The 70,136-nt window shown below is 59.5% G+C and overlaps 1 protein-coding gene across 1 annotated transcript; it reads right to left on the minus strand.

Moving 5' to 3' along the window:
• Positions 1–16,888: 16,888 nt before the first annotated feature.
• Positions 16,889–58,372, minus strand: LOC148134005 (integrin alpha-X-like). The gene is made up of 6 exons (XM_087985701.1): positions 58,270–58,372; positions 57,688–57,759; positions 56,249–56,362; positions 54,141–54,251; positions 21,098–21,208; positions 16,889–17,316 (listed from the first exon to the last, which is right to left on the minus strand). The coding sequence occupies exons 1-6, from the start codon at positions 58,321–58,323 to the stop codon at positions 17,203–17,205; spliced, it is 576 nt and encodes a 191-aa protein (XP_087841827.1). The 5' UTR covers positions 58,324–58,372; the 3' UTR covers positions 16,889–17,202.
• Between the last annotated feature and the right edge of the window lie 11,764 nt (positions 58,373–70,136).

Genomic DNA, 70,136 nt, shown 5'->3' on the forward strand with positions numbered 1-70,136 from the left:
TCCCTCTCTCCCTCACGTCCCCCTCTCCCTCACGTCCCCCTCTCCCTCACGTCCCTCTCTCCCTCACGTCCCCTCTCCCTCACGACCCTCTCTCCCTCACGTCCCTCTTTCCCTCACGTCCCTCTCTCCCTCATGTCCCCCTCTCCCTCACGTCCCCCTCTCCCTCACGTCCCTCCTCTCCCTCACGTCCCTCTCTCCCTCACGTCCCCCTCTCCCTCATGTCCCACTCTCCCTCACGACCCTCTCTCCCTCACGTCCCTCTCTCTCTCACGTCCCTCTCTCCCTCACGTCCCTCTCTCCCTCACATCCCTCTCTCCCTCACGTCCCCCTCTCCCTCACGTCCCCTCTCCCTCACGTCCCCCTCTCCCTCACGTCCATCTCTCCCTCACGTCCCTCTCCCTCTCACGTCCCCCTCTCCCTCAAGTCCCTCTCTCCCTCACGTCCCTCTCTCCCTCACGCCCCCCTCTCCCTCACGTCCCCCTCTCCCCTCCACGTCCCTCTCTCCCTCACGTCCCCCTCTCCCTCACGTCCCTCTCTCCCTCACGTCCCTCTCTCCCTCACGTCCCTCTCTCCCTCATGTCCCCCTCTCCCTCACGTCCCCCTCTCCCTCACGTCCCTCTCTCCCCTCACGTCCTCCTCTCCCTCACGTCCCTCACGTCCCTCTCTCCCTCACGTCCCTCTCTCCCTCACGTCCCCTCTCCCTCACGTCCCCCTCTCCCTCACGTCCCTCTCTCCCTCTCGTCCCTCTCTCCCTCACGTCCCTATCTCCCTCACGTCCCCCTCTCCCCTCACGTCCCTCTCTCCCTCACGTCCCTCTCTCCCTCACGTCCCCTCTCCCTCACGTCCCCCTCTCCCTCAAGTCCCTCTCTCCCTCACGTCCCCCTCTCCCTCACGTCCCTCCACGTCCCTCTCTCCCTCACGTCCCTCTCTCCCTCACGTCCCTCTCTCCCTCACGTCCCTCTCTCCCTCACGTCCCCTCTCCCTCACGTCCCTCTCTCCCTCACGTCCCCCTCTCCCTCACGTCCCCCCTCTCCCTCAAGTCCCTCTCTCCCTCACGTCCCCCTCTCCCTCACGTCCCTCACGTCCCTCTCTCCCTCACGTCCCCCCTCTCCCTCACGTCCCTCTCTCCCTCACGTCCCTCTCTCCCTCACGTCCCCCTCTCCCTCACGTCCCCCTCTCCCTCACGTCCCTCTCTCCCTCACGTCCCTCACGTCCCCTCTCTCCCTCACGTCCCTCACGTCCCCCTCTCCCTCACGTCCCCCTCTCCCTCACGTCCCCCTCTCCCCTCACGTCCCCCTCTCCCTCACGTCCCTCTCTCCCTCACGTCCCTCACGTCCCTCTCTCCCTCCACGTCCCTCACGTCCCCCTCTCCCTCACGTCCCCCTCTCCCTCACGTCCCTCTCTCCCTCACGTCCCTCTCTCCCTCACGTCCCCCTCTCCCTCACGTCCCTCTCTCCCTCACGTCCCCCTCTCCCTCACGTCCCCCTCTCCCTCACGTGCCTCTCTCCCTCACGTCCCTCACGTCCCCCTCTCCCTCACGTCCCCCTCTCCCTCACGCCCCTCACGACCCTCACGTCCCCCTCTCCCTCACGTCCCTCTCTCCCTCACGTCCCCCTCTCCCTCACGTCCTCCTCTCCCTCACGTCCCACTCTCCCTCACGTCCCCCTCTCCCTCACGACCCTCTCTCCCTCACGTCCCCCTCTCCCTCACGTCCCCCTCTCCCTCACGTCCCTCACGTCCTCTCTCCCTCACGTCCCCCTCTCCCTCACGTCCCTCTCTCCCTCACGTCCCTCTCTCCCTCACGTCCCCCTCTCCCTCACGTCCCCCTCTCCCTCACGTCCCTCTCTCCCTCACGTCCCCCTCTCCCTCACGTCCCTCTCTCCCTCACGTCCCCCTCTCCCTCACGTCCCCCTCTCCCTCACGTCCCTCTCTCCCTCACGTCCCCCTCTCCCCCACGTCCCCCTCTCCCTCACGTCCCTCTCTCCCTCACGTCCCTCTCTCCCTCACGTCCCCCTCTCCCTCACGTCCCCCTCTCCCTCACGTCCCACTCTCCCTCACGTCCCCCTCTCCCTCACGTCCCCTCTCCCTCACGTCCCCCTCTCCCTCACGTCCCCCTCTCCCTCACGCCCCCTCTCCCTCACGTCCCCCTCTCCCTCACGTCCCCCTCTCCCTCACGTCCCCCTCTCCCTCACGTCCCCCTCTCTCTCACGTCCCCCTCTCCCTCACGTCCCTCTCTCCCTCACGTCCCTCCGTCCCTCACGTCCCTCTCTCCTCACGCCCTCTCTCCCTCACGTCCCTCTCTCCCACACGTCCCTCTCTCCCTCACGTCCCCCTCTCCCTCACGTCCCCCTCTCCCTCACGCCCCCTCACGTCCCTCCACGTCCCCCTCTCCCTCACGTCCCCCTCTCCCTCACGTCCCTCACGTCCCTCTCTCCCTCACGTCCCCTCTCTCCCTCACGTCCCTCTCTCCTCACGTCCCCTCTCCCTCACGTCCCCTCTCCCTCACGTCCCTCTCTCCCTCACGTCCCTCACGTCCCCTCTCTCCCTCACGTCCCCCTCTCCCTCACGTCCCTCTCTCCCTCACGTCCCCCTCTCCCTCACGTCCCTCTCTCCCTCAGTCCCCTCTCCCTCACGTCCCCTCTCCCTCACGTCCCTCTCTCCCTCACGTCCCTCTCTCCCTCACGTCCCCTCTCTTCCTCACGTCCCCCTCTCCCTCACGTCCCTCTCTCCCTCACGTCCCTCACGTCCCTCTCTCCCCTCACGTCCCTCACGTCCCCCTCTCCCTCACGTCCCCCACGTCCCCCTCTCCCTCACGTCCCCCTCTCCCTCACGTCCCCCTCTCCCTCACGTACCCCTCTCCCTCACGTCCTCTCTCCCTCACGTCCCTCACGTCCCCCTCTCCCTCACGTCCCCCTCTCCCTCACGCCCCTCCACGTCCCTCACGTCCCCCTCTCCCTCACGTCCCTCTCTCCCTCACGTCCCCCTCTCCCTCACGTCCTCCTCTCCTCACGTCCCCCTCTCCCTCACGTCCCCTCTCCCTCACGCCCTCTCCTCCCTCACGTCCCCCTCTCCCTCACGTCCCTCTTTCCCTCACGTCCCTCTCTCCCTCACCTCCCTCTCTCCCTCACGTCCCCCCTCCCTCACGTCCCCCTCTCCCTCCACGTCCCTCTCTCCCTCACGTCCCCTCTTCCCTCACGACCCTCTCTCCCTCACGTCCCTCTCTCCCTCACGTCCCTCTCTCCCTCACGTCCCCCTCTCCCTCACGTCCCTCACGTCCCTCACGTCCCTCTCTCCCTCACGTCCCCCTCTCCCTCACGTCCCTCTCTCCCTCTCGTCCCTCTCTCCCTCACGTCCCCCTCTCCCTCACGTCCCCCTCTCCCTCACGTCCCCCTCTCCCTCACGTCCCCCTCTCCCTCACGTCCCACTCTCCCTCACGTCCCCCTCTCCCTCACGCCCCTCACGTCCCTCACGTCCCCCTCTCCCTCACGTCCCTCTCTCCCTCACGTCCCCCTCTCCCTGACGTCCTCCTCTCCCTCACGTCCCACTCTCCCTCACGTCCCCCTCTCCCTCACGACCCTCTCTCCCTCACGTCCCCCTCTCCCTCACGTCCCTCTTTCCCTCACGTCCCTCTCTCCCTCACCTCCCCTCTCTCCCTCACGTCCCCCTCTCCCTCACGTCCCCCTCTCCCTCACGTCCCTCTCTCCCTCACGTCCCTCTCTCCCTCACGTCCCTCTCTCCCTCACGACCCTCTCTCCCTCACGTCCCTCTCTCCCTCACGTCCCCCTCTCCCTCACGTCCCTCACGTCCCTCACGTCCCTTCTCTCCCTCACGTCCCCTCTCCCTCACGTCCCTCTCTCCCTCACGTCCCTCTCTCCCTCTCGTCCCTCTCTCCCTCACGTCCCCCTCTCCCTCACGTCCCCCTCTCCCTCACGTCCCCCTCTCCCTCACGTCCCCCTCTCCCTCACGTCCCCCTCTCCCTCACGTCCCTCTCTCCCTCACGTCCCCCTCTCCCTCACGTCCCTCTCTCCCTCACGTCCCTCTCTCCCTCACGTCCCCCTCTCCCTCACGTCCCCCTCTCCTCACGTCCCTCTCTCCCTCACGTCCCCTCTCCCTCACGTCCCCCTCTCCCTCACGTCCCTCTCTCCCTCACGTCCCTCTCTCCCTCACGTCCCACTCTCCCTCACGTCCCCCTCTCCCTCACGTCCCTCTCTCCCTCACGTCCCTCTCTCCCTCACGTCCCTCTGTCCCTCACGTCCCTCTCTCCCCTCACGTCCCTCTCTCCCTCACGTCCCTCTCTCCCACACGTCCCTCTCTCCCTCACGTCCCCCTCTCCCTCACGTCCCTCTCTCCCTCACGTCCCCCTCTCCCTCACGTCCCCCTCTCCCTCACGTCCCCCTCTCCCTCACGTCCCTCTCTCCCTCACGTCCCTCACGTCCCCCTCTCCCTCACGTCCCCCTCTCCCTCACGTCCCTCACGTCCCTCTCTCCCTCACGTCCCCCTCTCCCTCACGTCCCTCTCTCCCTCACGTCCCTCTCTCCCTCACGTCCCCCTCTCCCTCACGTCCCTCCTCTCCCTCACGTCCCACTCTCCTCACGTCCCTCTCTCCCTCACGTCCCCCTCTCCTCACGTCCCTCTCTCCCTCACGTCCCTCTCTCCCTCACGTCCCCCTCTCCCCTCACGTCCTCCTCTCCCTCACGTCCCACTCTCCCTCACGACCCTCTCTCCCTCACGACCCTGTCTCCCTCACGTCCCTCTCTCCCACACGTCCCTCTCTCCCTCACGTCCCCCTCTCCCTCACGTCCCTCACGTCCCTCACGTCCTCTCTCCCTCACGTCCCTCTCTCCCTCACGTCCCTCTCTCCCTCACGACCCCTCTCCCTCACGTCCCTCTCTCCCTCACGTCCCTCTCTCCCTCACGACCCCTCTCCCTCGTGTCCCTCTCTCCCTCACGTCCCTCTCTCCCTCACGTCCCCCCTCTCCCTCACGTCCCTCTCTCCCCTCACGTCCCCCTCTCCCTCACGTCCCTCTCTCCCTCACGTCCCTCACGTCCCCCTCTCCCTCACGTCCCCCTCTCCCTCACGTCCCCCTCTCCCTCACGTCCCCCTCTCCCTCACGTCCCTCTCTCCCTCACGTCCCCCTCTCCCTCACGTCCCCCTCTCCCTCACGTCCCCCTCTCCCTCACGTCCCTCTCTCCCTCACGTCCCTCTCCCCCTCACGTCCCCCTCTCCCTCACGTCCCCCTCTCCCTCACGTCCCCCTCTCCCTCACGTCCCCCTTTCCCTCGCGTCCCTCCCTCTCCCTCACGTCCCTCTCTCCCTCACATCCCCTCTCCCTCACGTCCCTCTCTCCCTCACGTCCCTCTCTCCTCACGTCCCCCTCTCCCTCACGTCCCTCTCACCCTCACGTCCCTCTCTCCCTCACGTCCCCCTCTCCCTCACGTCCCTCCTCTCCCTCACGTCCCTCACGTCCCTCTCTCCCTCACGTCCCTCTCTCCCTCACGTCCCTCTCTCACTCACGTCCCCCTCTCCCTCACGTCCCTCTCTCCCTCACGTCCCCCTCTCCCTCGCGTCCCTCCCTCTCCCTCACGTCCCCCTCTCCCTCACGTCCCCCTCTCTCCCTCACGTCCCCCTCTCCCTCACGTCCCTCTCTCCCTCACGTCCCTCTCTCCCTCCACGTCCCCCCTCTCCCTCACGTCCCCCTCTCCCTCACGTCCCCCTCTCCCTCACGTCCCCCTCTCCCTCACGTCCCCTCTCTCCCTCACGTCCCCCTCTCCCCTCACGTCCCTCTCTCCCTCACGTCCCTCTGTCCCTCACGTCCCTCTCTCCCTCACGTCCCCCTCTCCCTCACGTCCCTCTCTCCCTCACGTCCCCCTCTCCCTCACGTCCCTCACGTCCCTCTCTCCCTCACGTCCCTCTCTCCCTCACGTCCCTCTCTCCCTCACGTCCCCCTCTCCCTCAACGTCCCTCTCTCCCTCACGTCCCCTCTCCCTCACGTCCCTCTCTCCCTCACGTCCCCCTCTCCCCTCACGTCCCTCACGTCCCTCTCTCCCTCACGTCCCTCTCTCCCTCACGTCCCTCTCTCCCTCACGTCCCTCTCTCCCTCACGTCCCTCTCTCCCTCACGTCCCCCTCTCCCTCACGTCCCCCTCTCCCTCACGTCCCCCTCTCCCTCACGTCCCCCTCTCCCTCACGTCCCTCTCTCCCTCACGTCCCCTCTCTCCCTCACGACCCCTCTCCCTCACGTCCCTCTCTCCCTCACGTCCCTCTCTCCCTCACGACCCCTCTACCTCACGTCCCTCTCTCCCTCACGTCCCTCTCTCCCTCACGTCCCCCTCTCCCTCACGTCCCCCTCTCCCTCACGTCCCTCTCTCCCTCACGTCGCTCTCTCCCCTCATGTCCCCCTCTCCCTCACGTCCCTCTCTCCCTCCACGTCCCCCTCTCCCTCACGTCCCCCTCTCCCTCACGTCCCCCTCTCCCTCATGTCCCTCTCTCCCTCACGTCCCCCTCTCCCTCACGTCCCCCTCTCCCTCACGTCCCCCCTCTCCCTCACGTCCCCTCTCCCTCACGTCCCTCTCTCCCTCACGTCCCTCTCTCCCTCACGTCCCCCTCTCCCTCACGTCCCCCTCTCCCTCACGTCGCTCTCTCCCTCACGTCCCCTCTCCCTCACGTCCCCCTCTCCCTCACGTCCCCCTCTCCCTCACGTCCCTCTCTCCCTCACGTCCCCCTCTCCCTCACGTCCCCCTCTCCCTCACGTCCCTCTCTCCCTCACGTCCCCCTCTCCCTCACGTCCCTCTCTCCCTCACGTCCCCCTCTCCCTCACGTCCCTCTCTCCCTCACGTCCCCCTCTCCCTCACGTCCCCCTCTCCCTCACGTCCCCCTCTCCCTCACGTCCCCCTCTCCCTCACGTCCCCCTCTCCCTCACGTCCCTCTCTCCCTCACGTCCCCCTCTACCTCACGTCCCTCTCTCCCTCACGTCCCTCTCTCCCTCACGTCCCCCTCTCCCTCACGTCCCTCTCTCCCTCACGTCCCTCTCTCCCTCACGTCCCCCTCTCCCTCACGTCCCTCTCTCCCTCACGTCCCTCTCTCCCTCACGTCCCTCTCTCCCTCACGTCCCCCTCTCCCTCACGTCCCTTCTCTCCCTCACGTCCCACTCTCCCTCACGTCCCTCTCTCCCTCTCTCCCTCACGTCCCTCCCTCTCCCTCACGTCCCCCTCTCCCTCACGTCCCTCTCTCCCTCACGTCCCCCTCTCCCTCACGTCCCCTCACGTCCCTCCCTCTCCCTCACGTCCCTCTCTCCCTCTCTCCCTCACGTCCCTCCCTCTCCCTCACGTCCCCCTCTCCCTCACGTCCCTCTCTCCCTCACGTCCCCCTCTCCCTCACGTCCCTCTCTCCCTCACGTCCCCCTCTCCCTCACGTCCCCCTCTCCCTCACGTCCCTCTCTCCCTCACGTCCCCCTCTCCCTCACGTCCCCTCTCCCTCACGTCCCTCTCTCCCTCACGTCCCTCTCTCCCTCACGTCCCTCACGTCCCCCCTCTCCCTCACGTCCCTCTCTCCCTCGCGTCCCTCTCTCCCTCACGTCCCCCTCTCCCTCGCGTCCCTCTCTCCCTCACGTCCCTCTCTCCCTCACGTCCCTCACGTCCTCCCTCTCCCTCACGTCCTCTGTCCCTCAGTTCCAGGAGCTGCACGATGTGACCAGCCGCTACCACACTCTGGTGTCCACTCGGGACGCCCTCCTGAGGGTCATCCACGACACTCACGAGGACCTCAAACGGAGGAAGCAGACCCTCAGTAAGTTCCTAGGAGAAAAACGACGAGCTCCTCTACTTCAACAACCACCTCGCGGAGCTGCAGGCCCGCCTCGACACAGCCCAGGCCCGGAGCCTCAAGTGGGTAGGTAGGCCGAGGGACCCTCTCCCTCACTCCCCCCTCGCCTCGACACAGCCCAGGCCCGGAGCCTCAAGTGGGTAGGTAGGCCGAGGGACCCTCTCCCTCACTCCCTCTCGCCTCGACACAGCCCAGGCCCGGAGCCTCAAGTGGGTAGGTAGGCCGAGGGACCCTCTCCCTCACTCCCCCCTCGCCTCGACACAGCCCAGGCCCGGAGCCTCAAGTGGGTAGGTAGGCCAAGGGACTCTCTCCCTCACTCCCTCGCTCCCCCCTCGCCTCGACACAGCCCAGGCCCGGAGCCTCAAGTGGGTAGGTAGGCCGAGGGACTCTCTCCCTCACTCCCCCCTCGCCTCGACACAACCCAGGCCCGGAGCCTCAAGTGGGTAGGTAGGCCGAGGGACTCTCTCCCTCACTCCCCCCTCGCCTCGACACAACCCAGGCCCGGAGCCTCAAGTGGGTAGGTAGGCCGAGGGACCCTCTCCCTCACTCCCCCCCTCGCCTCGACACAGCCCAGGCCCGGAGCCTCAAGTGGGTAGGTAGGCCGAGGGACTCTCTCCCTCACTCCCCCCTCGCCTCGACACAACCCAGGCCCGGAGCCTCAAGTGGGTAGGTAGGCCAAGGGACTCTCTCCCTCACTCCCTCGCTCCCCCCTCGCCTCGACACAGTCCAGGCCCGGCGCCTCAAGTGGGTAGGTAGGCCGAGGGACCCTCTCCCTCACTCCCTCTCGCCTCGACACAGCACAGTCCCGGAGCCTCAAGTGGGTAGGTAGGCCGAGGGACTCTCTCCCTCACTCCCCCCTCGCCTCGACACAGCCCAGGCCCGGAGCCTCAAGTGGGTAGGTAGGCCAAGGGACTCTCTCCCTCACTCCCTCGCTCCCCCCTCGCCTCGACACAGCCCAGGCCCGGCGCCTCAAGTGGGTAGGTAGGCCGAGGGACTCTCTCCCTCACTCCCCCCTCGCCTCGACACATTCCAGGCCCGGAGCCTCAAGTGGGTAGGTAGGCCGAGGGACCCTCTCCCTCACTCCCCCTCGCCTCGACACAGCCCAGGCCTGGAGCCTCAAGTGGGTAGGTAGGCCGAGGGACCCTCACCCTCACTCCCCCCTCGCCTCGACACAGCCCAGGCCCGGAGCCTCAAGTGGGTAGGTAGGCCGAGGGACCCTCTCCCTCACTCCCCCTCGTCTCGACACAGCCCAGGCCCGGAGCCTCAAGTGGGTAGGTAGGCCGAGGGACCCTCTACCTCACTCCCCCTCGCCTCGACACAGCCCAGGCCCGGAGCCTCAAGTGGGTAGGTAGGCCGAGGGACCCTCTCCCTCACTCCCCCTCGCCTCGACACAGCCCAGGCCCGGAGCCTCAAGTGGTCGGCCCCAGGGACGGAGACCTCCCTCTGCCTCACTCCATCCCCCTCATTCCTCCAATTCCGCTCTCTCGCTCCACCCCCTCACTCCCTCTTCCTTCCCCCCAATACTTGGATCCCTTCGTCACTCGACGCCCCTCCTTCCCCTCCCACAAGCCCCCCCCTCAATCACTCCCTAACTCCCCCATCTCTCGCCCTAAGTCCCGCTCTCCATCGCCTCACTACCCCACATCCCCCCCCCCACTCCCCTCATTTCCATCGCAGATCCTCACACACCCTCCCCGCTCGCCCACCCCCCTCACTGGGTTCCAGGGGGTTGGGGGAGGGTGGGTGTGAAGGTGGTTTGTGAGGGGGAAGGGGTGTCCTGAGGAGGTGGGGTGAGGCAGAGAGCTGGGTGGGGGGGGGAAGCGAGTGAGGGCTGGGGACTCCGGGTCCATCTCTGAGCCCATTCCAATAATCTCTGGCTCGATCTCGTCTGCAGGACGCCCAGTGGACGCACATTCAGAACACCGCAGCTAAAAAGACCCTGATCCTGGGGACAGTAAAGATGGCCACTCTAAATCTCTACTACGTGGTCATTAACTACCTTCATGAGGAACCAACCATCGCTATGGACGATACCCTCAAACAATTCGCCAAGGTACGGGGTGGGGTTTATACACTGAATACCAGCTTCCCCCCCCAGGGAGGGAGTTACAGACTGGAATCTAATCGAGGGGTTCGGGGGGTTTATATACAGAATAACAGCTCCCCCCCGGGGAGGGAGTTACAGACTGGAATCTAATCGAGGGGTTCGGGGGGGTTTATATACAGAATAACAGCTCCCCCCGGGGAGGGAGTTACAGACTGGAATCTAATCGAGGGGTTCGGGGTTGTTTATATACACAATAACAGCTCCCCCCGGGGAGGGAGTTACAGACTGGAACCTAATCGAGGGGTTCGGGGGGGGGTTTATATACAGAATAACAGCTCCCCCCCGGGAGGGAGTTACAGACTGGAATCTAATCGAGGGGTTCGGGGGGGGGTTATATACAGAATAACAGCTCCCCCCCGGGGAGGGAGTTACAGACTGGAATCTAATCGAGGGGTTCGGGGGGGTTTATATACAGAATAACAGCTCCCCCCTGGGGAGGGAGTTACAGACTGGAATCTAATCGAGGGGTTCGGGGGGAGTTTATATACAGAATAACAGCCCCCCCCCCGGGGAGGGAGTTACAGACTGGAATCTAATCGAGGGGTTCGGGGGGGTTTATATACAGAATAACAGCTCCCCCCGGGGAGGGAGTTACAGACTGGAATCTAATCGAGGGGTTCGGGGGGGTTTATATACAGAATAACAGCTCCCCCCCGGGGAGGGAGTTACAGACTGGAATCTAATCGAAGGGTTCGGGGGGGTTTATATACAGAATAACAGCTCCCCCCGGGGAGGGAGTTACAGACTGGAACCTAATCGAGGGGTTCGGGGGGGTTTATATACAGAATAACAGCTCCCCCCGGGGAGGGAGTTACAGACTGGAATCTAATCGAGGGGTTCGGGGGGGTTTATATACAGAATAACAGCTCCCCCCAGGGTGGGAGTTACAGACTGGAATCTAATCGAGGGGTTCGGGGGGGTTTATATACAGAATAACAGCTCCCCCCCCCGGGGAGGGAGTTACAGACTGGAATCTAATCGAGGGGTTCGGGGGGGTTTATATACAGAATAACAGCTCCCCCCCGGGAGGGAGTTACAGACTGGAATCTAATCGAGGGGTTCGGGGGGGGGTTTATATACAGAATAACAGCTCCCCCCGGGGAGGGAGTTACAGACTGGAATCTAATCGAGGGGTTCAGGGGGGTTTATAAACAGAATAACAGCTCCCCCCGGGGAGGGAGTTACAGACTGGAATCTAATCGAGGGGTTCGGGGGGGTTTATATACAGAATAACAGCTCCCCCCCGGGAGGGAGTTACACACTGGAATCTAATCGAGGGGTTCAGGGGGGTTTATAAACAGAATAACAGCTCCCCCCGGGAGGGAGTTACAGACTGGAATCTAATCGAGGGGTTCAGGGGGGTTTATATACAGAATAAGAGCTCCCCGGGAGGGAGTTACAGACTGGAATCTAATCGAGGGGTTCGGGGGGGGGGTTTATATAGAGAATAACAGCTCCCCCCCGGGGAGGGAGTTACAGACTGGAATCTAATCGAGGGGTTCAGGGGGGTTTATAAACAGAATAACAGCTCCCCCCGGGGAGGGAGTTACAGACTGGAATCTAATCGAGGGGTTCGGGGGGGGGTTTATATACAGAATAACAGCTCCCCCCCGGGGAGGGAGTTACAGACTGGAATCTAATCGAGGGGTTCGGGGGGGTTTATATACAGAATAACAGCTCCCCCCCGGGGAGGGAGTTACAGGCTGGAATCTAATCGAGGGGTTCGGGGGGGTTTATATACAGAATAACAGCTCCCCCCTGGGGAGGGAGTTACAGACTGGAATCTAATCGAGGGGTTCGGGGGGGGGTTTATATACAGAATAACAGCTCCCCCCAGGGTGGGAGGTACAGACTGGAATCTAATCGAGGGGTTCGGGGGGGTTTATATACAGAATAACAGCTCCCCCCCGGGGAGGGAGTTACAGACTGGAATCTAATCGAGGGGTTCGGGGGGTTTATATACAGAATAACAGCTCCTCCCGGGGAGGGTGTTACAGACTGGAATCTAATCGAGGGGTTCGGGGGGGTTTATATACAGAATAACAGCTCCCCCCCGGGGAGGGAGTTACAGACTGGAATCTAATCGAGGGGTTCGGGGGGGGGTTTATATACAGAATAACAGCTCCCCCCGGGGAGGGAGTTACAGACTGGAATCTAATCGAGGGGTTCGGGGGGGTTTATATACAGAATAACAGCTCCCCCCCGGGAGGGAGTTACAGACTGGAATCTAATCGAGGGGTTCGGGGGGGTTTATATACAGAATAACAGCTCCCCCCGGGGAGGGAGTTACAGACTGGAATCTAATCGAGGGGTTCGGGGGGGGGTTTATATACAGAATAACAGCTCCCCCCGGGGAGGGAGTTACAGACTGGAATCTAATCGAGGGGTTCGGGGGGGTTTATATACAGAATAACAGCTCTCCCCCCCGGGGAGGGAGTTACAGACTGGAATCTAATCGAGGGGTTCGGGGGTTTTATATACAGAATAACAGATACCCCGGGAGGGAGTTACAGACTGGAATCTTATCGAGGGGTTCGGGGGGGTTTATACACAGAATAACAGATACCCCGGGAGGGAGTTACAGACTGGAATCTTATCGAGGGGTTCGGGGGGGTTTATACACAGAATAACAGATACCCCGGGAGGGAGTTACAGACTGGAATCTAATCGAGGGGTTCGGGGGTTTTATATACAGAATAACAGATACCCCGGGAGGGAGTTACAGACTGGAATCTAATCGAGGGGTTTGGGGGTTTTATATACAGAATAACAGATACCCCGGGAGGGAGTTACAGACTGGAATCTTATCGAGGGGTTCGGGGGGGTTTATACACAGAATAACAGATACCCCGGGAGGGAGTTACAGACTGGAATCTAATCGAGGGGTTCGGGGGGGTTTATATACAGAATAACAGCTCCCCTCGGGGGAGGAGTTACAGACTGGAATCTAATCGAGGGGTTCGGGGGGGTTTATATACAGAATAACAGCTCCCCCCCGGGGAGGGAGTTACAGACTGGAATCTAATCGAGGGGTTCGGGGGGGTTTATATACAGAATAACAGCTCCCCCCGGGGGAGGGAGTTACAGACTGGAATCTAATCGAGGGGTTCGGGGGGGTTTATATACAGAATAACAGCTCCCCCCGGGGAGGGAGTTACAGACTGGAATCTAATCGAGGGGTTCGGGGGGGTTTATATACAGAATAACAGCTCACCCCCCGGGGAGGGAGTTACAGACTGGAATCTAATCGAGGGGTTCGGGGGGGTTTATATACAGAATAACAGCTCCCTGGGAGGGAGTTACAGACCGGAATCTAATCGAGGGGTTCGGGGGGGTTTATATACAGAATAACAGCTCCCCCCCGGGGAGGGAGTTACAGACTGGAATCTAATCGAGGGGTTCGGGGGGGTTTATATACAGAATAACAGCTCCCCCCCCGGGGAGGGAGTTACAGACTGGAATCTAATCGAGGGGTTCGGGGGGGGGGTTTATATACAGAATAACAGATACCCGGGAGGGAGTTACAGACTGGAATCTAATCGAGGGGTTCAGGGGGGGTTTATATACAGAATAACAGCTCCCCCCGGGAGGGAGTTACAGACTGGAATCTAATCGAGGGGTTCGGGGGGGGTTTATATACAGAATAACAGCTCCCCCCCGGGGAGGGAGTTACAGACTGGAATCTAATCGAGGGGTTCGGGGGGGTTTATATACAGAATAACAGCCCCCCCGGGGAGGGAGTTACAGACTGGAATCTAATCGAGGGGTTCGGGGGGGTTTATATACAGAATAACAGCCCCCCCGGGGAGGGAGTTACAGACTGGAATCTAATCGAGGGGTTCGGGGGGGTTTATATACGGAATAACAGCTCCCCCGGGGAGGGAGTTACAGACTGGAATCTAATCGAGGGGTTCGGGGGGGTTTATATACAGAATAACAGCTCCCCCCGGGGAGGGAGTTACAGACTGGAATCTAATCGAGGGGGTCAGGGGGGTTTATATACAGAATAACAGCTCCCCCCGGGGAGGGAGTTACAGACTGGAATCTAATCGAGGGGTTTGGGGGGGGGGGTTATATACAGAATAACAGCTCCCCCCGGGGAGGGAGTTACAGACTGGAATCTAACCGAGGGGTTCGGGGGGGTTTATATACAGAATAACAGATACCCCGGGGAGGGAGTTACAGACTGGAATCTAATCGAGGGGTTGGGGGGGGGTTTATATACAGAATAACAGCTCCCCCCGGGGAGGGAGTTACAGCCTGGAATCTAATCGAGGGGTTCGGGGGGGTTTATATACAGAATAACAGCTCCCCCCGGGAGGGAGTTACAGACTGGAATCTAATCGAGGGGTTCGGGGGGGGTTTATATACAGAATAACAGCTCCCCCCCGGGGAGGGAGTTACAGCCTGGAATCTAATCGAGGAGTTCAGGGGGGGTTTATATACAGAATAACAGCTCCCCCCGGGAGGGAGTTACAGACTGGAATCTAATCGAGGGGTTCGGGGGGGGTTTATATACAGAATAACAGCTCCCCCCGGGGAGGGAGTTACAGCCTGGAATCTAATCGAGGGGTTCAGGGGGGGTTTATATACAGAATAACAGCTCCCCCCGGGAGGGAGTTACAGACTGGAATCTAATCGAGGGGTTCGGGGGGGTTTATATACAGAATAACAGCTCCCCCCCGGGAGGGAGTTACAGACTGGAATCTAATCGAGGGGTTCGGGGGGGGGGGGGTTATATACAGAATAACAGCCCCCCCCCCCGGTGAGTTTTATTACTGACAGTGTCCCTGTCTCTCGGACAGATTGAAGAATTTACTCAGTACATTCAGAGTGTGTGGGACGAAGTGATGTCGGAATCCCGAAAGGGCGATAACACTCACCATTAACTCAGGGGCTGGGGGTCTGACCCGATGTGGATTTACATCAATTCCCTCTCCACCCGCCCCCCCCACCCCTTGGAACTCGCAACCAACATCCCCACCCCCATTCCCCCCCCTCCTCCGTATCCCTCTCTCTGGCTGTCTATCCCTCTCCCTCTACCTCTCTCTCCCCCTCACACTGTCTCTCCCCACCCTTCCCTCTCTGTCTCTCCCTCTCTCTCCCCCTCACTCTGCGACCTCTCTCCCCCCACCCTGTCTTTCCCCCTTTCTGCCTCTCTCACCTCCTCTCTCTCTCTCTCTGTCTTTCCTCCCCCTCCCTCTCCCCTCTATCTCTCCCCCTCTCCCTCCCACTCTCCCTCTGTCTCTCTCTCTCCCCTCTCCCTCCCCTTCTCTCTCTCTCTCTCCCCTCTCCCTCCCTCTGTCTCTCTCCCTCCCTCTGTCTCTCCCCCTCTCGCTGTCTCTCTCTCTCTCTGTCTCTCTCTCTCCTCTCTCTCTCGCCCTCTCTCCCTCTCCCTCTCTCTATTTTTCTCTCTCTATCTCTCTCTCTCTCCCCCTTCTCTCTCTCTCTGTCTCTCTCTCTCCCTCATTCTCTCCCTCTCCCTCTCTCTGTCTCTCTCCCTCATTCTCTCCCTCTCCCTCTCTCCCTCTCCCTCTCTCTGTCTCTCTCTCTCTCCCCCGTCTCTCTGACTCCCTCACCTTTCCCCCCAAAAGCCCTCAATGTGAATAAAGAGATTTTGCGATTAATTGAATTATTATTTCAAGTGTTGTCATTTCAGGAGGGTATTGGGAGAGAGGGGGGGGAGAGAGGGAGAGGGGGGAGAGAGGGGGAGAGGGAGAGGGAGAGGGAGAGGGAGAGGGAGAGAGAGGGAGGGAGAGGGGGGAGAGAGAGGGAGAGGGAGGGGGGAGAGAGAGGGGAGAGAGAGAGAGAGGGGGGAGAGAAGGAGAGAGAGAGAGAGGGGGGGGTGAGAAGGGGAGAGAGAGAGAGAGGGGGAGAGAGGGGGAGAGAGAGAGAGAGGGGGGAGAGAAGGGGAGAGAGAGGGGGAGAGAGGGGGAGAGAAGGAGAGAGAGAGAGAGGAGAGAGAGAGAGAGAGAGGAGGGAGAGACGGGGAGAGAAGGGGAGAGAGAGAGAGAGAGAGAGAGGGGGGAGAGAGAGAGAGGGGGGAGAGAAAGAGAGGGGGAGAGAGGGAAAGGGGAGCGGGGAAGGTGAGGGAGAGAGGGGAGAGAGATGGGGAGAGAGCGGGGAGAGAGAGGGAGAGAGAGGGAGGGGGGAAGAGAGGGAGGGGAGAGAGAGAGAGGGAGGGAGGGAGAGAGGAAGAGAAAGGGTGAGGGAGGGGGGAGAGAAGGGGAGAGAGAGAGAGGGAGAGAAGGGGAGAGAAGGAGAGGGAGAGAGAGGGAGACAGTGGGAGGGAGGGGGGAGAGAAGGAGAGGGAAAGGGGAGTGGGGAAGGTGAGGGAGAGAGGGGAGAGAGAGAGCAGGGGAGAGAGAGAGAGAGAGGGAGAGGGGGAGAGTGGGAGTGAGGGGGGATTGGGAGAGAGGGAGAGAAGGGGAGGGGGAGAGAAGGAGAGGGAGAGAGAGGGAGAGAAAGAGAGGTGGGGGTGGGGGTAGAGATGGGGAGAGAGGGGGAGAGAGGGTGAGAGGGAGGGAGAGATGGAGAGAGAGATGGAGAGGGAGAGTGAGGGGGAGGGGGGAGAGAGAGAGAGAGAGAGAGAGATGGGGAGAGAGAGAGATGGGGAGAGAGAGAGAGAGAGAGAGACAGAGGAGAGGGAGAGAAAGAGGGGAGGTGGGGGGAGAGGAGGGGGGGAGCAAGCTGTTATTTCCAACCCATTGCCCCTCCCTCCCTCCCACCTCACAGGCGAAGACAACTAGCTCCCTAACCCGAGCGCCCACCCCCTCACCTTCTGACAGGATTCTCCCACACTCGCAACTCCCAGTCATTGGGAAGGGGGGGGTCGGATTTCTAGAAACGTCCACCCGCCCACCAAAACCCCACCAACTCTCCCCAGACCCCCTCCCCAAACGCTGCAACGTCGCGAGGAAGTCAAGAACACGTCGATCGGACGGGGAGGCCACACTCGGGAAAACACAACACGTTTATTTCACTGATCGGGGAGCGGGGGAGGTGGGGAGAGAGAGAGAGAGAGAGAGACACACACACACACAAACCCCCGTTACCGCGTGCGCCCGCGCCCATCGCGGAGACAGAGGGGAGGGGGGTGGGGAGGGCGGGAATGACGACGCTCCGGGAGGGCCAGAGCTCAAACTTTCTCAGCCGCGGATCAGGGCAGAGTCGGCGTTTGGCGCGAGCCGCAGGATTGGCTCAGACGGAGACCGGGCGGAGGATCCTCGTGCTCGAGTCGGAGGGAGAGAGAGAGAGAGAGAGAAAGAGAGAGTTTCAAGCTGTTGGAGCCTCGGGGGGAGGATTCAAAGGCTCCCCTGTTCCATCAGCGTCAGCCTGAGTGGGGTCTTCCTTCATTCGATCCTTGTAATCTCGTTTGAAAAAGCCCACCTTGTTCAATTAACGTGAGATACCCAATCAGCAAAATGGGAGAGAGAGGGAGAGAGAGAGAGAGAGAGAGGGGTTACTGAGTGACAGTGTGAGGGAGCTGGATTAACATCAGTAGGGATACAGTCAGTAACACAGGGCCCGAGGGGGGGGAGAGGGGTTACTGAGTGACAGTGTGAGGGAGCTGGATTAACATCAGTAGGGATACAGTCAGTAACACAGGCGCCTGGGGGGGAGAGGGGTTACTGAGTGACAGTGTGAGGGAGCTGGATTAACATCAGTAGGGATACAGTCAGTAACACAGGGCCCTGGGGGGGAGAGGGGTTACTGAGTGACAGTGTGGGGGAGCTGGATTAACATCAGTAGGGATACAGTCAGTAACACAGGGCCCGAGGGGGGGGAGAGGGGTTACTGAGTGACAGTGTGAGGGAGCTGGATTAACATCAGTAGAGATACAGTCAGTAACACAGGGCCCTGGGGGGGAGAGGGGTTACTGAGTGACAGTGTGAGGGAGCTGGATTAACATCAGTAGGGATACAGTCAGTAACACAGGACACTGGGGGGGAGAGGGGTTACTGAGTGACAGTGTGAGGGAGCTGGATTAACATCAGTAGGGATACAGTCAGTAACACAGGGCCCTGGGGGGGAGAGGGGTTACTGAGTGACAGTGTGGGGGAGCTGCATTAACATCAGTAGGGATACAGTCAGTAACACAGGGCCCTGGGGGGGGAGAGGGGTTACTGAGTGACAGTGTGAGGGAGCTGGATTAACATCAGTAGGGACACAGTCAGTAACACAGGGCCCTGGGGGGGGTTACTGAGTGACAGTGTGAGGGAGCTGGATTAACATCAGTAGGGATACAGTCAGTAACACAGGGCACTGGGGGGGAGAGGGGTTACTGAGTGACAGTGTGAGGGAGCTGGATTAACATCAGTAGGGATACAGTCAGTAACACAGGGCCCTGGGGGGGGGGAGAGGGGTTACTGAGTGACAGTGTGGGGGAGCTGGATTAACATCAGTAGGGATACAGTCAGTAACACAGGGCCCTGGGGGGAGAGGGGTTACTGAGTGACAGTGTGGGGGAGCTGGATTAACATCAGTAGGGATACAGTCAGTAACACAGGGCCCTGGGGGGGAGAGGGGTTACTGAGTGACAGTGTGAGGGAGCTGGATTAACATCAGTAGAGATACAGTCAGTAACACAGGGCCCTGGGGGGGAGAGGGGTTACTGAGTGACAGTGTGAGGGAGCTGGATTAACATCAGTAGGGATACAGTCAGTAACACAGGGCGCTGTGGGGGGGAGAGGGGTTACTGAGTGACAGTGTGAGGGAGCTGGATTAACATCAGTAGGGATACAGTCAGTAACACAGGGCCCTGGGGGGGAGAGGGGTTACTGAGTGACAGTGTGAGGGAGCTGGATTAACATCAGTAGGGATACAGTCAGTAACACAGGGCCCTGGGGGGGAGAGGGGTTACTGAGGGACAGTGTGAGGGAGCTGGATTAACATCAGTAGGGATACAGTCAGTAACACAGGGCCCTGGGGGGGGAGAGGGGTTACTGAGTGACAGTGTGAGGGAGCTGGATTAACATCAGTAGGGATACAGTCAGTAACACAGGGCGCTGGGGGGGGAGAGGGGTTACTGAGTGACAGTGTGAGGGAGCTGGATTAACATCAGAAGGGATACAGTCAGTAACACAGGGCAGTGGGGGGGAGAGGGGTTACTGAGTGACAGTGTGAGGGAGCTGGATTAACATCAGTAGGGATACAGTCAGTAACACAGGGCCCTGGGGGGGAGAGGGGTTACTGAGTGACAGTGTGAGGGAGCTGGATTAACATCAGTAGGGATACAGTCAGTAACACAGGGCGCTGGGGGGGGGAGAGGGGTTACTGAGTGACAGTGTGAGGGAGCTGGATTAACATCAGAAGGGATACAGTCAGTAACACAGGGCAGTGGGGGGGAGAGGGGTTACTGAGTGACAGTGTGAGGGAGCTGGATTAACATCAGTAGGGATACAGTCAGTAACACAGGGCCCTGGGGGGGGGGAGAGGGGTTACTGAGTGACAGTGTGAGGGAGCTGGATTAACATCAGTAGGGATACAGTCAGTAACACAGGGCGCTGGGGGGGGGAGAGGGGTTACTGAGTGACAGTGTGAGGGAGCTGGATTAACATCAGAAGGGATACAGTCAGTAACACAGGGCAGTGGGGGGGAGAGGGGTTACTGAGTGACAGTGTGAGGGAGCTGGATTAACATCAGTAGGGATACAGTCAGTAACACAGGGCCCTGGGGGGGAGAGGGGTTACTGAGTGACAGTGTGAGGGAGCTGGATTAACATCAGTAGGGATACAGTCAGTAACAGGGCCCTGGGGGGGAGAGGGGTTACTGAGTGACAGTGTGGGGGAGCTGGATTAACATCAGTAGGGATACAGTCAGTAACACAGGGCCCTGGGGGGGGGAGAGGGGTTACTGAGTGACAGTGTGAGGGAGCTGGATTAACATCAGTAGGGACACAGTCAGTAACACAGGGCGCTGGGGGGGAGAGGGGTTACTGAGTGACAGTGTGAGGGAGCTGGATTAACATCAGTAGGGATACAGTCAGTAACACAGGGCACTGGGGGGGGGAGAGGGGTTACTCAGTGACAGTGTGAGGGAGCTGGATTAACATCAGTAGGGATACAGTCAGTAACACAGGGCGCTGGGGGGGAGAGGGGTTACTGAGTGACAGTGTGGGGGAGCTGGATTAACATCAGTAGGGATACAGTCAGTAACACAGGGAACTGGGGGGGAGAGGGGTTACTGAGTGACAGTGTGAGGGAGCTGGATTAACATCAGTAGAGATACAGTCAGTAACAGGGCGCTGGGGGGGAGAGGGGTTACTGAGTGACAGTGTGAGGGAGCTGGATTAACATCAGTAGGGATACAGTCAGTAACACAGGGCCCTGGGGGGGAGAGGGGTTACTGAGTGACAGTGTGGGGGAGCTGGATTAACAACAGTAGGGATACAGTCAGTAACACAGGGCCCTGGGGGGGAGAGGGGTTACTGAGTGACAGTGTGAGGGAGCTGGATTAACATCAGTAGGGATACAGTCAGTAACACAGGGCGCTGGGGGGGAGAGGGGTTACTGAGTGACAGTGTGAGGGAGCTGGATTAACATCAGTAGGGATACAGTCAGTAACACAGGGCGCTGGGGGGGAGAGGGGTTACTGAGTGACAGTGTGAGGGAGCTGGATTAACATCAGTAGGGATACAGTCAGTAACACAGGCCCCAGGAGAGGGAGAGGGGTTACTGAGTGACAGTGTGAGGGAGCTGGATTAACATCAGTAGGGATACAGTCAGTAACACAGGGCACTGGGGGGGGAGAGGGGTTACTGAGTGACAGTGTGAGGGAGCTGGATTAACATCAGTAGGGATACAGTCAGTAACACAGGGCCCTGGGGGGGGGAGAGGGGTTACTGAGTGACAGTGTGAGGGAGCTGGATTAACATCAGTAGGGATACAGTCAGTAACACAGTGGGCTGGGGATGGGAGAGGGGTTACTGAGTGACAGTGTGAGGGAGCTGGATTAACATCAGTAGGGATACAGTCAGTACCACAGGGGGCTGGGGATGGGAGAGGGGTTACTGAGTGACGGAGATAGCCAGTGTTTACCGAAATACAGCCTGACCGCATGAGCAGGTCGATCTCATAGGGTATCCTTGGCTCAGAGGTGTCGCTGAGATGGTGTGGGGGAGTGAAAGGATGGCTTTGATATCTCGTCCTTCAGTGCAGACGTATCTCACCTTCCAACAGATCAGTCCAATGAGAAGCATCAGGATGAAACCCCCAGCTGTTCCTGCAGCGATGTAGGGGATATAATCCACTTCAATCACCAGCTCCAGCTCAGTCGTGACCTTCAGAACAGACAGACACAGCATGAGTCACCTTCGCAATTCGTCAGACCGCACTCGGAGCCCCGTGTACACTCCCGGTCTGGGTCAGACCGCACTCGGAGCCCCGTGTACACTCCCGGTCTGGGTCAGAGTGCACTCGGAGCCCCGTGTACACTCCCGGTCTGGGTCAGAGTGCACTCGGAGCCCCGTGTACGCTCCCGGTCTGGGTCAGAGTGCACTCGGAGCCCCGTGTACACTCCCGGTCTGGGTCAGAGTGCACTCGGAGCCCCGTGTACACTCCCGGTCTGGGTCAGAGTGCACTCGGAGCCCCGTGTACACTCCCGGTCTGGGTCAGAGTGCACCCGGAGCCCCGTGTACACTCCCGGTCTGGGTCAGACCGCACTCGGAGCCCCGTGTACACTCCCGGTCTGGGTCAGAGTGCACTCGGAGCCCCGTGTACACTCCCGGTCTGGGTCAGAGTGCACTCGGAGCCCCGTGTACACTCCCGGTCTGGGTCAGAGTGCACCCGGAGCCCCGTGTACACTCCCGGTCTGGGTCAGACCGCACTCGGAGCCCCGTGTACACTCCCGGTCTGGGTCAGACCGCACTCGGAGCCCCGTGTACACTCCCGGTCTGGGTCAGACCGCACTCGGAGCCCCGTGTACACTCCCGGTCTGGGTCAGACCGCACTCGGAGCCCCGTGTACGCTCCCGGTCTGGGTCAGACCGCACTCGGAGCCCCGTGTACACTCCCGGTCTGGGTCAGACCGCACTCGGAGCCCCGGGTACACTCCCGGTCTGGGTCAGACCGCACTCGGAGCCCCGTGTACACTCCCGGTCTGGGTCAGAGTGCACTCGGAGCCCCGTGTACACTCCCGGTCTGGGTCAGAGTGCACTCGGAGCCCCGTGTACACTCCCGGTCTGGGTCAGACTGCACTCGGAGCCCCGTGTACACTCCCGGTCTGGGTCAGACCGCACTCGGAGCCCCGTGTACACTCCCGGTCTGGGTCAGACCGCACTCGGAGCCCCGTGTACACTCCCGGTCTGGGTCAGACCGCACTCGGAGCCCCGTGTACACTCCCGGTCTGGGTCAGAGTGCACTCGGAGCCCCGTGTACACTCCCGGTCTGGGTCAGAGTGCACTCGGAGCCCCGTGTACACTCCCGGTCTGGGTCAGACCGCACTCGGAGCCCCGTGTACACTCCCGGTCTGGGTCAGACCGCACTCGGAGCCCCGTGTACACTCCCGGTCTGGGTCAGACCGCACTCGGAGCCCCGTGTACACTCCCGGTCTGGGTCAGAGTGCACTCGGAGCCCCGTGTACACTCCCGGTCTGGGTCAGACCGCACTCGGAGCCCCGTGTACACTCCCGGTCTGGGTCAGACCGCACTCGGAGCCCCGGGTACACTCCCGGTCTGGGTCAGACCGCACTCGGAGCCCCGTGTACACTCCCGGTCTGGGTCAGACCGCACTCGGAGCCCCGTGTACACTCCCGGTCTGGGTCAGAGTGCACTCGGAGCCCCGTGTACACTCCCGGTCTGGGTCAGACCGTACTCGGAGCCCCGTGTACACTCCCGGTCTGGGTCAGAGTGCACTCGGAGCCCCGTGTACACTCCCGGTCTGGGTCAGAGTGCACTCGGAGCCCCGTGTACACTCCCGGTCTGGGTCTGAGTGCACTCGGAGCCCCGTGTACACTCCCGGTCTGGTTCAGAGTGCACTCGGGGCCCCGTGTACACTCCCGGTCTGGGTCAGACCGCACTCGGAGCCCCGTGTACACTCCCGGACTGGGTCAGAGTGCACTCGGAGCCCCGTGTACACTCCCGGTCTGGGTCAGACCGCACTCGGAGCCCCGTGTACACTCCCGGTCTGGGTCAGTCCGCACTCGGAGCCCCGTGTACACTCCCGGTCTGGGTCAGACCGCACTCGGAGCCCCGTGTACACTCCCGGTCTGGGTCAGACCGCACTCGGAGCCCCGTGTACACTCCCGGTCTGGGTCAGACCGCACTCGGAGCCCCGTGTACACTCCCGGTCTGGGTCAGACCGCACTCGGAGCCCCGTGTACACTCCCGGTCTGGGTCAGAGTGCACTCGGAGCCCCGTGTACACTCCCGGTCTGGGTCAGACCGCACTCGGAGCCCCGTGTACACTCCCGGTCTGGGTCAGTCCGCACTCGGAGCCCCGTGTACACTCCCGGTCTGGGTCAGACCGCACTCGGAGCCCCGTGTACACTCCCGGTCTGGGTCAGACCGCACTCGGAGCCCCGTGTACACTCCCGGTCTGGGTCAGACCGCACTCGGAGCCCCGTGTACACTCCCGGTCTGGGTCAGACCGCACTCGGAGCCCCGTGTACACTCCCGGTCTGTGTCAGAGTGCACTCGGAGCCCCGTGTACACTCCCGGTCTGGGTCAGACCGCACTCGGAGCCCCGTGTACACTCCCGGTCTGGGTCAGAGTGCACTCGGAGCCCCGTGTACACTCCCGGTCTGGGTCAGAGTGCACTCGGAGCCCCGTGTACACTCCCGGTCTGGGTCAGAGTGCACTCGGAGCCCCGTGTACACTCCCGGTCTGGGTCAGACCGCACTCGGAGCCCCGTGTACACTCCCGGTCTGGGTCAGACCGCACTCGGAGCCCCGTGTACACTCCCGGTCTGGGTCAGACCGCACTCCGAGCCCCGTGTACACCCCCGGTCTGGGTCAGACCGCACTCGGAGCCCCGTGTACACCCCCGGTCTGGGTCAGACCGCACTCGGAGCCCCGTGTACACTCCCGGTCTGGGTCAGACCGCACTCGGAGCCCCGTGTACACTCCCGGTCTGGGTCAGAGTGCACTCGGAGCCCCGTGTACACTCCCGGTCTGGGTCAGAGTGCACTCAGAGCCCCGTGTACACTCCCGGTCTGGGTCAGAGTGCACTCGGAGCCCCGAGATAGGGAGGGGGTGTAGGGGGTTACAGAGACAGGGAGGGGGTGTAGGGGGTTACAGAGATAGGGAGTGGGTCTAGGGGGTTACAGAGATAGGGAGGGGGTGTAGGGGGTTACAGAGACAGGGAGGGGGTGTAGGGGGTTACAGAGATAGGGAGTGGGTCTAGGGGGTTACAGAGATAGGGAGGGGGTGTAGGGGGTTACAGAGATAGGGAGGGGGTGTAGGGGGGTTACAGAGATAAGGAGGGGGTGTAGTGGGTTACAGAGATAGGGAGAGGGTGTAGGGGGGTTACAGAGATAGGGAGGGGGTGTAGGGGATTACAGAGATAGGGAGAGGGTGTAGACGGTTACAGAGACAGGGAGGGGGTGTAGGGGGTTACAGGGATAGGGAGGGGGTGTAGGAGGTTACAGAGACAGGGATGGGTTGTAGGGGGTTACAGAGATAGGGAGGGGGTGTGGGGGGTTACAGAGATAGGGAGTGGGTTTAGGGGGTTACAGAGATAGGGAGTGGGTTTAGGGGGTTACAGAGATAGGGAGGTGGTGTAGGGGGTTACAGAGATAGGGAGTGGGTTTAGGGGGTTACAGGGATAGGGAGGGGGTGTAGGGGGTTACAGAGACAGGGAGGGGGTGTAGGGGGTTACAGAGATAGGGAGTGGGTTTAGGGGGTTACAGAGATAGGGAGGGGGTGTAGGGGGTTACAGAGATAGGGAGGGGGTGTAGGGGGTTACAGAGATAGGGAGGGGTTGTAGGGGGTTACAGAGATAGGGAGGGGGTGTAGGGGGGGTTACAGAGACAGGGAGGGGGTGTAGGGGGTTACAGAGATAGGGAGGGGGTGTAGGGGGGTTACAGAGACAGGGAGGGGGTGTAGGGGGCTACAGAGATAGGGAGGGGTTGTAGGGGGGTTACAGAGATAGGGAGGGGGTGTAGGGGGTTACAGAGATAGGGAGGGGGTGTAGGGGGGTTACAGAGACAGGGAGGGGGTGTAGGGGGTTAGAGAGACAGGGAGGGGGAGAAGGGGTGTTACAGAGATAGGGAGGGGGTGTAGGGGGGTTACAGAGACAGGGAGGGGGTGTAGGGGGTTACAGAGATAGGGAGTGGGTTTAGGGGGTTACAGAGATAGGGAGGGGGTGTAGGGGGGGTTACAGAGACAGGGAGGGGGTGTAGGGGGTTACAGAGATAGGGAGGGGGTGTAGGGGGTTACAGAGATAGGGAGGGGGGGTAGTGGGGTTACAGGGATAGGGAGGAGGTGTAGGGGGGTTCCAGGGATAGGGAGGTGGTGTAGGGGGTTACAGGGATAGGGAGGGGGTGTAGGGGGGTTACAGGGATAGGGAGGGGGTGTAGGGGGTTACAGAGATAGGGAGGGGGTGTAGGGGGGTTACAGGGATAGGGAGGGGGTGTAGGGGGTTACAGAGATAGGGAGAGTGTGTAGGGGGTTACAGGGATAGGGAGGGGGTGTATGGGGTTACAGGGATAGGGAGGGGGTGTTGGGGGTTACAGAGATAGGGAGGGGGTGTAGGGGGGTTACAGAGATAGGGAGGGGGTGTAGGGGGGTTACAGGGATAGGGAGGGGGTGTATGGGGTTACAGGGATAGGGAGGGGATGTATGGGGTTACAGGGATAGGGAGGGGGTGTAGGGGGTTACAGAGATAGGGAGGGGGTGTAGGGGGGTTACAGGGATAGGGAGGGGGTGTAGGGGGTTACAGAGATAGGGAGAGTGTGTAGGGGGTTACAGATATAGGGAGGGGGTGTAGGGGGGTTACAGGGATAGGGAGGGGGTGTTGGGGGTTACAGAGATAGGGAGGGGGTGTAGGGGGGTTACAGGGATAGGGAGGGGGTGTAGGGGCCTACAGAGATAGGGAGTGTGTGTCGGGGGTTACAGGGATAGGGAGGGGGTGTAGGTGGTTACAGAGATAGGGAGGGGGTGTAGGGGGGTTACAGGGATAGGGAGGGGGTGTAGGGGGTTACAGAGAAAGGGAGGGGGTGTAGGGGGGTTACAGGGATAGGGAGGGGGTGTAGGGGGTTACAGGGATAGGGAGGGGATGTAGGGGTTTACAGGGATAGGGAGGGGGTGTATGGGGTTACAGGGATAGGGAGGGGGTGTAGGGGGTTACAGAGATAGGGAGGGGGTGTAGGGGGGTTACAGAGATAGGGAGGGGGTGTAGGGGGTTACAGGGATAGGGAAGGGGTGTAGGGGGTTACAGAGATAGGGAGGGGGTGTAGGGGGTTACAGAGATAGGGAGTGGGTTTAGGGGGTTACAGAGATAGGGAGGGGGTGTAGGGGGTTACAGGGATAGGGAGGGGGTGTAGGGGGTTACAGAGATAGGGAGGGGGTGTATGGGGTTACAGAGATAGGGAGGGGGTGTAGGGGGTTACAGGGATAGGGAGGGGGTGTAGGGGGTTACAGAGATAGGGAGGGGGTGTAGGGGATACAGAGATAGGGAGGGGGTGTAGGGGGTTACAGAGACAGGGAGGGGTTGTAGGGGGTTACAGGGATAGGGAGGGGGCGCTGGGGTTTACAGAGATAGGGAGGGGGTGTAGGGGGTTACAGAGATAGGGAGGGGGTGTAGGGGGTTACAGGGATAGGGAGGGGGTGTAGGGGAGTTACAGAGATAGGCAGCGGGTGTAGTGGGTTACAGAGATAGGGAGGGGGGGGTAGGGGGGTTACAGGGATAGGGAGTGGGTTTTGGGGGGTTACAGAGATAGGGAGGGGGTGTAGGGGGTTACAGAGATCGGGAGGGGGTTTATGGGTTTACAGAGATAGGGAGGGGGTGTAGGGAGGGTTACAGAGACAGGGAGGGGGTGTAGGGGGTTACAGGGATAGGGAGGGGGTGTAGGGGGTTACAGAGATAGGGAGAGGGTGTAGGGGGTTACAGGGATAGGGAGGGGGTGTAGGGGGTTACAGAGACAGGGAGGGGGTGTCGGGGGTTACAGAGATAGGGAGGGGGTGTAGGGGGTTACAGAGATAGGGAGAGGGTGTAGGGGGTTACAGGGATAGGGAGGGGGTGTAGGGGGTTACAGAGACAGGGAGGGGGTGTAGGGGGTTACAGAGATAGGGAGGGGGTGTTGGGGGTTACAGAGACAGGGAGGGGGTGTAGGGGGTTACAGGGATAGGGAGGGGGTGTAGGGGGTTACAGAGATAGCGAGGGGGTTTAGGGGGTTACAGGGATAGGGAGGGGGTGTTGGGGTTTACAGGGATAGGGAGGGGGTGTAGGGGGTTACAGAGATAGGGAGGGGGTGTAGTGGGTTACAGAGATAGGGAGGGGGTTTAGGGGGTTACAGGGATAGGGAGGGGGTGTTGGGGTTTACAGGGATAGGGAAGGGGGTGTAGGGGGTTACAGGGATAGGGAGTGGGTTTAGTGGGTTACAGAGATAGGGAGTGGGTTTAGGGGGTTACAGGGATAGGGAGGGGGTGTAGGGGGTGTACAGAGATAGGGAGCGAGTGTTGGGGTTTACAGAGATAGGGAGGGGGTGTAGTGGGGTTACAGGGATAGGGAGGGGGTGAAGGGGGGTTACAGGGATAGGGAGGGGGTGTAGGGGGTTACAGGGATAGGGAGGTGGTGTAGGGGGGTTACAGGGATAGGGAGTGGGTGTAGGGGGTTACAGGGATAGGGAGGGGGTGTAGGGGGGTTACAGAGATAGGGAGGGGGTGAAGGGGGTTACAGAGATAGGGAGGGGGTGTAGGTGGTTACAGGGATAGGGAGGTGGTGTAGGGGGGTTACAGGGATAGGGAGTGGGTGTAGGGGGTTACAGAGATAGGGAGGGGGTGTAGGGGGGTTACAGGGATAGGGAGGGGGTGTAGGGGGTTACAGAGATAGGGAGGGGGTGTAGGGGGGTTACAGAGATAGGGAGGGGGTGTATGGGGTTACAGGGATAGGGAGGGGGTGTAGGGGGTTACAGAGATAGGGAGGGGGTGTAGGGAGGTTACAGGGATAGGGAGGGGGTGTAGGGGGTTACAGAGATAGGGAGGGGGTGTAGGGGGTTACAGGGATAGAGAGGGGGTGTAGGGAGGGTTACAGAGACAGGGAGTGGGTTTAGGGGGTTACAGAGATAGTGAGGACGTGTAGGGGGATTACAGAGATAGGGAGGGGGTGTAGGGGGTTACAGAGATAGGGAGGGTGTGTAGGGGGTTACAGAGATAGGGAGGGGGTGTACGGGGTTACAGAGATAGGGAGGGGGGGTAGCGGGGTTACAGAGATAGGGAGGGCGTCTAGGGGGGTTACAGAGATAGGGAGGGGGGGTAGCGGGGTTACAGAGATAGGGAGGGGGTGTAGGGGGTTACAGAGATAGGGAGGGGGTCTAGGGGGGTTACAGAGATAGGGAGGGGGGGTAGCGGGGTTACAGAGATAGGGAGGGGGTGTTGGGGTTTACAGAGATAGGGAGGGGGTGTCGTGGGTACAGAGATAGGGAGGGGGGGTAGGGGGGTTAAAGGGATGGGGAGTGGGTTTAGGGGGTTACAGAGATAGGGAGGGAGTCTAGGGGGGTTACAGAGATAGGGAGGGGGTGTAGGGGGTGACAGAGACAGGGAGAGGGTGTAGGGGGTTACAGAGATAGGGAGGGGGTGTAGGGGGTTAAAGAGATAGGGAGGGGGTGTAGGGAGGGTTTCAGAGACAGGGAGGGGGTGTAGGGGGCTACAGAGATAGGGAGGGGGTGTAGGGGGTTACAGGGATAGGGAGGGGGTGTAGGGGGTTACAGAGATAGGGAGGAGGTTTAGGGGGTTACAGAGATAGAGAGTGGGTTTAGGGGGTTACAGAGACAGGGAGGTGGTGTAGGGGGTTACAGAGATAGGGAGTGGGTTTAGGGGGTTACAGGGATAGGGAGGGGGTGTAGGGGGTTACAGAGACAGGGAGGGGGTGTAGGGGGTTACAGAGATAGGGAGTGGGTTTAGGGGGTTACAGAGATAGGGAGGGGGTGTAGGGGGTTACAGAGATAGGGAGGGGGTGTAGGGGGTTACAGAGATAGGGAGGGGTTGTAGGGGGTTACAGAGATAGGGAGGGGGTGTAGGGGGGGTTACAGAGACAGGGAGGGGGTGTAGGGGGTTACAGAGATAGGGAGGGGGTGTAGGGGGGTTACAGAGACAGGGAGGGGGTGTAGGGGGCTACAGAGATAGGGAGGGGTTGTAGGGGGGTTACAGAGATAGGGAGGGGGTGTAGGGGGTTACAGAGATAGGGAGGGGGTGTAGGGGGGTTACAGAGACAGGGAGGGGGTGTAGGGGGTTACAGAGACAGGGAGGGGGAGAAGGGGTGTTACAGAGATAGGGAGGGGGTGTAGGGGGTTACAGAGACAGGGAGGGGGTGTAGGGGGTTACAGAGACAGGGAGGGGGTGTAGGGGGTTACAGAGATAGGGAGTGGGTTTAGGGGGTTACAGAGATAGGGAGTGGGTTTAGGGGGTTACAGAGATAGGGAGGGGGTGTAGGGGGGGTTACAGAGACAGGGAGGGGGTGTAGGGGGTTACAGAGATAGGGAGGGGGTGTAGGGGGTTACAGAGATAGGGAGGGGGGGTAGTGGGGTTACAGGGATAGGGAGGAGGTGTAGGGGGGTTCCAGGGATAGGGAGGTGGTGTAGGGGGTTACAGGGATAGGGAGGGGGTGTAGGGGGGTTACAGGGATAGGGAGGGGGTGTAGGGGGTTACAGAGATAGGGAGGGGGTGTAGGGGGGTTACAGGGATAGGGAGGGGGTGTAGGGGGTTACAGAGATAGGGAGAGTGTGTAGGGGGTTACAGGGATAGGGAGGGGGTGTATGGGGTTACAGGGATAGGGAGGGGGTGTTGGGGGTTACAGAGATAGGGAGGGGGTGTAGGGGGGTTACAGAGATAGGGAGGGGGTGTAGGGGGGTTACAGGGATAAGGAGGGGGTGTATGGGGTTACAGGGATAGGGAGGGGATGTATGGGGTTACAGGGATAGGGAGGGGGTGTAGGGGGTTACAGAGATAGGGAGGGGGTGTAGGGGGGTTACAGGGATAGGGAGGGGGTGTAGGGGGTTACAGAGATAGGGAGAGTGTGTAGGGGGTTACAGATATAGGGAGGGGGTGTAGGGGGGTTACAGGGATAGGGAGGGGGTGTTGGGGGTTACAGAGATAGGGAGGGGGTGTAGGGGGGTTACAGGGATAGGGAGGGGGTGTAGGGGCCTACAGAGATAGGGAGTGTGTGTCGGGGGTTACAGGGATCGGGAGGGGGTGTAGGTGGTTACAGAGATAGGGAGGGGGTGTAGGGGGGTTACAGGGATAGGGAGGGGGTGTAGGGGGTTACAGAGAAAGGGAGGGGGTGTAGGGGGGTTACAGGGATAGGGAGGGGGTGTAGGGGGTTACAGGGATAGGGAGGGGATGTAGGGGATTACAGGGATAGGGAGGGGGTGTATGGGGTTACAGGGATAGGGAGGGGGTGTAGGGGGTTACAGAGATAGGGAGGGGGTGTAGGGGGGTTACAGAGATAGGGAGGGGGTGTAGGGGGTTACAGGGATAGGGAAGGGGTGTAGGGGGTTACAGAGATAGGGAGGGGGTGTAGGGGGTTACAGAGATAGGGAGTGGGTTTAGGGGGTTACAGAGATAGGGAGGGGGTGTAGGGGGTTACAGGGATAGGGAGGGGGTGTAGGGGGTTACAGAGATAGGGAGGGGGTGTATGGGGTTACAGAGATAGGGAGGGGGTGTAGGGGGTTACAGGGATAGGGAGGGGGTGTAGGGGGTTACAGAGATAGGGAGGGGGTGTAGGGGATACAGAGATAGGGAGGGTGTGTAGGGGGTTACAGAGACAGGGAGGGGTTGTAGGGGGTTACAGGGATAGGGAGGGGGCGCTGGGGTTTACAGAGATAGGGAGGGGGTGTAGGGGGTTACAGAGATAGGGAGGGGGTGTAGGGGGTTACAGGGATAGGGAGGGGGTGTAGGGGAGTTACAGAGATAGGCAGCGGGTGTAGTGGGTTACAGAGATAGGGAGGGGGGGGTAGGGGGGTTACAGGGATAGGGAGTGGGTTTTGGGGGGTTACAGAGATAGGGAGGGGGTGTAGGGGGTTACAGAGATAGGGAGAGGGTGTAGGGGGTTACAGAGATAGGGAGTGGGTTTATGGGTTTACAGAGATAGGGAGGGGGTGTAGGGAGGGTTACAGAGACAGGGAGGGGGTGTAGGGGGTTACAGGGATAGGGAGGGGGTGTAGGGGGTTACAGAGATAGGGAGAGGGTGTAGGGGGTTACAGGGATAGGGAGGGGGTGTAGGGGGTTACAGAGACAGGGAGGGGGTGTCGGGGGTTACAGAGATAGGGAGGGGGTGTAGGGGGTTACAGAGATAGGGAGAGGGTGTAGGGGGTTACAGGGATAGGGAGGGGGTGTAGGGGGTTACAGAGACAGGGAGGGGGTGTAGGGGGTTACAGAGATAGGGAGGGGGTGTTGGGGGTTACAGAGACAGGGAGGGGGTGTAGGGGGTTACAGGGATAGGGAGGGGGTGTAGGGGGTTACAGAGATAGCGAGGGGGTTTAGGGGGTTACAGGGATAGGGAGGGGGTGTTGGGGTTTACAGGGATAGGGAAGGGGGTGTAGGGGGTTACAGAGATAGGGAGGGGGTGTAGGGGGTTACAGGGATAGGGAAGGGGGTGTAGGGGGTTACAGAGATAGGGAGGGGGTGTAGGGGGTTACAGGGATAGGGAGTGGGTTTAGTGGGTTACAGAGATAGGGAGTGGGTTTAGGGGGTTACAGGGATAGGGAGGGGGTGTAGGGGGTGTACAGAGATAGGGAGCGAGTGTTGGGGTTTACAGAGATAGGGAGGGGGTGTAGTGGGGTTACAGGGATAGGGAGGTGGTGTAGGGGGTTACAGGGATAGGGAGGTGGTGTAGGGGGGTTACAGGGATAGGGAGTGGGTGTAGGGGGTTACAGGGATAGGGAGGGGGTGTAGGGGGGTTACAGAGATAGGGAGGGGGTGAAGGGGGTTACAGAGATAGGGAGGGGGTGTAGGGGGTTACAGGGATAGGGAGGTGGTGTAGGGGGGTTACAGGGATAGGGAGTGGGTGTAGGGGGTTACAGAGATAGGGAGGGGGTGTAGGGGGGTTACAGGGATAGGGAGGGGGTGTAGGGGGTTACAGAGATAGGGAGGGGGTGTAGGGGGGTTACAGAGATAGGGAGGGGGTGTATGGGGTTACAGGGATAGGGAGGGGGTGTAGGGGGTTACAGAGATAGGGAGGGGGTGTAGGGGGGTTACAGGGATAGGGAGGGGGTGTAGGGGGTTACAGAGATAGGGAGGGGGTGTAGGGGGTTACAGGGATATGGAGGGGGTGTAGGGAGGGTTACAGAGACAGGGAGTGGGTTTAGGGGGTTACAGAGATAGTGAGGACGTGTAGGGGGATTACAGAGATAGGGAGGGGGTGTAGGGGGTTACAGAGATAGGGAGGGTGTGTAGGGGGTTACAGAGATAGGGAGGGGGTGTACGGGGTTACAGAGATAGGGAGGGGGGGTAGCGGGGTTACAGAGATAGGGAGGGGGTCTAGGGGGGTTACAGAGATAGGGAGGGGGGGTAGCGGGGTTACAGAGATAGGGAGGGGGTGTAGGGGGTTACAGAGATAGGGAGGGGGTGTTGGGGTTTACAGAGATAGGGAGGGGGTGTCGTGGGTACAGAGATAGGGAGGGGGGGTAGGGGGGTTAAAGGGATGGGGAGTGGGTTTAGGGGGTTACAGAGATAGGGAGGGAGTCTAGGGGGGTTACAGAGATAGGGAGGGGGTGTAGGGGGTGACAGAGACAGGGAGGGGGTGTAGGGGGTTACAGAGATAGGGAGGGGGTGTAGGGGGTTAAAGAGATAGGGAGGGGGTGTAGGGAGGGTTTCAGAGACAGGGAGGGGGTGTAGGGGGCTACAGAGATAGGGAGGGGGTGTAGGGGGTTACAGGGATAGGGAGGGGGTGTAGGGGGTTACAGAGATAGGGAGGAGGTTTAGGGGGTTACAGAGATAGAGAGTGGGTTTAGGGGGTTACAGAGACAGGGAGGGGGAGTAGGGGGGTTACAGAGATAGGGAGGGGGTGTAGGGGGGTTACAGGGATAGGGAGGGGGTGTAGGGGGTTACAGAGATAGGGAGGGGGTGTAGGGAGGGTTACAGAGACAGGGAGGGGGTGTAGGGGGTTACAGGGATAGGGAGTAGGTTTAGGGGGTTACAGAGATAGGGAGGGGGTGTAGGGGGTTACAGAGACAGGGAGGGGGTGTAGGGGGTTACAGGGATAGGGAGTGGGTTTAGTGGGTTACAGAGATAGGGAGTGGGTTTAGAGGGTTACAGGGATAGGGAGGGGGTGTTGGGGTTTACAGGGATAGGGAAGGGGGTGTAGGGGGTTACAGGGATAGGGAGGGGGTGTAGGGGGTGTACAGAGATAGGGAGCGGGTGTAGGGGGGTTACAGAGATAGGGAGTGGGTTTAGGGGGGTTACAGGGATAGGGAGGGGGTGTTGGGGTTTACAGGGATAGGGAGTGGGTTTAGGGGGTTACAGGGATAGGGAGGGGGGGAAGGGGGTTACAGAGATAGGGAGGGGGTGTCGGGGGTAACAGGGATAGGGAGGAGGTGTAGGGGGTTACAGAGATAGGGAGGGGGTGTAGGGGGTTACAGAGATAGGGAGGGGGTGTAGGGGGTTACAGAGATAGGGAGGGGGTTTAGGGGGTTACAGAGATAGGGAGGGGGTGTAGGGGGTTACAGAGATAGGGAGGGGGTGAATGGGGTTACAGGGATAGGGAGGGGGTGTAGGGGGTTACAGGGATAGGGAGGGGGTGTAGGGGGTTACAGAGATAGGGAGGGGGTGTAGGGGGTTACAGAGATAGGGAGAGTGTGTCGGGGGTTACAGGGATAGGGAGGGGGAGTAGGGGGTTACAGAGATAGGGAGGGGGTGTAGGGGGTTACAGAGATAGGGAGGGGGTGTAGGGGTGTTACAGAGATAGGGAGGGGGTGTAGGGGGTTACAGAGATAGGGAGGGGGTGTAGGGGGTTACAGAGATAGGGAGAGTGTGTCGGGGGTTACAGGGATAGGGAGCGGGTGTAGGGGGTTACAGAGATAGGGAGGGGGTGTAGGGGTGTTACAGGGATAGGGAGGGGGTGTAGGGGGTTACAGAGATAGGGAGGGGGTGTAGGGGGTTACACGGATAGGGAGGGGGTGTAGGGAGGGTTACAGAGACAGGGAGTGGGTTTAGGGGGTTACAGAGATAGGGAGGAGGTGTAGGGGGATTACAGAGATAGGGAGGGGGTGTAGGGGGTTACAGGGATAGGGAGGGGGTGTAGGGGGTTACAGAGATAGGGAGGGGGTGTAGGGGGTTACAGAGATAGGGAGGGGGTGTAGGGGGTTACAGGGATAGGGAGGGGGTGTAGGGGGCTACAGAGATAGGGAGGGGGCGTTGGGGTTTACAGAGATAGGGAGGAGGTGTAGGGGGTTACAGAGATAGGGAGGGGGTGTAGGGGGGTTACAGAGATAGGGAAGGGGTGTAGGGGGGTTACAGAGATAGGGAGGGGGTGTAGGGGGTTACAGGGATAGGGAGGGGGTGTAGGGGGCTACAGAGATAGGGAGGGGGCGTTGGGGTTTACAGAGATAGGGAGGAGGTGTGGGGGGTTACAGAGATAGGGAGGGGGTGTAGGGGGGTTACAGAGATAGGGAGGGGGTGTAGGGGGGTTACAGAGATAGGGAGGGGGTGTAGGGGGTTACAGAGATAGGGAGGGGGCGTTGGGGTTTACAGAGATAGGGAGGAGGTGTAGGGGGTTACAGAGACAGGGAGGGGGTGTAGGGGGGTTACAGAGATAGGGAGGGGGGGTAGCGGGGTTACAGAGATAGGGAGGGGGTGTTGGGGTTTACAGAGATAGGGAGGGGGTGTCGTGGGTTACAGAGATAGGGAGGGGGGGTAGGGGGGTTACAGGGATAGGGAGTGGGTTTAGGGGGTTACAGAGATAGGGAGGGGGTCTAGGGAGGTTACAGGGATAGGGAGGGGGTGTAGGGAGGGTCACAGAGACAGGGAGGGAGTGTAGGAGGATTACAGAGATAGGGAGGGGGTGTAGGGGGTTACAGAGACAGGGAGGGGCTGTAGGGGGTTACAGAGATAGGGAGGGGGTGTAGGGGGTTACAGGGATAGGGAGTGGGTTTATGGGGTTACAGAGATAGGGAGGGGGTGTAGGGAGGGTTTCAGAGACAGGGAGGGGGTGTAGGGGGCTACAGAGATAGGGAGGGGGTGTTGGGGGTTACAGAGATAGGGAGGGGGTGTCGGGGGGTTACAGAGATAGGGAGGGGGTGTAGGGGGTTATAGAGACAGGGAGGGGGTTTAGGGGGTTACAGGGATAGGGAGGGGGTGTAGGGGGTTACAGAGATAGGGAGGGGTTGTAGGGGGTTACAGAGACAGGGAGGGGGTGCAGGGGGTTACAGAGATAGGGAGGGGGTGTAGGGGGTTTACAGGGATAGGGAGGGGGTGTAGGGGGTTACAGAGATAGGGAGGGGTTGTAGGGGGTTACAGAGACAGGGAGGGGGTGCAGGGGGTTACAGAGATAGGGAGGGGTTGTAGGGGGTTACAGAGACAGGGAGGGGGTGCAGGGGGTTACAGAGATAGGGAGGGGGTGTAGGGGGTTTACAGATATAGGGAGGGGGTGTAGGGGGTTACAGCGATAGGGAGGGGGTGTAGGGGCTGTACAGAGACAGGGAGGGGGTGTAGGGGGGTTACAGAGATAGGGAGGGGGTGTAGGGGGGTTACAGAGATAGGGAGGGGGTGTCAGGGGTTACAGAGACAGGGAGGGGGTGTAGGGGGTTACAGAGATAGGGAGGGGTTGTAGGGGGTTACAGAGACAGGGAGGGGGTGTAGGGGGTTACAGGGATAGGGAGTGGGTTTAGTGGGTTACAGGGATAGGGAGGGGGTATAGGGGGTTACAGGGATAGGGAGGGGGTGTTGGGGTTTACAGGGATAGGGAAGGGGGTGGAGGGGGTTACAGGGATAGGGTGGGGGTGTAGGGGGTTACAGGGATAGGGAGGGGGTGTAGGGGGTGTACAGAGATAGGGAGGGGTTGTAGGGGGTTACAGAGACAGGGAGGGGGTGTAGGGGGTTACAGGGATAGGGAGTGGGTTTAGTGGGTTACAGGGATAAGGAGGGGGTATAGGGGGTTACAGGGATAGGGAGGGGGTGTTGGGGTTTACAGGGATAGGGAAGGGGGTGGAGGGGGTTACAGGGATAGGGAGCGGGTGTAGGGGGTGAACAGAGATAGGGAGGGGGTGTAGGGGGTTACAGAGATAGGGAGAGTGTGTTGGGGGTAACAGGGATAGGGAGGGGGTGTAGGGGGTTACAGGGATAGGGAGGGGGTGTAGGGAGGGTTACAGAGACAGGGAGTGGGTTTAGGGGGTTACAGAGACAGGGAGGGGGTGTAGGGGGTTACAGAGATAGGGAGGGGGTGTAGTGGGTTACAGAGATAGGGAGGGGGGGTAGCGGGGTTACAGAGATAGGGAGGGGGTGTTGGGGTTTACAGAGATAGGGAGGGGGTGTCGTGGGTTACAGAGATAGGGAGGGGGGGTAGGGGGGTTACAGGGATAGGGAGGGGGTGTAGGGGGTTACAGAGATAGGGAGGGGGTTTAGGGGGTTACAGGGATAGGGAGGGGGAGTAGGGAGGGTCACAGAGACAGGGAGGGGGTGTCGGGGGTTACAGAGATAGGGAGGGGTGTATGGGGTTACAGGGATAGGGAGTGGGTTTAGGGGGTTACAGAGATAGGGAGGGGCTGTAGGGGGTTACAGAGACAGGGAGGGGGTGTAGGGGGATTCCAGAGATAGGGAGGGGGTGTAGGGGGTTACAGAGACAGGGAGGGTGTGTAGGGGGTGACAGAGATAGGGAGGGGGTGTAGGGGGTTACAGGGATAGGGAGGGGATGTAGGGGGTTACAGGGATAGGGAGGGGGTGTAGGGAGGGTCACAGAGACAGGGAGGGGGTGTAGGGGGTTACAGAGATAGGGAGGGGTGTATGGGGTTACAGGGATAGGGAGTGGGTGTAGGGGGTTACAGAGATAGGGAGGGGTGTATGGGGTTACAGGGATAGGGAGTGGGTTTAGGGGGTTACAGAGATAGGGAGGGGCTGTAGGGGGTTACAGAGACAGGGAGGGGGTGTAGGGGGATTCCAGAGATAGGGAGGGGGTGTAGGGGGTTACAGAGACAGGGAGGGTGTGTAGGGGGTGACAGAGATAGGGAGGGGGTGTAGGGGGTTACAGGGATAGGGAGGGGATGTAGGGGGTTACAGGGATAGGGAGTGGGTTTATGGGGTTACAGAGATAGGGAGGGGGTGTAGGGGGTTACAGAGATAGGGAGTGGGTGTAGGGGGTTACAGGGATAGGGAGGGGGTGTAGGGGGTTACAGGGATAGGGAGGGGATGTAGGGGTTTCCAGGGATAGGGAGGGGGTGTAGGGGGTTCCAGGGATAGGGAGTGGGTTTATGGGGTTACAGAGATAGGGAGGGGGTGTAGGGGGTTACAGAGACAGGGAGGGGGTGTAGGGGGCTACAGGGATAGGGAGGGGGTGTAGGGGGTTCCAGGGATAGGGAGTGGGTTTATGGGGTTACAGAGATAGGGAGGGGGTGTAGGGGGTTACAGAGACAGGGAGGGGGTGTAGGGGGCTACAGGGATAGGGAGTGGGTTTAGGGGGTTACAGAGATAGGGAGGGGGTGTAGGGGGGTACAGAGACAGGGAGGGGGTGTAGGGGGTTACAGAGATAGGGAGGGGGTGTAGGGGGGTACAGAGACAGGGAGGGGGTGTAGGGGGTTACAGGGATAGGGAGGGGGTGCAGTGGGTTACAGAGATAGGGAGGGGTGTAGGGGGTTACAGAGATAGGGAGGGGGTGTAGGGGGGTTACAGAGACAGGGAGGGGGTGTAGGGGGTTACAGAGATAGGGAGGGGGTGTAGGGGGTTTACAGATATAGGGAGGGGGTGTAGGGGGGTTACAGAGATAGGGAGGGGGTGTCGGGGGTTTACAGAGATAGGGAGGGGGTGTAGGGGGTTACAGGGATAGGGAGGGGGTGAAGGGGGGTTACAGAGATAGGGAGGGGGTGTAGGGGTGTTACAGAGATAGGGAGGGGGTGTAGGGGGTTTACAGAGATAGGGAGGGGGTGTAGGGGGGTTACAGAGATAGGGAGGGGGTGTAGGGGTTTTACAGAGATAGGGAGGGGGTGTACGGGGTTACAGAGATAGGGAGGGGGTGTGGGGTGTTACAGGGATAGGGAGGGGGTGTAGGGGGTTACAGGGATAGGAAGGGGGTATAGGGGGGTTACAGAGATAGGGAGGGGGTGTAGGGGGTTACAGGGATAGGGAGGGGGTGTACGGGGTTACAGGGATAGGGAGAGGGTGTGGGGTGTTACAGGGATAGGGAGGGAGTGTAGGGGGTTACAGAGATAGGGAGGGGGTGTACGGGGTTACAGGGATAGGGAGAGGGTGTGGGGTGTTACAGGGATAGGGAGGGGGTGTAGGGGGTTACAGAGATAGGGAGGGGGTGTAGGGGGTTACAGAGATAGGGAGGGGGTGTAGGGGGTTACAGGGATAGGGAGGGGGTGTAGGGGGTTACAGGGATAGGAAGGGGGTATAGGGGGTTACAGAGATAGGGAGGGGGTGTAGGGGGTTTACAGAGATAGGGAGGGGGTGTAGGGGGTTTACAGAGATAGGGAGGGGGTGTAGGGGGGTTACAGAGATAGGGAGGGGGTGTACGGGGTTACAGGGATAGGGAGAGGGTGTGGGGTGTTACAGGGATAGGGAGGGGGTGTAGGGGGGTTACAGAGATAGGGAGGAGGTGTAGGGGGGTTACAGAGATAGGGAGGGGGTGTACGGGGTTACAGGGATAGGGAGGGGGTGTGGGGGGTTACAGGGATAGGGAGGGGGTGTAGGGGGTTACAGAGATAGGGAGAGTGTGTAGGGGGTTACAGGGATATGGAGGGGGTGTATGGGGTTACAGGGATAGGGAGGGGGTGTAGGGGGTTACAGAGATAGGGAGGGGGTGTAGGGGGGTTACAGAGACAGGGAGGGGGTGTAGGGGGGTGACAGAGACAGGGAGGGGGCGTAGGGGGTTTCAGGGATAGGGAGTGGGTTTAGGGGGTTACAGAGATAGGGAGGGGCTGTAGGGGGTTACAGAGACAGGGAGGGGGTGTAGGGGGATTACAGAGATAGGGAGGGGGTGTAGGGGGTTACAGAGACAGGGAGGGGGTGTAGGGGGTTACAGAGATAGGGAGGGGGTGTAGGGGGTTACAGGGATAGGGAGGGGGTGTAGGGGGTTACAGAGATAGGGAGAGTGTGTAGGGGGTTACAGGGATAGGGAGGGGGTGTATGGGGTTAAAGGGATAGGGAGGGGGTGTAGGGGGTTACAGAGATAGGGAGGGGGTGTAGGGGGGTTACAGAGACAGGGAGGGGGTGAAGGGGGGTGACAGAGACAGGGAGGGGGTGTAGGGGGTTACAGGGATAGGGAGGGGGTGTAGGGGGTTACAGGGATAGGGAGGGGGTGTAGGGAGGGTTACAGAGACAGGGAGTGGGTTTAGGGGGTTACAGAGATAGGGAGGAGGTGCAGGGGGTTACAGAGACAGGGAGGGGGTGTAGGGGGTTACAGAGATAGGGAGGGGGTGTAGGGGGTTACAGAGACAGGGAGGGGGCGTTGGGGTTTACAGAGATCGGGAGGGGGTGTCGTGGGTTACAGAGATAGGGAGGGGGGGTAGGGGGGTTAAGGGATAGGGAGGGGGTGTAGGGGGTTACAGAGATAGGGAGGGGGTTTAGGGGGTTACAGGGATAGGGAGGGGGAGTAGGGAGGGTCACAGAGACAGGGAGGGGGTGTAGGGGGTTACAGAGATAGGGAGGGGGTGTAGGGGGGTTACAGGGATAGGGAGGGGGTGTAGGGAGGGTCACAGAGACAGGGAGGGGGTGTAGGGGGTTACAGAGATAGGGAGGGGTGTAGGTGGTTACAGGGATAGGGAGTGGGTTTAGGGGGTTACAGAGATAGGGAGGGGCTGTAGGGGGTTACAGAGACAGGGAGGGGGTGTAGGGGGATTACAGAGATAGGGAGGGGGTGTAGGGGGTTACAGAGACAGGGAGGGGGTGTAGGGGGTTACAGAGATAGGGAGGGGGTATAGGGGGTTACAGGGATAGGGAGGGGGTGTAGGGGGTTACAGAGATAGGGAGGGGGTGTCGGGGGTTACAGGGATAGGGAGTGGGTTTATGGGGTTACAGAGATAGGGAGGGGGTGTAGGGGGGTTACAGAGATAGGGAGGGGGTGTAGGGGGGTTACAGAGATAGGGAGGGGGTGTAGAGGGGTTACAGAGGTAGGGAGGGGGTGTAGGGGGTTACAGGGATAGGGAGGGGGTGTGGGGTGTTACAGGGATAGGGAGGGGGTGTAGGGGGTTACAGGGATAGGAAGGGGGTATAGGGGGGTTACAGAGATAGGGAGGGGGTGTAGGGGGTTACAGGGATAGGGAGGGGGTGTACGGGGTTACAGGGATAGGGAGAGGGTGTGGGGTGTTACAGGGATAGGGAGGGTGTGTAGGGGGTTACAGAGATAGGGAGGGGGTATAGGGGGTTACAGAGATAGGGAGGGGGTGTAGGGGGGTTACAGAGATAGGGAGGGGGTGTACGGGGTTACAGTGATAGGGAGGTGGTGTGGGGGGTTACAGGGATCGGGAGAGGGTGTAGGGGGTTTCAGGGATAGGGAGTGGGTTTAGGGGGTTACAGAGATAGGGAGGGGCTCGAGGGGGTTACAGAGACAGGGAGGGGGTGTAGGGGGATTACAGAGATAGGGAGGGGGTGTAGGGGGTTACAGAGACAGGGAGGGGGTGTAGGGGGTTACAGAGATAGGGAGGGGGTGTAGGGGGTTACAGGGATAGGGAGGGGGTGTAGGGGGTTACAGAGATAGGGAGAGTGTGTAGGGGGTTACAGGGATAGGGAGGGGGTGTATGGGGTTACAGGGATAGGGAGGGGTTGTTGGGGGTTACAGAGATAGGGAGGGGGTGTAGGGGGTTACAGAGATAGGGAGGGGGTGTAGGGGGGTTACAGAGACAGGGAGGGGGTGTAGGGGGGTGACAGAGACAGGGAGGGGGTGTAGGGGGTTACAGGGATAGGGAGGGGGTGTAGGGGGTTACAGGGATAGGGAGGGGGTGTAGGGAGGGTTACAGAGACAGGGAGTGGGTTTAGGGGGTTACAGAGATAGGGAGGAGGTGCAGGGGGTTACAGAGATAGGGAGGGGGTGTAGGGGATTACAGAGATAGGGAGGGGGTGTAGGGGGTTACAGAGACAGGGAGGGGGTTTAGGGTGTTACAGGGATAGGGAGGGGGTGTAGGGGGTTACAGAGATAGGGAGGGGGTTTAGGGGGTTACAGGGATAGGGAGGGGGAGTAGGGAGGGTCACAGAGACAGGGAGGGGGTGTAGGGGGTTACAGAGATAGGGAGGGGGTGTAGGGGGTTACAGAGATAGGGAGGGAGTGTAGGGGGGTTACAGGGATAGGGAGGGGGTGTAGGGAGGGTCACAGAGACAGGGAGGGGGTGTAGGGGGTTACAGAGATAGGGAGGGGTGTAGGGAGTTACAGGGATAGGGAGTGGGTTTAGGGGGTTACAGAGATAGGGAGGGGCTGTAGGGGGTTACAGAGACAGGGAGGGGGTGTAGGGGGATTACAGAGATAGGGAGGGGGTGTAGGGGGTTACAGAGACAGGGAGGGGGTGTAGGGGGTTACAGAGATAGGGAGGGGGTGTAGGGGGTTACAGGGATAGGGAGGGGGTGTAGGGGGTTACAGAGATAGGGAGGGGGTGTCGGGGGTTACAGGGATAGGGAGTGGGTTTATGGGGTTACAGAGATAGGGAGGGGGTGTCGGGGGTTACAGAGGTAGGGAGGGGGTGTAGGGGGTTACAGAGATAGGGAGGGGGTGTAGGGAGGGTTTCAGAGACAGGGAGGGGGTGTAGGGGGTTACAGGGATAGGGAGGGGGTGTAGGGGGTTACAGAGATAGGGAGTGGGTTTAGGGGGTTACAGAGATAGGGAGGGGGTGTAGGGGGTTACAGAGACAGGGAGGGGGTGTAGGGGGCTACAGGGATAGGGAGTGGGTTTAGGGGGTTACAGAGATAGGGAGGGGGTGCAGGGGGTTACTGAGATAGGGAGGGGGTGTAGGGGGTAACAGTGATAGGGAGGGGGTGTTGGGGGTTACAGGGATAGGGAGGGGTGTAGGGGGTTACAGGGATAGGGAGGGGGTGTAGGGGGTTACAGGGATAGGGAGGGGGTGTAGGGGGTTACAGAGATAGGGAGGGGGTGCAGGGGGTTCCAGAGATAGGGAGGGGGTGTAGGGGGTTACAGAGATAGGGAGGGGGTGTAGGGGGTTACAGAGATAGGGAGGGGGTGTAGGGGGTTACAGAGATAGGGAGGGGGTGTAGGGGGGTGACAGAAATAGGGAGGGGGTGTAGGGGGTTTACAGATATAGGGAGGGGGTGTGGGGGGTTACAGAGATAGGGAGGGGGTTTAGGGTGTTACAGGGATAGGGAGAGGGTGTAGGGGGTTACAGGGATAGGGAGAGGGTGTAGGGGGGTTACAGAGACAGGGAGGGGTGTAGGGGGTTTACAGAGATAGGGAGGGGGTGTAGGGGGTTACAGAGATAGGGAGGGGGTGTAGGGGGTTTACAGAGATAGTCAGGGGGTGTAGGGGGGTTACAGAGATAGGGAGGGGGTGTATGGGGGTTACAGAGATAGGGAGGGGGTGTAGGGGGTTTACAGAGATAGTCAGGGGGTGTAGGGGGGTTACAGAGATAGGGAGGGGGTGTACGGGGTTACAGGGATAGGGAGAGGGTGTGGGGTGTTACAGGGATAGGGAGGGGGTGTAGGGGGGTTACAGAGATAGGGAGGGGGTGTAGGGGGGTTACAGAGATAGGGAGGGGGTGTACGGGGTTACAGGGATAGGGAGGGGGTGTGGGGGGTTACAGGGATAGGGAGAGGGTGTAGGGTGTTATAGGGATAGGGAGGGGTGTGGTGGGTTACAGGGATAGGGAGGGGGTGTAGGGGGGTTACAGGGATAGGGAGGGGGTGTAGGGGGGTTACAGAGATAGGGAGGGGGTGTACGGGGGTTACAGGGATAGGGAGGGGGTGTAGGGGGGTTACGAGATAGGGAGGGGGTGTAGGGGGTTACAGGGACAGGGAGGGGGTGTGGGGGTTACAGAGATAGGGAGGGTGTGTAGGGGGTTACAGGGATAGGGAGGGGGTGTAGAGGGTTACAGGGATAGGGTGGGGGTGTGGGGGATTACAGGGATAGGGAGGGGGTGTAGGGGGTTACAGAGACAGGGAGAGGGTGTAGGGGGTTAGAGGGATAGGGAGGGGGTGTGGGGAATTACAGGGATAGGGAGGGGGTGCAGGGGGGTTACAGGGATAGGGAGGGGGTGTAGGGGGTTACAGGGATAGGGAGGGGGTGTAGGGGGGTTACAGAGATAGGGAGGGGGTGTAGGGGGTTACAGAGATAGGGAGGGGGTGTAGGGGGTTACAGGGATAGGGAGGGGGTGTAGGGGGGTTACAGAGATAGGGAGGGGGTGTAGGGGGTTACAGGGATAGGGAGGGGGTGTAGGGGGTTACAGGGATAGGGAGGGGGTGTAGGGGGTTACAGGGATAGGGAGGGGGTGTAGGGGGGTTACAGAGATAGGGAGGGGGTGTATGGGGTTACAGAGATAGGGAGGGGGTGTTGGGGTTTACAGAGATAGGGAGGGGGTGTAGGGGGGTTACAGAGATAGGGAGGGGGTGTTGAGGTTTACAGAGATAGGGAGGGGGTGTAGGGGGGTTACAGAGATAGGGAGGGGGTGTAGGGGGGTTACAGAGATAGGGAGGGGGTGTATGGGGTTACAGAGATAGGGAGGGGGTGTTGGGGTTTACAGAGATAGGGAGGGGGTGTCGTGGGTTACAGAGATAGGGAGGGGGGGTAGGGGGGTTACAGGGATAGGGAGTGGGTTTAGGGGGTTACAGAGATAGGGAGGGGGTCTTGGGGGGTTACAGGGATAGGGAGGGGGTGTAGGGAGGGTCACAGAGACAGGGAGGGGGTGTAGGGGGTTACAGAGATAGGGAGGGGGTGTAGGGGGTTACAGAGACAGGGAGGGGGTGTAGGGGGTTACAGAGATAGGTAGGGGGTGTAGGGGGTTACAGGGATAGGGAGTGGGTTTATGGGGTTACAGAGATAGGGAGGGGGTGTAGGGGGTTACAGAGATAGGGAGGGGGTGTAGGGAGGGTTTCAGAGACAGGGAGGGGGTGTAGGGGGCTACAGAGATAGGGAGGGGGTGTAAGGGGTTACAGAGATAGGGAGGGGGTGTAGGGGGTTACAGAGATAGGGAGTGGGTTTAGGGGGTTACAGGGATAGGGAGGGGGTGTAGGGGGTTACAGAGACAGGGAGGGGGTGCAGGGGGTTACAGAGATAGGGAGGGGGTGTAGGGGGTTTACAGGGATAGGGAGGGGGTGTAGGGGGTTACAGAGATAGGGAGGGGGTGTAGGGGGTTACAGAGATAGGGAGGGGTTGTAGGGGGTTACAGAGACAGGGAGGGGGTGTAGGGGGTTTACAGATATAGGGAGGGGGTGTAGGGGGTTACAGGGATAGGGAGGGGGTGTGGGGGGTTACAGGGATAGGGAGGGGGTGTAGGGGGTTACAGAGATAGGGAGGGGTTGTAGGGGGTTACAGAGATAGGGAGGGGTTGTAGGGGGTTACAGAGATAGGGAGGAGGTGTAGGGGGTTTACAGATATAGGGAGGGGGTGTAGGGGGTTACAGGGATAGGGAGGGGGTGTGGGGGGTTACAGGGATAGGGAAGGGGGTGTAGGGGCTTTACAGATATAGGGAGAGGGTGTAGGGGGTTACAGGGATAGGGAGGGGGTGTGGGGGGTTACAGGGATAGGGAAGGGGGTGTAGGGGGGTTACAGTGATAGGGAGGGGGTGTTGGGGTTTACAGGGATAGGGAAGGGGGTGTAGGGGGTGTACAGAGATAGGGAGGGGGGTGTAGGGGGTTACAGAGATAGGGAGGGGGTGTAGGGGGTTACAGGGACAGGGAGGGGGTGTAGGGGGTTACAGAGATAGGGAGGGGGGTGTAGGGGGTTACAGAGATAGGGAGAGTGTGTAGGGGGTTACAGAGATAGGGAGGGGGGTGTAGGGGGTTACAGAGATAGGGAGAGTGTGTAGGGGGTTACAGAGATAGGGAGGGGGGTGTAGGGGGTTACAGAGATAGGGAGGGGGTGTAGGGGGTTACAGGGATAGGGAGGGGGTGTAGGGGGTTACAGAAATAGGGAGGGGGTGTCGGGGGTTACAGAGATAGGGAGAGTGTGTAGGGGGTTACAGAGATAGGGAGGGGGTGTCGGGGGTAACAGGGATAGGGAGGGGGTGTAGGGGGGTTACAGGGATAGGGAGGGGGTGTGGGGGGTTACAGAGATAGGGAGGCGGTGTAGGGGGTTACAGAGATAGGGAGGTGGTGCAGGGGGGTTACAGGGATAGGGAGGGGGTGTGGGGGTTACAGAGATAGGGAGGGGGTGTAGGGGGTTACAGAGATAGGGAGGGGTTGTAGGGGGGGGGGTTACAGGGATAGGGAGGGGGTGTAGGGGGTTACAGAGATAGGGAGAGTGTGTAGGGGGTTACAGGGATAGGGAGGGGGTGTATGGGGTTACAGGGATAGGGAGGGGGTGTAGGGGGTTACAGAGATAGGGAGGGGGTGTAGGGGGGTTACAGAGACAGGGAGGGGGTGTAGGGGGGTTACAGAGACAGGGAGGGGGTGTAGGGGATTACAGAGATAGGGAGGGGGTGTAGGGGGTTACAGGGATAGGGAGGGGGTGTAGGGAGGGTTACAGAGACAGGGAGTGGGTTTAGGGGGTTACAGAGATAGGGAGGAGGTGTAGGGGGTTACAGAGACAGGGAGGGGTTGTAGGGGGTTACAGAGATAGGGAGGGGGTGTAGGGGGTTTACAGATATAGGGAGGGGGTGTAGGGGGTTACAGGGATAGGGAGGGGGTGTGAGGGGTTACAGGGATAGGGAAGGGGGTGTAGGGGCTTTACAGATATAGGGAGAGGGTGTAGGGGGTTACAGGGATAGGGAGGGGGTGTGGGGGGTTACAGGGATAGGGAGGGGGTGTGGGGGGTTACAGTGATAGGGAGGGGGTGTTGGGGTTTACAGGGATAGGGAAGGGGGTGTAGGGGGTGTACAGAGATAGGGAGGGGGGTGTAGGGGGTTACAGAGATAGGGAGGGGGTGTAGGGGGTTACAGAGATAGGGAGGGGGTGTAGGGGGTTACAGGGACAGGGAGGGGGTGTAGGGGGTTACAGAGATAGGGAGGGGGGTGTAGGGGGTTACAGAGATAGGGAGAGTGTGTAGGGGGTTACAGAGATAGGGAGGGGGGTGTAGGGGGTTACAGAGATAGGGAGAGTGTGTAGGGGGTTACAGAGATAGGGAGGGGGGTGTAGGGGGTTACAGAGATAGGGAGGGGGTGTAGGGGGTTACAGGGATAGGGAGGGGGTGTAGGGGGTTACAGAAATAGGGAGGGGGTGTCGGGGGTTACAGAGATAGGTAGAGTATGTAGGGGGTTACAGAGATAGGGAGGGGGTGTCGGGGGTAACAGGGATAGGGAGGGGGTGTAGGGGGGTTACAGGGATAGGGAGGGGGTGTGGGGGGTTACAGAGATAGGGAGGCGGTGTAGGGGGTTACAGAGATAGGGAGGTGGTGCAGGGGGGTTACAGGGATAGGGAGGGGGTGTGGGGGGTTACAGAGATAGGGAGGGGGTGTAGGGGGTTACAGAGATAGGGAGGGGTTGTAGGGGGGGGGTTACAGGGATAGGGAGGGGGTGTAGGGGGTTACAGAGATAGGGAGAGTGTGTAGGGGGTTACAGGGATAGGGAGGGGGTGTATGGGGTTACAGGGATAGGGAGGGGGTGTAGGGGGTTACAGAGATAGGGAGGGGGTGTAGGGGGGTTACAGAGACAGGGAGGGGGTGTAGGGGGGTTACAGAGACAGGGAGGGGGTGTAGGGGGTTACAGGGATAGGGAGGGGGTGTAGGGAGGGTTACAGAGACAGGGAGTGGGTGTAGGGAGGGTCACAGAGACAGGGAGGGGGTGTAGGGGGTTACAGAGATAGGGAGGGGTGTAGGGGGTTACAGGGATAGGGAGTGGGTTTAGGGGGTTACAGAGATAGGGAGGGGGGGTAGCGGGGTTACAGAGATAGGGAGGGGGTGTTGGGGTTTACAGAGATAGGGAGGGGGTGTCGTGGGTTACAGAGATAGGGAGGGGGGGTAGGGGGGTTACAGGGATAGGGAGTGGGTTTTGGGGGTTACAGGGATAGGGAGGGGGTGTAGGGAGGGTCACAGAGACAGGGAGGGGGTGTAGGGGGTTACAGAGATAGGGAGGGGTGTAGGGGGTTACAGGGATAGGGAGGGGGTGTAGGGGGGTTACAGGGATAGGGAGGGGGTGTAGGGAGGGTCACAGAGACAGGGAGGGGGTGTAGGGGGTTACAGAGATAGGGAGGGGTGTAGGGGGTTACAGGGATAGGGAGTGGGTTTAGGGGGTTACAGAGATAGGGAGGGGCTGTAGGGGGTTACAGAGACAGGGAGGGGGTGTAGGGGGATTACAGAGATAGGGAGGGGGTGTAGGGGGTTACAGAGACAGGGAGGGGGTGTAGGGGGTTACAGAGATAGGGAGGGGGTGTAGGGGGTTACAGGGATAGGGAGTGGGTTTATGGGGTTACAGAGATAGGGAGGGGGTGTAGGGGGTTACAGAGATAGGGAGGGGGTGTAGGGAGGGTTTCAAAGACAGGGAGGGGGTGTAGGGGGTTACAGGGATAGGGAGGGGGTGTAGGGGGTTACAGAGATAGGGAGTGGGTTTAGGGGGTTACAGAGATAGGGAGGGGGTGTAGGGGGTTACAGAGACAGGGAGGGGGTGTAGGGGGCTACAGGGATTAGGGAGGGGGTGTAGGGGGTTCCAGGGATAGGGAGTGGGTTTATGGGGTTACAGAGATAGGGAGGGGGTGTAGGGGGTTACAGAGACAGGGAGGGGGTGTAGGGGGCTACAGGGATAGGGAGTGGGTTTAGGGGGTTACAGAGATAGGGAGGGGGTGCAGGGGGTTACAGAGATAGGGAGGGGGTGTCGGGGGTTTACAGAGATAGGGAGGGGGTGTAGGGGGGTGACAGAGATAGGGAGGGGGTGTAGGGGGTTACAGAGATAGGGAGGGGGTGCAGGGGGTTACAGAGATAGGGAGGGGTGTAGGGGGTTACAGAGATAGGGTGGGGGTGTAGGGGGGTTACAGAAATAGGGAGGAGGTGTAGGGGGTTTACAGATATAGGGAGGGGGTGTAGGGGGGTTACAGAGATAGGGAGGGGATGTACGGGGTTACAGGGATAGGGAGGGGGTGTAGGGGGGTTACAGAGATAGGGAGGGGGTGTTGGGGGTTTACAGATATAGGGAGGGGGTTTAGCGGGTTACAGAGATAGGTAGGGGGTTTAGGGGGTTACAGAGATAGGGAGGGGGTGTAGGGCGGTTACAGAAATAGAGAGGAGGTGTAGGGGGTTTACAGATATAGGGAGGGGGTGTAGGGGGGTTACAGAGATAGGGAGGGGGTGTAGGGGGTTACAGGGATAGGGAGGGGGTGTAGGGGGTTACAGAGATAGGTAGGGGGTTTAGGGGGTTACAGAGATAGGGAGGGGGTGTAGGGCGGTTACAGAGATAGGGAGGGGGTGTAGGGGGGTTACAGAGATAGGGAGGGGGTGTAGGGGGTTACAGGGATAGGGAGGGGGTGTAGGGGTTTACAGAGATAGGTAGGGGGTTTAGGGGGTTACAGGGATAGGGAGGGGGTGTAGGGTGTTACAGGGATAGGGAGGGGGTGTAGGGGGGTTACAGAGATAGGGAGGGGGTGTAGGGGGGTTACAGAGATAGGGAGGGGGTGTAGGGGGTTTACAGAGATAGGGAGGGGGTGTAGGGGGGTTACAGAGATAGGGAGGGGGTGTAGGGGGTTACAGGGATAGGGAGGGGGTGTACGGGGTTACAGGGATAGGGAGAGGGTGTGGGGTGTTACAGGGATAGGGATGGGGTGTAGGGGGGTTACAGAGATAGGGAGAGGGTGTAGGGGGGTTACAGAGATAGGGAGGGGGTGTAGGGGGGTTACAGAGATAGGGAGGGGGTGTAGGGGGTTACAGGGATAGGGAGGGGGTGTACGGGGTTACAGGGATAGGGAGGGGGTGTGGGGGGTTACAGGGATTGGGAGAGGGTGTAGGGTGTTACAGGGATAGGGAGGGGTGTGGGGGGTTACAGGGATAGGGAGGGGGTGTAGGGGGGTTACAGAGATAGGGAGGGGGTGTACGGGGGTTACAGGGATAGGGAGGGGGTGTAGGGGGGTTACAGAGATAGGGAGGGGGTGTAGGGGGTTACAGGGACAGGGAGAGGGTGTAGGGGGTTACAGGGATAGGGAGGGGGTGTAGGGGGTTACAGGGATAGGGAGGGGGTGTGGGGGATTACAGGGATAGGGAGGGGTTGTAGGGGGTTACAGAGATGGGGAGGGTGTGTAGGGGGTTACAGGGATAGGGAGGGGGTGTGGGGGGTTACAGAGATAGGGAGGGGGTGTAGGGGGTTAGAGGGATAGGGAGGGGGTGTGGGGGATTACAGGGATAGGGAGGGGGTGTAGGGGGGTTACATGGATAGGGAGGGGTGTAGGGGGACCTACAGAGATAGGGAGGGGGTGTATGGGGTTACAGGGATAGGGAGGGGGTGTAGGGGGTTACAGGGATAGGGAGGGGGTGTGGGGGATTACAGGGATAGGGAGGGGGAGTAGGGCGTTACAGGGATAGGGAGGGGGTGTAGGGGGTTACAGGGATAGGGAGGGGGTGTGGGCGGTTACAGAGATAGGGAGGGGCTGTAGGGGGTTACAGAGATAGGGAGGGGCTGTAGGGGGTTATAGAGATAGGGAGGGGCTGTAGGGGGTTACAGGGATAGGGAGGGGGTGTAGGGGGTTACAGAGACAGGGAGGGGGTGTAGGGGGTTACAGAGATAGGGAGGGGGTGTAGGGGGTTACAGAGATAGGGAGGGGGTGTAGGGGGTTACAGGGATAGGGAGGGGGTGTAGGGGGTTACAGAGACAGGGAGGGGGTGTAGGGGGTTACAGAGACAGGGAGGGGGTGTAGGGGGTTACAGAGACAGGGAGGAGGTGTAGGGGGTTACAGAGATAAGGAGGGGGTGTAGGGGGTTACAGAGACAGGGAGGGGGTGTAGGGGGTTACAGAGATAGGGAGGGGGTGTAGGGGGTTACAGAGATAGGGAGGGGGTGGGGGGGTACAGAGGTAGGAAGGGGGTGTCGGGGGGTTACAGAGACAGGGAGGGGGTGTAGGGGGGTTACAGAGATAGGGAGGGGGTGTTGGGGGGTTATGGAGACAGGGAGGGGGTGTAGGGGGTTACAGGGATAGGGAGGGGGTGGAGGGGGTTACAGAGATATGGAGGGGGTGTAGGGGGTTACAGAGATAGGGAGGGGGTGTAAGGGGTTACAGAGACAGGGAGGCAGTGTAGGGGGTTACAGAGATAGGGAGGGGGTGTATGGGATTACAGGGATAGGGAGGGGGTGTAGGGGATTACAGGGATAGGGAGGGGGTGTAGGGGGTTACAGGGATAGGGAGGGGGTGTAGGGGGGTTACAGAGATAGGGAGGGGGTGTAGGGGGTTACAGAGATAGGGAGGGGGTGTAGGGGGTTACAGGGATAGGGAGGGGGTGTAGGGGGTTACAGGGATAGGGAGGGGGTGTAGGGGGTTACAGGGATAGGGAGGGGGTGTAGGGGGGTTACAGAGATAGGGAGGGGGTGTAGGGGGTTACAGAGATAGGGAGGGGGTGTAGGGGGTTACAGGGATAGGGAGGGGGTGTAGGGGGTTACAGGGATAGGGAGGGGGTGTTGGGGATTACAGGGATAGGGAGGGGGTGTAGGGCGTTACAGGGATAGGGAGGGGGTGTAGGGGGGTTACAGAGATAGGGAGGGGGTGTAGGGGGTTACAGAGATAGGGAGGGGGTGTAGGGGGTTACAGGGATAGGGAGGGGGTGTAGGGGGTTACAGGGATAGGGAGGGGGTGTAGGGGGTTACAGGGATAGGGAGGGGGTGTAGGGGGGTTACAGAGATAGGGAGGGGGTGTAGGGGGTTACAGAGATAGGGAGGGGGTGTAGGGGGTTACAGAGATAGGGAGGGGGTGTAGGGGGTTACAGGGATAGGGAGGGGGTGTAGGGGGTTACAGAGATAGGGAGGGGGTGTAGGGGGTTACAGAGATAGGGAGGGGGTGTAGGGGGTTACAGGGATAGGGAGGGGGTGTAGGGGGTTACAGGGATAGGGAGGGGGTGTAGGGGGGTTACAGGGATAGGGAGAGGGTGTAGGGGGCTACAGGGATAGGGAGGGGGGTGTAGGGGGTTACAGGGATAGGGAGGGGGGGTGTAGGGGGTTACAGGGATAGGGAGGGGGTGTAGGGGGTTACAGGGATAGGGAGGGGGTGTAGTGGGTTACAGAGACAGGGAGGGGGTGTAGGGGGTTACAGGGATAGGGAGGGGGTGTAGCGGGTTACAGAGATAGGGAGGGGGTGTGGGGGGTTACAGGGATCGGGAGGGGGTGTAGGGGGGTTACAGGGATAGGGAGGGAGTGTAGGGGGTTACAGAGACAGGGAGGGGGTGTAGGGGGTTACAGAGACAGGGAGTGGGTGTAGGGGGGTTACAGGGACAGGGAGGGAGTGTAGGGGGTTACAGGGATAGGGAGGGGGTGTAGGGGTTACAGAGACAGGGAGGGGGTGTAGGGGGTTACAGAGATAGGGAGGGGATGTAGGGGGTTACAGAGATAGGGAGGGGGTGTAGGGGGTTACAGAGATAGGGAGGGGGTGTGGGGGTGTTACAGAGACAGGGAGGGGGTGTAGGGGATTACAGAGACAGGGAGAGGGTGTAGGGGGTTACAGAGATAGGGAGGGGGTGTAGGGGGGTTACAGAGACAGGGAGGGGGTGTAGGGGGTTACAGAGATAGGGAGGGGATGTAGGGGGTTACAGAGATAGGGAGGGGGTGTGGGCGTGTTACAGAGACAGGGAGGGGGTGTAGGGGGTTACAGGGATAGGGAGGGGGTGAGGGGGGTTACAGAGATGGGGAGGGTGTAGGGGGTTACAGGGATAGGGAGGGGGTGTAGGGGTTACAGAGATAGGGAGGGGGTGTAGGGGGTTACAGAGACAGGGAGGGGGTGTAGGGGGTTACAGGGATAGGGAGGGGGTGTAGGGGGTTACAGAGACAGGGAGGGGGTGTAGGGGGTTACAGAGACAGGGAGGGGGTGTGGGGCGTTACAGAGATAGGGAGGGGGTGTAGGGGGTTACAGGGATAGGGAGGGGGTGAGGGGGGTTACAGAGATGGGGGGGGGTGTAGGGGGTTACATGGATAGGGAGGGGGTGTAGGGGGTTACAGAGACAGGGAGGGGGTGTAGGGGTTACAGAGATAGGGAGGGGGTGTAGGGGGTTACAGAGACAGGGAGGGGGTGTAGGGGGTTACAGAGATAGGGAGGGGGTGTAGGGGGTTACAGAGATTGGGAGGGGGTGTAGGGGGTTACAGAGATAGGGAGGGGGTGTAGGGGGTTACAGAGATTGGGAGGGGGTGTAGGGGGTTACAGAGATAGGGAGGGGGTGTAGGGGGTTACAGGGATAGGGAGGGGGTGTAGGGGGGTTACAGAGATAGGGAGGGGGTGTAGGGGGTTACAGAGATTGGGAGGGGGTGTAGGGGGTTACAGAGATAGGGAGGGGGTGTAGGGGGTTACAGAGATTGGGAGGGGTTGTAGGGGGTTACAGAGACAGGGAGGGGGTGTGGGGGGTTACAGAGATAGGGAGGGGGTGTGGGGGGTTACAGAGATAGGGAGGGGGTGTAGGGGGTTACAGAGATAGGGAGGGGGTGTGGGGGGTTACAGAGATAGGGAGGGGGTGTAGGGGGTTACAGAGATGGGGGGGGGTGTAGGGGGTTACAGAGACAGGGAGGGGGTGTAGGGGGTTACAGGGAGAGGGAGGGGGTGTAGGGGGTTACAGAGATAGGGAGGGGGTGTAGGGGGTTACAGAGATAGGGAGGGGGTGTAGGGGGTTACAGGGAGAGGGAGGGGGTGTAGGGGGTTACAGAGATAGGGAGGGGGTGTAGGGGGTTACAGGGAGAGGGAGGGGGTGTAGGGGGTTACAGAGATAGGGAGGGGGTGTAGGGGGTTACAGAGATAGGGAGGGGGTGTAGGGGGGTTACAGAGATAGGGAGGGGGGTGTGGGGGGTCACAGGGAGAGGGAGGGGGTGTAGGGGGTTACAGAGATAGGGAGGGGGTGTAGGGGGTTACAGGGAGAGGGAGGGGGTGTAGGGGGTTACAGAGATAGGGAGGGGGTGTAGGGGGTTACAGGGATAGGGAGGGGGTGTAGGGGGGTTACAGAGATAGGGAGGGGGTGTAGGGGGTTACAGGGAGAGGGAGGGGGTGTAGGGGGTTACAGAGATAGGGAGGGGGTGTAGGGGGTTACAGGGAGAGGGAGGGGGTGTAGGGGGTTACAGAGATAGGGAGGGGGTGTAGGGGGGTTACAGGGATAGGGAGGGGGTGTAGGGGGGTTACAGAGATAGGGAGGGGGTGTAGGGGGTTACAGAGATAGGGAGGGGGTGCAGGGAGTTACAGAGATAGGGAGGGGGTGTAGGGGGTTACAGAGATAGGGAGGGGGTGTAGGGGGTTACAGAGACAGGGAGGGGGTGTAGGGGGTTACAGGGATAGGGAGGGGGTGTAGGGGGTTACAGGGAGAGGGAGGGGGTGTGGGGGGTTACAGGGATAGGGAGGGGGTGTGGGGGGTTACAGGGACAGGGAGGGGGTGTGGGGGGTTACAGGGAGAGGGAGGGGGTGTAGGGGGGTTACAGGGATAGGGAGGGGGTGTGGGGGGTTACAGGGATAGGGAGGGGGTGTGGGGGGTTACAGGGATAGGGAGGGGGTGTAGGGGGTTACAGGGATAGGGAGGGGGTGTGGGGGGTTACAGAGATAGGGAGGGGGTGTAGGGGGGTTACAGGGACAGGGAGGGGGTGTAGGGGGTTACAGGGAGAGGGAGGGGGGTGTGGGGTTTGTTGGGGACGGACACAGGGAGTGTATACAGGGGGAATGGGGAGGGAGTCACCTACGTTTGCCCGCAGGAAGCGATCCTGTTGCGTCCCGTCTCCCTGCTGCGTGTACCTGACCCTGTCGAACTGCAGCTGGGCCACACTCCAGATCTTCCAGTGGTGTTCCTGTCCCTGGGGAGGGGGGTGGGGGGGGAGGGGGGGGAGGTACGTCTGTCACAGCTCAGCGAGCGTTCCCCTCGAGGGGAAAACCTCTCGAACCCCTTCTCCCCTCTCTCCTACCCTCCCCCTCCCCAATCCCCCCTTCCCTGAACAAACCTCACCCGCACCCCCCCCCCACCCGCCAGGTCCTCTGCCGAACCCCACAAGCGATGGTCATCTGTCCCACCCCTCCCTCCGCCTGGGTCCCCTCACCCTTCCCTGACTCGTCCAGGGCTTTGGGGGAGTGGAGGGACTCAGGAGGGGAGTCACTCGCTGCAGGATTCCCAGCCTCTGACCTGCTCCTGGAGCCACAGGATTGATATGGGGCTGGGGCTGGTTCAGTTTCTGCTCAATGGGAACCCCCAGGATGTTGATAGTGGGGGGGGGGGGGGGATTCAGTGACGGTAACATCATTGAACGTCAAGGGGGCGATGGTTAGATTCTCTCTCAATGGGAACCCCCAGGATGTTGATAGTGGGGGGGGGAGGGGGGATTCAGTGACGGTAACACCATTGAACGTCAAGGGGGCGATGGTTAGATTCTCTCTCAATGGGAACCCCCAGGATGTTGATAGTGGGGGGGGGAGGGGGGATTCAGTGACGGTAACACCATTGAACGTCAAGGGGGCGATGGTTAGATTCTCTCTCAATGGGAACCCCCAGGATGTTGATAGTGGGGGGGGGGGGGGGATTCAGTGACGGTAACGCCATTGAACGTCAAGGGGGCGATGGTTAGATTCTCTCTCAATGGGAACCCCCAGGATGTTGATGGGGGGGGGTAGGGGGGATTCAGTGACGGTAACACCATTGAACATCAAGGGGGCGATGGTTAGATTCTCTCAATGGGAACCCCCAGGATGTTGATAGTGGGGGGGGAGGGGGGATTCAGTGACGGTAACGCCATTGAACGTCAAGGGGGCGATGGTTAGATTCTCTCTCAATGGGAACCCCCAGGATGTTGATAGTGGGGGGGAGGGGGGATTCAGTGACGGTAACACCATTGAACGTCAAGGGGGCGATGGTTAGATTCTCTCTCAATGGGAACCCCCAGGATGTTGATAGTGGGGGGGGGGGGGGGATTCAGTGACGGTAACACCATTGAACGTCAAGGGGGCGATGGTTAGATTCTCCCTCAATGGGAACCCCCAGGATGTTGATAGTTGGGGGGAGGGGGGATTCAGTGACGGTAACACCATTGAACGTCAAGGGGGCGATGGTTAGATTCTCTCTCAATGGGAACCCCCAGGATGTTGATAGTGGGGGGGGGGGGGGGGGTGATTCAGTGATGGTAACACCATTGAACGTCAAGGGGGCGATGGTTAGATTCTCTCTCAATGGGAACCCCCAGGATGTTGATAGTGGGGGGGGGGGGGGGGATTCAGTGACGGTAACACCATTGAACGTCAAGGGGGCGATGGTTAGATTCTCTCTCAATGGGAACCCCCAGGATGTTGATAGTGGGGGGGAGGGGGGATTCAGTGACGGTAACACCATTGAACGTCAAGGGGGCGATGGTTAGATTCTCTCTCAATGGGAACCCCCAGGATGTTGATAGTGGGGGGGGGGGGGGGGATTCAGTGACGGTAACACCATTGAACGTCAAGGGGGCGATGGTTAGATTCTCTCTCAATGGGAACCCCCAGGATGTTGATAGTGGGGGGAGGGGGATTCAGTGACGGTAACACCATTGAACGTCAAGGGGGCGATGGTTAGATTCTCTCTCAATGGGAACCCCCAGGATGTTGATAGTGGGGGGGAGGGGGGATTCAGTGACGGGAACACCATTGAACGTCAAGGGGGCGGTGGTTAGATTCTCTCCGGCTTGGGTTGGGTTTGGCCATTGCACTTGCATTTGTTCCCCCCCCCACCCGCCCGAAGCACCCCTCGCCCTCTCACCCCCTTCCTCCACCTCCTCACATCCCCCCCCAACCCCCTCACCCCCCCCCCTCCCCCCCACCCTCCCTCACCTACCTCCAAGGTGCTGTTGAGGGTGACGTCGAACGCGAGGGCAAAGGTCACCGGCGTTTCGTGCGCCAGCTCCTCCAAGTGGCAACGGGCGACCTGGCAGTAGGCTCCCTGACACGCCTGGGGGGGGTGGGGATGGGGAGATTGAGGGGGGTGGGGAGAGGGTTGGGTGGTGGGGTGGGGAGAGGGGTGGTGGGGAGAGGGTTGGGTGGTGGGGTGGGGAGAGGGAGGGGGGTGGGGTGGGGAGAGGGGGGTTGGGGAGAGGGTTGGGTGGTGGGGTGGGGAGAGGGGGGTGGTGGGGTGGGGAGAGGGGGGGGTGGGGAGAGGGTTGGTTTGTGGGGTGGGAGAGAGAGGGGGTGGGGAGAGGGTTGGGTGGTGGGGTGGGGAGGGGGGGGTGGGGAGAGGGTTGGTTGGTGGGGTGGGAGAGAGAGGGGGTGGGGAGGGGGGGTGGGGAGAGGGTTGGGTGGTGGGGTGGGAGAGAGAGGGGGTGGGGAGGGGGGGTGGGGAGAGGGTTGGGTGGTGGGGTGGGAGAGAGGGGGGTGGGGAAAGGGAGGGCGATTGGGAGAGGGAGGGGGGATTGGGGTGGGGGTTGGGCGGTGGGGTGGGGAGGGGGTGTGGGGTGGGGGTTGGGTGGTGGGGTGGGGAGGGGGGTTGGGGTGGGGGTTGGGTGGTGGGTGGGGAGGGGGGTTGTGGTGGGGGTTGGGTGGTGGGGTGGGGAGAGAGAGGGGGTGGGGAGAGGGAGGGGTGTGGTGTGAGGGTCGGCGGTTGGGGGGGGGGTTGGGCAACGAGGGGAGAGATGGGGGGGAAAGGTCAGTAGAAGGGGGCCGAGATTCTGGGTGGGGCCGCTCCCCCCTCTCCCCCTCACCCCCCCCCCCGTCACCCCCTCCACCTCACCCAATCCACCCTCCCCTCCCCAACTCCATCCCATCTCTCCCCCAGCTCCCTCTACCTCTCCCCCTGCACCTCCCCTTACCCCAATGCTCCCTCCCTCCCCCTCCCCAACTCCATTCCATCTCTCCCCCAGCTCCCTCTACCTCTCTCCCACCCCCTCACCCCAATCCTCCCTCCCCAACCCCATTTCACCCTCCCCAACCCCATTCCAGCTCCCTCTACCTCCCCCCCTGCACCTCCCCTTTACCCCAATCCATCCTCCCCTCCCGAACTCCATTCCATCCCTCCCCAACCCCACTCTACGTTCACTCCCACCCCCTTACCCCAATCCTTCCTCCCCCCACTTTACCCAACCCCCCCCCTCCCTCCCTTGCTCCCAATCCTCACCCCCCCCCCCACCACCCACCCTCCAAAACCCCTCGGGGACTCTGTTTGCTCTCCCGAGTCGCGCACCTCCCGGGATCTTCCTGTGCCCCGGTTCCCGAAGACCCCCCACCCCTGAAGGTCATTCGGACCCCACCCCACCCCCCCACTGCACCCTCACCCGGCCTCACCTCATCCGCCCGCGTCCCCTCGCGACCTCTGACCTCCGCCAACCTGGTGCAGTTCATGCCCTGGGTGGGTCCCTTGGGTCGAGTTGTTTTTCGGTGGTGGGTGGGGGTTGGGGGGGAGTTAAGAAGACGGAGAGAGAGAGAGAGAGAGAGAGAGAAGGCGGAGTTAAGGAGGGGTGGGCCTGCGACCTCCGACCCCAGACTTTCGCCCTCCCACGCGCCATTCCCGCGTCGAGTTTGGGGAGGCGGCCATTTTGAAAGCTCGGGGTTTGGGGGACGTGGGGGGGGGGGGGCGGGGGCGGTGGGGAGTAACGTAATGTCTTCCCCACCCCCCACCCACCAACCACTTCCCAACTCTCAGGGTTCCAAAATGGCGGCAGAGATTAGCCTAGGCCCAAAGCCTAGTCTCCATGGCCACCGCGGAGGAGGGGGAAAGGCAGGCAGGAGGAGGAGGGGGGGAAGGAGGTTTCGCGGCCTCCCCCCACCCCTCCCCGAAGGGTCCGAGTTGGGGGGGGGGGGGGGGGTTTCTTCGCGCCCCCACCCTCCCACATCCCCTCCCACCCCCCCCCCCCCCCATCTCGCTACCTCCTCCACCCGTACGTCCACATCATCCAGCAGGACGAGCCCATGGGCTTCCATCTTCACCAGCAACAAGAGATCGATGGGGAGGGAACGTCTGAGGAGGTTGTCGACCTGGACATGGGGGGGGGGGGTGGGGGAGGACGAGACGGAGGGGTTAAATTCCACACTGGGGGTGGGGGGGGCCGCAGAAGAGAGACAGAGAGAGAGAGAGACAGACAGAGGGAGAGAGAGACAGGGAGACAGAGAGAGAGACAGACAGAGGGAGAGAGAGACTGAGGGAGAGAGAGAGAGGGAGAAAGAGAGAGATTGAGGGAGAGAGAGAGGGAGAGTCAGACACAGAGAGAGAGCGACAGACAGAGGGAGAGAGAGAGAGGGGGAGAGAGAGAGAGAAAGGGGACAGAGAGATAGAGAGACGGAGAGAGAAAGGGGACAGAGAGATAGAGAGACGGAGAGAGAAAGGGGACAGAGAGGTAGAGAGACAGAGAGACACGGAGAGGTAGAGAGACAGAGAGACACGGAGAGACAGAGAGACAAGGAGAGACAGAGAGACACGGAGGGGTAGAGAAAAAGAGAGACACGGAGAGGTAGAGAGACACGGAGAGACAGAGAGACACGGAGAGACAGACAGACAGAGAGACAGAGAGACACGGAGAGACAGAGAGACAAGGAGAGACAGAGAGACACGGAGAGGTAGAGAAAAAGAGAGACACGGAGAGGTAGAGAGACACGGAGAGACAGAGAGACACGGAGAGACAGAGAGACAGAGAGACACGGAGAGACAGAGAGACAGAGAGACACGGAGAGGTAGAGAGACACGGAGAGACAGAGAGACACGGAGAGACAGAGAGACAGAGAGACACGGAGAGACAGAGAGACAGAGAGACAAGGAGAGACAGAGAGACACGGAGAGACAGAGAGACACGGAGAGGTAGAGAAAAAGAGAGACACGGAGAGGTAGAGAGACACGGAGAGACAGAGAGACACGGAGAGACAGAGAGACAGAGAGACACGGAGAGACAGAGAGACACGGAGAGACAGAGAGACACGGAGAGACAGAGAGACAGAGAGACACGGAGAGGTAGAGAGACAGAGAGACACGGAGAGACAGAGAGACACGGAGAGACAGAGAGACAAGGAGAGGTAGAGAAAAAGAGAGACACGGAGAGGTAGAGAGACACGGAGAGACAGAGAGACACGGAGAGACAGAGAGACAGAGAGACACGGAGAGACAGAGAGACACGGAGAGACAGAGAGACAGAGAGACACGGAGAGACAGAGAGACAGAGAGACACGGAGAGACAGAGAGACACGGAGAGACAGAGAGACAGAGAGACACGGAGAGACAGAGAGACACGGAGAGACAGAGAGACAGAGAGACACGGAGAGACAGAGAGACACGGAGAGACAGAGAGACACGGAGAGACAGAGAGACAGAGAGAGAGAGAGAGACAGAGAGACACGGAGAGACAGAGAGACACGGAGAGACAGAGAGACACGGAGAGGTAGAGAAAAAGAGAGACACGGAGAGACAGAGAGACACGGAGAGACAGAGAGACACGGAGAGGTAGAGAAAAAGAGAGACACGGAGAAGACAGAGAGACACGGAGAGACAGAGAGACAGAGAGACACGGAGAGACAGAGAGACACGGAGAGGTAGAGAGACACGGAGAGACAGAGAGACAGAGAGACACGGAGAGACAGAGAGACAGAGAGACACGGAGAGACAGAGAGACACGGAGAGACAGAGAAGACAGAGACAGGAGAGACACGAGAGACAGAGAGACACGGAGAGACAGAGAGACACGGAGAGACAGAGAGACACGGAGAGGTAGAGAGACACGGAGAGACAGAGAGACAGAGAGACACGGAGAGACAGAGAGACAGAGAGACACGGAGAGACAGAGAGACACGGAGAGACAGAGAGACAGAGAGACAGAGAGACACGGAGAGACAGAGAGAGACACGGAGAGACAGAGAGACAGAGAGACAAGGAGACACAGAGAGACATGGAGAGACAGAGAGACACGGAGAGACAGAGAGACAGAGAGAGAGAGAGACAGAGAGACAGAGAGACACGGAGAGACAGAGAGACACGGAGAGACAGAGAGACAGAGAGACACGGAGAGACAGAGAGACACGGAGAGACAGAGAGACAGAGAGACAGAGAAGGACAGACAGAGAGACACGGAGAGACAGAGAGACAGAGAGACACGGAGAGACAGAGAGACACGGAGAGACAGAGAGACAGAGAGACACGGAGAGACAGAGAGACACGGAGAGACAGAGAGACAGAGAGACACGGAGAGACAGAGAGACACGGAGAGACAGAGAGACAGAGAGACAAGGAGAGACAGAGAGACACGGAGAGACAGAGAGACACGGAGAGGTAGAGAGACACGGAGAGACAGAGAGACAGAGAGACACGGAGAGACAGAGAGACACGGAGAGGTAGAGAGACACGGAGAGACAGAGAGACACGAGAGACAGAGAGACAGAGAGACACGGAGAGACAGAGAGACAGAGAGACAAGGAGAGACAGAGAGACACGAGAGACAGAGAGACACGGAGAGACAGAGAGACAGAGACAGAGAGACAGAGAGAGAGAGAGACAGAGAGAGAGACAGAGAGAGAGAGAGAGAGAGAGACAGAGAGACACGGAGAGACAGAGAGACACGGAGAGACAGAGAGACACGGAGAGGTAGAGACACGGAGAGACAGAGAGACACGGAGAGACAGAGAGACAGAGAGACAAGGAGAGACAGAGAGACACGGAGAGACAGAGAGACAAGGAGAGACAGAGAGACACGGAGAGACAGAGAGACACGGAGAGACAGAGAGACAGAGAGACCACGGAGAGACCGAGAGACACGGAGGAGAGACAGAGAGACACGGAGAGGTAGAGAGACAGAGAGACACGGAGAGGTAGAGAGACACGGAGAGGTAGAGAGACAGAGAGACACGGAGAGACAGAGAGACACGGAGAGACAGAGAGACAGAGAGACAAGGAGAGACAGAGAGACACGGAGAGACAGAGAGACACGGAGAGACAGAGAGACACGGAGAGGTAGAGAGACAGAGAGACACGGAGAGGTAGAGAGACACGGAGAGGTAGAGAGACACGGAGAGACAGAGAGACACGGAGAGACAAGGAGAGACAGAGAGACACGGAGAGACAGAGAGACACGGAGAGACAAGGAGAGACAGAGAGACACGGAGAGACAGAGAGACACGGAGAGACAGAGAGACAAGGAGAGACAGAGAGACACGGAGAGACAGAGAGACACGGAGAGACAGAGAGACAGAGAGACAAGGAGAGACAGAGAGACACGGAGAGACAGAGAGACACGGAGAGACAGAGAGACAGAGAGACACGGAGAGACAGAGAGAGACAGAGAGACACGGAGAGGTAGAGAGACACGGAGAGACAGAGAGACAAGGAGAGACAGAGAGACACGGAGAGACAGAGAGACACGGAGAGACAGAGAGACAGAGAGACACGGAGAGACAGAGAGACACGGAGAGACAGAGAGACAGAGAGACAAGGAGAGACAGAGAGACACGGAGAGACAGAGAGACAGAGAGACACGGAGAGACAGAGAGACACGGAGAGACAGAGAGACACGGAGAGACAGAGAGACACGGAGAGGTAGAGAGACAGAGAGACACGGAGAGGTAGAGAGACACGGAGAGGTAGAGAGACAGAGAGACACGGAGAGACAGAGAGACACGGAGAGACAGAGAGACAGAGAGACACGGAGAGACAGAGAGACACGGAGAGACAGAGAGACAGAGAGACACGGAGAGACAGAGAGACACGGAGAGACAGAGAGACAGAGAGACAAGGAGAGACAGAGAGACACGGAGAGACAGAGAGACACGGAGAGACAGAGAGACACGGAGAGGTAGAGAGACACGGAGAGACAGAGAGACAGAGAGACACGGAGAGACAGAGAGACAGAGAGACAAGGAGACACAGAGAGACATGGAGAGACAGAGAGACACGGAGAGGTAGAGAGACACGGAGAGACAGAGAGACAGAGAGACACGGAGAGACAGAGAGACAGAGAGACAAGGAGACACAGAGAGACATGGAGAGACAGAGAGACACGGAGAGACAGAGAGACAGAGAGAGAGAGAGAGACAGAGAGACAGAGAGACACGGAGAGACAGAGAGACACGGAGAGACAGAGAGACAGAGAGACACGGAGAGACAGAGAGACACGGAGAGACAGAGAGACAGAGAGACAAGGACAGACAGAGAGACACGGAGAGACAGAGAGACAGAGAGACACGGAGAGACAGAGAGACACGGAGAGACAGAGAGACAGAGAGACACGGAGAGACAGAGAGACACGGAGAGACAGAGAGACAGAGAGACACGGAGAGACAGAGAGACACGGAGAGACAGAGAGACAGAGAGACAAGGAGAGACAGAGAGACACGGAGAGACAGAGAGACACGGAGAGGTAGAGAGACACGGAGAGACAGAGAGACAGAGAGACACGGAGAGACAGAGAGACACGGAGAGGTAGAGAGACACGGAGAGACAGAGAGACACGGAGAGACAGAGAGACAGAGAGACACGGAGAGACAGAGAGACAGAGAGACAAGGAGAGACAGAGAGACACGGAGAGACAGAGAGACACGGAGAGACAGAGAGACAGAGAGACAGAGAGACAGAGAGAGAGAGAGACAGAGAGAGAGAGACAGAGAGAGAGAGAGAGAGAGAGACAGAGAGACACGGAGAGACAGAGAGACACGGAGAGACAGAGAGACACGGAGAGGTAGAGAGACACGGAGAGACAGAGAGACACGGAGAGACAGAGAGACAGAGAGACAAGGAGAGACAGAGAGACACGGAGAGACAGAGAGACAAGGAGAGACAGAGAGACACGGAGAGACAGAGAGACACGGAGAGACAGAGAGACAGAGAGACACGGAGAGACCGAGAGACACGGAGAGACAGAGAGACACGGAGAGGTAGAGAGACAGAGAGACACGGAGAGGTAGAGAGACACGGAGAGGTAGAGAGACAGAGAGACACGGAGAGACAGAGAGACACGGAGAGACAGAGAGACACGGAGAGACAGAGAGACAGAGAGACAAGGAGAGACAGAGAGACACGGAGAGACAGAGAGACACGAGAGACAGAGAGACACGAGAGGTAGAGAGACAGAGAGACACGGAGAGGTAGAGAGACACGGAGAGGTAGAGAGACACGGAGAGACAGAGAGACACGGAGAGACAAGGAGAGACAGAGAGACACGGAGAGACAGAGAGACACGGAGAGACAAGGAGAGACAGAGAGACACGGAGAGACAGAGAGACACGGAGAGACAGAGAGACAAGGAGAGACAGAGAGACACGGAGAGACAGAGAGACACGGAGAGACAGAGAGACAGAGAGACAAGGAGAGACAGAGAGACACGGAGAGACAGAGAGACACGGAGAGACAGAGAGACAGAGAGACACGGAGAGACAGAGAGAGACAGAGAGACACGGAGAGGTAGAGAGACACGGAGAGACAGAGAGACAAGGAGAGACAGAGAGACACGGAGAGACAGAGAGACACGGAGAGACGGAGAGACAGAGAGACACGGAGAGACAGAGAGACAGAGAGACAAGGAGAGACAGAGAGACACGGAGAGACAGAGAGACAGAGAGACACGGAGAGACAGAGAGACACGGAGAGACAGAGAGACACGGAGAGACAGAGAGACACGGAGAGGTAGAGAGACAGAGAGACACGGAGAGGTAGAGAGACACGGAGAGGTAGAGAGACAGAGAGACACGGAGAGACAGAGAGACACGGAGAGACAGAGAGACAGAGAGACACGGAGAAGACAGAGAGACACGGAGAGACAGAGAGACACGGAGAGACAGAGAGACAGAGAGACACGGAGAGACAGAGAGACACGGAGAGACAGAGAGACACGGAGAGACAGAGAGACAAGGAGAGACAGAGAGACACGGAGAGACAGAGAGACACGGAGAGACAGAGAGACAGAGAGACAAGGAGAGACAGAGAGACACGGAGAGACAGAGAGACAGAGAGACAAGGAGAGACAGAGAGACACGGAGAGACAGAGAGACACGGAGAGACAGAGAGACAGAGAGACACGGAGAGACAGAGAGACACGGAGAGACAGAGAGACAGAGAGACAAGGAGAGACAGAGAGACACGGAGAGACAGAGAGACACGGAGAGACAGAGAGACACGGAGAGGTAGAGAGACAGAGAGACACGGAGAGACAGAGAGATAGAGAGACACGGAGAGACAGAGAGACAGAGAGACACGGAGAGACAGAGCGACACGGAGAGGTAGAGAGACACGGAGAGACAGAGAGACACGGAGAGACGGAGAGACAGAGAGACACGGAGAGACAGAGAGACAGAGAGACAAGGAGAGACAGAGAGACACGGAGAGGTAGAGAGACACGGAGAGACAGAGAGACACGGAGAGACAGAGAGACAGAGAGACAGAGAGACAGAGAGAGAGAGAGAGAGACAGAGAGAGAGAGACAGAGAGAGAGAGAGAGAGAGAGACAGAGAGGACACGGAGAGACAGAGAGACACGGAGAGACAGAGAGACACGGAGAGGTAGAGAGACACGGAGAGACGGAGAGACAGAGAGACACGGAGAGACAGAGAGACAGAGAGACACGGAGAGACAGAGAGACAGAGAGACACGGAGAGACAGAGAGACACGGAGAGACAGAGAGACAGAGAGACAAGGAGAGACAGAGAGACAGGAGAGACAAGGAGAGACAGAGAGACACGGAGAGACAGAGAGACACGGGAGAGACAGAGAGACACGGAGAGACAGAGAGACAGAGAGACACGGAGAGACCGAGAGACACGGAGAGACAGAGAGACACGGAGAGGTAGAGAGACACGGAGAGACAGAGAGACACGGAGAGACAGAGAGACACGGAGAGACAAGAGAGACAGAGAGACAAGGAGAGACAGAGAGACACGGAGAGACAGAGAGACACGGAGAGACAGAGAGACAGAGAGACACGGAGAGACCGAGAGACACGGAGAGACAGAGAGACAGAGAGACACGGAGAGACAGAGAGACAGAGAGACAAGGAGAGACAGAGAGACACGGAGAGACAGAGAGACACGGAGAGACAGAGAGACACGGAGAGGTAGAGAGACACGGAGAGACAGAGAGACACGGAGAGACAGAGAGACAGAGAGACAAGGAGAGACAGAGAGACACGGAGAGACAGAGAGACACGGAGAGACAGAGAGACACGGAGAGGTAGAGAGACAGAGAGACACGAGAGGTAGAGAGACACGGAGAGACAGAGAGACAGAGAGACACGGAGAGACAGAGAGACACGGAGAGACAGAGAGACACGGAGAGACGGAGAGACAGAGAGACAGAGAGACACGGAGAGACAGAGAGACACGGAGAGACAGAGAGACAGAGAGACAAGGAGAGACAGAGAGACACGGAGAGACAGAGAGACACGAGAGACAGAGAGACACGGAGAGGTAGAGAGACAGAGAGACACGGAGAGACAGAGAGACACGGAGAAACAGAGAGACAGAGAGACACGAGAGACGAGAGACAGAGAGACACGGAGAGACAGAGAGACAGAGAGACACGGAGAGACAGAGAGACACGGAGAGACAGAGAGACAGAGAGACACGGAGAGACAGAGAGACACGGAGAGACAGAGAGACACGAGAGACAGAGAGACAGAGAGACACGAGAGACAGAGAGACACGGAGAGACAGAGAGACACGGAGAGGTAGAGAAAAAGAGAGTCACGGAGAGACAGAGAGACACGGAGAGACAGAGAGACACGGAGAGACAGAGAGACACGGAGAGACAGAGAGACAGAGAGACAAGGAGAGACAGAGAGACACGGAGAGACAGAGAGACACGAGAGACAGAGACAGAGAGAGAGAGAGAGACAGAGAGACAGAGAGACACGGAGAGACAGAGAGACACGAGAGACAGAGAGACAGAGAGACACGGAGAGACAGAGAGAGAGAGAGACACGGAGAGACAGAGAGACACGGAGAGACAGAGAGACAAGAGAGACAGAGAGACACGGAGAGACAGAGAGACAGAGAGACACGGAGAGACAGAGAGACACGGAGAGACAGAGAGACAGAGAGACAGAGAGACACGGAGAGACAGAGAGACACGGAGAGACAGAGAGACAAGGAGAGACAGAGAGACACGGAGAGACAGAGAGACACGGAGAGACAGAGAGACAGAGAGACACGGAGAGACAGAGAGACACGGAGAGACAGAGAGACAGAGAGACACGGAGAGACAGAGAGACACGGAGAGACAGAGAGACAGAGAGACACGGAGAGACAGAGAGACACGGAGAGACAGAGAGACATGGAGAGACAGAGAGACAGAGAGACAAGGAGAGACAGAGAGACACGGAGAGACAGAGAGACAGAGAGACAAGGAGAGACAGAGAGACACGGAGAGACAGAGAGACACGGAGAGACAGAGAGACACGGAGAGGTAGAGAGACACGGAGAGACAGAGAGACAGAGAGACACGGAGAGACAGAGAGACACGGAGAGGTAGAGAGACACGAGAGACAGAGAGACACAGAGAGACAGAGAGACAAGGAGAGACAGAGAGACACGGAGAGACAGAGAGACACGGAGAGACAGAGAGACACGGAGAGGTAGAGAGACAGAGAGACACGGAGAGGTAGAGAGACACGGAGAGTAGAGAGACAGAGAGACACGGAGAGACAGAGAGACACGGAGAGACAGAGAGACACGGAGAGACAGAGAGACAGAGAGACAAGGAGAGACAGAGAGACACGGAGAGAGAGAGACACGGAGAGACAGAGAGACACGGAGAGGTAGAGAGACAGAGAGACACGAGAGGTAGAGAGACACGGAGAGGTAGAGAGACAGAGAGACATGGAGAGACAGAGAGACCCGGAGAGACAGAGAGACACGGAGAGACAGAGAGACACGGAGAGACAGAGAGACAAGGAGAGACAGAGAGACAGAGAGACACGGAGAGACAGAGAGACACGGAGAGACAGAGAGACAAGGAGAGACAGAGAGACAGAGAGACACGGAGAGACAGAGAGACACGGAGAGACAGAGAGACAGAGAGACACGGAGAGACAGAGAGACAGAGAGACAAGAGAGACAGAGAGACACGGAGAGACAGAGAGACAGAGAGACAGAGAGACACGGAGAGACAGAGAGACAGAGAGACACGGAGAGACAGAGAGACAAGGAGAGACAGAGAGACACGGAGAGACAGAGAGACAGAGAGACAAGGAGAGACAGAGAGACACGGAGAGACAGAGAGACAAGGAGAGACAGAGAGACACGGAGAGACAGAGAGACACGGAGAGACAGAGAGACAGAGAGACAAGGAGAGACAGAGAGACACGGAGAGACAGAGAGACACGGAGAGACAGAGAGACACGGAGAGGACAGAGAGACACGGAGAGACGGAGAGACCGAGAGACACGGAGAGACAGAGAGACACGGAGAGGTAGAGAGACACGGAGAGACAGAGAGACACGGAGAGACAGAGAGACAGGAGACAAGGAGAGACAGAGAGACACGGAGAGACAGAGAGACACGGAGAGACAGAGAGACAGAGAGACAAGGAGAGACAGAGAGACACGGAGAGACAGAGAGACAGAGAGACACGGAGAGGACAGAGAGACACGGAGAGGAAGAGAGACAGAGAGACACGGAGAGACAGAGAGACACGGAGAGACAGAGAGACAGAGAGACAGGAGAGACAGAGAGACACGGAGAGACAGAGAGACACGGAGAGGTAGAGAGACAGAGAGACACGGAGAGGTAGAGAGACACGGAGAGTAGAGAGACACGGAGAGACAGAGAGACAGAGAGACACGGAGAGACAGAGAGACAAGGAGAGACAGAGAGACACGGAGAGACAGAGAGACACGGAGAGACAGAGAGACAGAGAGACAGAGAGACACGGAGAGACAGAGAGACACGGAGAGACAGAGAGACAGGAGAGACAGAGAGACAAGAGAGACAGAGAGACACGGAGAGACAGAGAGACAAGGAGAGACAGAGAGACACGGAGAGACAGAGAGACAGAGAGACACGGAGAGACAGAGAGACACGGAGAGACAGAGAGACAGAGAGACAGAGAGACAGAGACACGGAGAGACAGAGAGACACGGAGAGACAGAGAGACAGAGAGACAAGGAGAGACAGAGAGACACGGAGAGACAGAGAGACACGGAGAGGTAGAGAGACAGAGAGACACGGAGAGACAGAGAGACACGGAGAGACAGAGAGACAAGGAGAGACAGAGAGACACGGAGAGACAGAGAGACACGGAGAGACAGAGAGACAGAGAGACAAGGAGAGACAGAGAGACACGGAGAGACAGAGAGACACGGAGAGACAGAGAGACACGGAGAGGTAGAGAGACAGAGAGACACGGAGAGGACAGAGAGACACGGAGAGACAGAGAGACACGGAGAGACAGAGAGACAGAGAGACACGGAGAGACAGAGAGACACGGAGAGACAGAGAGACACGGAGAGACAGAGAGACAGAGAGACACGGAGAGACAGAGAGACACGGAGAGACAGAGAGACACGGAGAGACAGAGAGACACGGAGAGACAGAGAGACAGAGAGACAGAGAGACACGAGAGACAGAGAGACACGGAGAGACAGAGAGACAAGGAGAGACAGAGAGACACGGAGAGACAGAGAGACACGGAGAGACAGAGAGACAGAGAGACACGGAGAGACAGAGAGACACGGAGAGAGAGACAGAGAGACACGGAGAGACAGAGAGACACGAGAGACAGAGAGACAGAGAGACACGGAGAGACAGAGAGACACGGAGAGACAGAGAGACATGGAGAGACAGAGAGACAGAGAGACAGAGAGACAGAGAGACACGGAGAGACAGAGAGACAGAGAGACAAGGAGAGACAGAGAGACACGGAGAGACAGAGAGACACGGAGAGACAGAGAGACACGGAGAGACAGAGAGACACGGAGAGACGAGAGACAGAGAGACACGGAGAGACAGAGAGACACGGAGAGGTAGAGAGACACGGAGAGACAGAGAGACACGAGAGACAGAGAGACAGAGAGACAGAGAGACACGGAGAGACAGAGAGACACGGAGAGACAGAGAGACACGGAGAGACAGAGAGACAGAGAGACACGGAGAGACAGAGAGACACGGAGAGGTAGAGAGACAGAGAGACACGGAGAGACAGAGAGACACGGAGAGACAGAGAGACACGAGAGACAGAGAGACAGAGAGACAAGGAGAGACAGAGAGACACGGAGAGAGGAGACACGAGAGACAGAGAGACACGGAGAGACAGAGAGACAGAGAGACACGGAGAGACAGAGAGACACGGAGAGGAGAGAGACAGAGAGACACGGAGAGACAGAGAGACCCGGAGAGACAGAGAGACACGGAGAGACAGAGAGACACGGAGAGACAGAGAGACAGAGAGACAAGGAGAGACAGAGAGACACGGAGAGACAGAGAGACAGGAGAGACAGAGAGACAGAGAGACACGGAGAGACAGAGAGACAAGGAGAGACAGGAGAGAGAGACACGGAGAGAGAGAGACGAGAGACAGAGAGACACGGAGAGACAGAGAGACAAGAGAGACACGGAGAGACAGAGAGACACGGAGAGACAGAGAGACACGGAGAGGACAGAGAGACAGAGAGACACGGAGAGACAGAGAGACACGGAGAGACAGAGAGACACGGAGAGACAGAGAGACAAGGAGAGACAGAGAGACACGGAGAGACAGAGAGACAGAGAGACAAGGAGAGACAGAGAGACACGGAGAGCAGAGAGACACGGAGAGACAGAGAGACACGGAGAGACAG

The sequence above is a fragment of the Chiloscyllium plagiosum genome, unplaced genomic scaffold (assembly GCF_037043375.1).
Source record: "Chiloscyllium plagiosum isolate Xiang-an unplaced genomic scaffold, Cpla_swu_hap1 HiC_scaffold_127, whole genome shotgun sequence".
Classification (NCBI taxonomy): Eukaryota; Metazoa; Chordata; class Chondrichthyes; order Orectolobiformes; family Hemiscylliidae; genus Chiloscyllium; species Chiloscyllium plagiosum.

Coding starts and splice junctions, on each gene's coding strand:
- LOC148134005 (XM_087985701.1), bottom strand. CDS start 58,323: ATGGAAGCCCATGGGCTCGTCCTGCTGGATGATGTGGACGTACGGGTG. Junction 57,760..58,269: donor TGGACGTACGGGTGGAGGAG/GTAGCGAGATGG, acceptor ACTCGACCCAAG/GGACCCACCCAGGGCATGAA. Junction 54,252..56,248: donor CCCTCAACAGCACCTTGGAG/GTAGGTGAGGGA, acceptor CCCCCTCCCCAG/GGACAGGAACACCACTGGAA.